General features: G+C 45.5%; 3 protein-coding genes across 6 annotated transcripts; 1 reads left to right on the forward strand and 2 right to left on the reverse strand.

Annotated features, from left to right (window-relative positions):
- Positions 1 to 8,627: 8,627 nt before the first annotated feature.
- On the reverse strand, positions 8,628 to 30,678 carry LOC146300288 (alpha-N-acetylgalactosaminidase-like). 3 transcript variants are annotated; one of them, XM_084702143.1, is made up of 9 exons: positions 30,554 to 30,678; positions 30,213 to 30,369; positions 25,328 to 25,468; positions 17,273 to 17,484; positions 16,657 to 16,751; positions 16,338 to 16,499; positions 15,954 to 16,151; positions 15,716 to 15,856; positions 8,628 to 9,218 (listed from the first exon to the last, which is right to left on the reverse strand). In XM_084702143.1, the coding sequence occupies exons 2-9, from the start codon at positions 30,365 to 30,367 to the stop codon at positions 9,006 to 9,008; spliced, it is 1,317 nt and encodes a 438-aa protein (XP_084558269.1). In that variant the 5' UTR covers positions 30,368 to 30,369; positions 30,554 to 30,678; the 3' UTR covers positions 8,628 to 9,005. The 3 variants fall into 3 exon arrangements, with proteins under 3 accessions (XP_084558269.1, XP_084558268.1, XP_084558271.1); XM_084702142.1 differs by lacking the exon at positions 30,554 to 30,678 and having other exon boundaries at positions 30,213 to 30,448; XM_084702145.1 differs by lacking the exons at positions 25,328 to 25,468; positions 30,213 to 30,369; positions 30,554 to 30,678 and adding an exon at positions 19,348 to 21,497.
- Positions 30,679 to 31,080: 402 nt separating this feature from the next.
- LOC146300289 (uncharacterized) lies at positions 31,081 to 36,265 on the reverse strand. The gene is made up of 2 exons (XM_084702141.1): positions 35,502 to 36,265; positions 31,081 to 32,706 (listed from the first exon to the last, which is right to left on the reverse strand). The coding sequence occupies exons 1-2, from the start codon at positions 35,518 to 35,520 to the stop codon at positions 31,142 to 31,144; spliced, it is 1,584 nt and encodes a 527-aa protein (XP_084558267.1). The 5' UTR covers positions 35,521 to 36,265; the 3' UTR covers positions 31,081 to 31,141.
- A 1,575-nt stretch (positions 36,266 to 37,840) lies between these two features.
- Positions 37,841 to 53,535, forward strand: rrp15 (ribosomal RNA processing 15 homolog). 2 transcript variants are annotated; one of them, XM_084702149.1, is made up of 5 exons: positions 37,841 to 38,012; positions 38,421 to 38,812; positions 41,126 to 41,223; positions 51,990 to 52,185; positions 52,784 to 53,535. In XM_084702149.1, exons 1-5 carry the CDS (start codon positions 37,841 to 37,843, stop codon positions 52,925 to 52,927), a joined length of 1,002 nt encoding a protein of 333 aa, XP_084558275.1. In that variant the 3' UTR covers positions 52,928 to 53,535. The 2 variants fall into 2 exon arrangements, with proteins under 2 accessions (XP_084558275.1, XP_084558276.1); XM_084702150.1 differs by lacking the exons at positions 51,990 to 52,185; positions 52,784 to 53,535 and adding an exon at positions 48,942 to 49,290.
- Positions 53,536 to 55,852: the final 2,317 nt, after the last annotated feature.

Genomic DNA, 55,852 nt, shown 5'->3' on the forward strand with positions numbered 1-55,852 from the left:
TGCCCTGCTCAGACTGACATGCAGCTGAAAAGCTGGCGCTCTGCCACTCCTGCCCCGCTCAGACGTGCAGACTGACATACAGCCAGCTGGGCATGCCCAGCAGAGAGGCTTGACTAACAGGAGGGAGAGGAGGAGGAGGAGTAAACGGAAAAGAGGGAGAGAGGGGTGATGAAGGAGGTGGAGATCTGGAAGAGGTAGGAGGAGAGGGAAATATTTTGTAGGGAAAGAGAGAGGTAGCAGGAGAGAGGGAGAAGCAAGATAAGGAGAGAGAGAGAGGAGTTAGTGAGGGAGGAAAAGACGGGAAGAAGGTAACGGAGGAGGTTAAAGTCCATTTCAAGGCTGTCTCTACTGAAATAGAGCAGGCAGCCACCAGACTTCCATGAAGCAGAGATGTGGAGGAGCAGATCTGTTCGGATTAGGGCTAACCCCGGACTGCACAGGTCTGAGTGGGACGTGCTTCCCCAGTGCCCCTGTGGGGGGCGACCAGCACACTTACAAGATAATTTTTAGATGGAGCAAGATCAGAGCTTAGATTCAAGGTGTAGCATGGTGTCAAACCTTCAACACTGCCATTTCTGATCACCTCAGTAAGACACAGTACTGCTGACCACATGAACACAAGAACCCCCGACTTTGTATTATATGACGCTTCATACAATCCCACTATCTTTCTGGATGAGCCTCAATCAGATGATACCAGACCTGGCGTCTCCTCCCCAGGGAAGGTAGAAGAGCTGGCCAAATGGCCCACCTTCCTCAACCTCTCCCTACTCCAGAAAGCTCTGGATTAAACAAAGGACTTATCCAAAACAGACTTTAATGGATTTACAAACATTTCTCAAAGACAATACTGTTTGTAGACACTGGAAGGATTATTGGAATTTGTGTGTGACAATTTAGGCTTTCCTTTTAATGTTGTGTTGAAGTAATTTGATGTTTTAATGTAACTTCCTTTCCTGTTATGATAAGTCAGTCAACTTTGATATCAAAATGATTTTAATTAATGAACGAATACATTTATAAATGTTTTGTAGATATTTTATAAAGTTTCTTTATTTATTTTGTTGTATTTTTCATATATTGGTCTCTCTATGTTTTGCTGCATAGTTGTCTTTGATGTGTTGTTCTAAATTACTACCAAACAACTTACAAGTGCAATTATTTTCTAAATGCTGGTATTGAAAATTCATTAAACAAAGTATACAAAAAATATATATATTATGAAGTATATGCAAGGTATGAACATTTTAAGGACACCATCCAAAAGTGACAGCCTCTTCACAACTATCTTTGAACCAGTTTGAACAACACCCAGGACAAGGACCTGACCAATGAACTGTTTTACCTGCCACAAGATACTTCCTCTTTAGTGTGATTATAAATACCAACAACAAATAACCTCTTGCTGAACCCAACAGCAAGTGGTAGATACAGCAAGTCAAGACAGGATAGGCCTTCAAGAAGGATCTCTCCATGCTCTTGAGATTCAACGTTATAGTGATTGCAACACTTTCTGGACGATTCTACAGAAGTAACCAAACGCAATTCCAACTGCGACACAGAGATAACCAAACTCAAGTCTCACCGCGGATTATACTTTCAGGCAAGAACCTTTCGATGGGATTACACAGATTTGTTTACTACGGCCAAACTTTAAGTGGGATTTAAGGGGGTCAGATGGCTGAACGGTTAGGGGATCGGGCTACCAATCGGAAGGTTGCCGGTTTGATTCCCAGCTGTGCAAAATGACGGTGTGTCCTTGGGCAAGGAACTTCACCCTACTTGCCTCTGGGGAATGTCCCTGTACCTACTGTAAGTCGCTTTGGTTATGAGTGTTTGCTAAGTGAGTAAATGTAAACAGACTCTGTTTTCGACCCGCAACTTCAACACACCGGCGACGTAAATGCGACTAGCTGTATTTCCTACTTGTAACACTGGCATGAAGAAATTGATGTTGTGTGTTTTGATTAGACCTACATGTCAAAACAAATCAACATTTATTTGTATAGCCCTTTTTACATTGCAAGCATGTCACAGAGGGCTTCACATACACCCATAGAACTGCCCCTCAACCAACCTAAACCCTCAGGGAAGACAAGGAAAAACTCCCAGAGAAACTCTTCTCTTTCTCTGGGAGAAACTCCTGTAGTGATGGTGAATTGAGAGGCGCGGAACACAGGTTTAAAATAGTCATACAGCAGGGAAGTGTCAATGGGTTACTGACTCCCGTTAGTTCACCACTAGACATTCCCTCTATTAGACAAAGGCCTTGATTCTTTCTCCTCCCCCTTCCCGCTTTCCATCTGACCCATTGTATGTTTTGTTTCATGTGTTAGCCCATCAAACGCCAATAACACATTTCCATTCCTGTTCATTATATTTACATTTATTCCAATAAATCATTGTTTAATTTTAAATCGTGTATTCTGATCCCTCATGTTATTTGATCTGCTCTACACTTAGAACAAATGTATTCCTTATGATTAGACTGATTAATACATATTAAACAGGATTCCTTTATGTCTTAAACCAATATTAAGTTGGTGCTCCTAGATACTTTATTATAAATTAAGTATTTCTATCTTAAACGAGCAAACCTTGCTACAAGGGGATAGATAATTTACAATAATATTTGTACCACAACAAATATATTAAAAAGTTAAATGTTCTTGACGTTTGCACAACTCCTCCCTCTTCTGTTCTCTCTTCTTCACTCTTCCTTAACCCTGTTCTCTCTTCTTCTCTCTTCCCTAACCCTAACCCTGTTCTCTCTTCTTCTCTCTTCCCTAACCCTGTTCTCTCTTCTTCTCTCTTCCCTAACCCGAACCCTGTTCTCTCTTCTTCTCTCTTCCCTAACCCTAACCCTGTTCTCTCTTCTTCTCTCTTCCCTAACCCTAACCCTGTTCTCTCTTCTTCTCTCTTCCCTAACCCTGTTCTCTCTTCTTCTCTCTTCCCTAACCCGAACTCTGTTCTCTCTTCTCACAACATGAAGGTCAGCAGTGAGTTCTAGTTTCAGAGACAGTGCCCCAGTGAGACAGGCTCCCAGCTGGATCAGAAACAGGGAGACAGGCTCCCAGCTGGATCAGAGACAGGGACACAGGCTCCCAGCTGGATCAGAGACAGGGACACAGGCTCCCAGCTGGATCAGAGACAGGGAGACAGGCTCCCAGCTGGATCAGAGACAGGGAGACAGGCTCCCAGCTGGATCAGAGACAGGGAGACAGGCTCCCAGCTGGATCAGGGGCAGTGAGACAGGCTCCCAGCTGGATCAGGGGCAGTGAGACAGGCTCCCAGCTGGATCAGGGGCAGTGAGACAGGCTCCCAGCTGGATCAGAGACAGGGAGACAGGCTCCCAGCTGGATCAGAGACAGGGAGACAGGCTCCCAGCTGGATCAGAGACAGGGAGACAGGCTCCCAGCTGGATCAGAGACAGGGAAACAGGCTCTCAGCTGGATCAGGGGCAGTGAGACAGGCTCCCAGCTGGATCAGGGGCAGTGAGAGAGGCTCCCAGCTGGATCAGAGACAGGGAGACAGGCTCCCAGCTGGATCAGAGACAGGGAGACAGGCTCCCAGCTGGATCAGGGGCAGTGAGACAGGCTCCCAGCTGGATCAGGGGCAGTGAGACAGGCTCCCAGCTGGATCAGGGGCAGTGAGACAGGCTCCCAGCTGGATCAGGGGCAGTGAGACCACCCTCACAGCCGCATCACAGCCGAGCTGTAAAACATGGTTGAAAATATGTACTCTGAATAAGAAGAAAAGGCGTCAGTTTACCTTCCCTGTAGCAGGAGTGTTCAGCATGTGTTACAGCTCTGGCTCCGGACCCGGAACATTCCTCTGATCTGCTACAGCAAAGCTCTGAGACTGCAGAGGACCTGATCTGCTACAGCAAGGCTCTGAGACTGCAGAGGGCTTGGCAAACCACATGAAAAGAAAGACGTTTCATTTATGACCAAGATCTCTGTGAGGATTATTGTCTTTGGCTGATATTGCATGTGATGTGGAAGCTACATGGAGGTTGTGTAGTAGAGCGGTCATCTCTGTCTTCAGTGAGGTGATGTTTATTTTCCCAGTGAAAGATTCCATGCAGGCGCCCTGTCCAAAACTCCTTCAGGATGTCATTTAGCACAGAGACACACATACACATACACACACGCACACACATACACACATGGACACACACATACATACACACAAGCATACATGCATACACACACACCCACATGCACAAACACACATATGCACACACACATGCACAAACACATATAATCGCACACATGCACACACATGTATAAATACACACTCACACACACATAAAGCCCTTGCATACAGCAGCAGCCGTCTCCAGCTGTAATAACAGCAGCCGCTCAGTCTCCAGCTGGAGCCTAACCCACCCGGAGGAATTCCAGTAAAACAGCAGAAAGTCTCAGAAACACAGAAACACCCAAATCCTATTACGTTGAATTAACTAGTCCCCTTACCCTAACTGTCTTCTGGTTTATTAGAACTGTCTCCTGGTACTGTCTCCTGGTTTATTAGAACGGTCTCCTGGTTTATTAGAACTGTCTCTTAGTTTATTAGAACTGTCTCCTGGTTTATTAAACTGTCTCCTGGTTTATTAGAACTGTCTCCTGGTACTGTCTCCTGGTTTATTAGAACTGTCTCCTGGTTTATTAAACTGTCTCCTGGTTTATTAGAGCTGTCTCCTAGTTTATTAGAACTGATATGACTTTCTTCCAGGTCCCCCAGGCAGGATGGCAGGCAGACCCAGGTAGACCCAGGCTGACCCAGGCCCAGGCTGACCCAGACCAAGGTAGGCCCAGGCTGACCCAGACCCAGGCTGACCCAGACCAAGGTAGGCCCAGGCTGACCCAGACCCAGGCTGACCCAGGAAGACCCAGACCCAGACAGTCCCAGGCTGACCCAGACCCAGGCAGACCCAGGCCCAGGTAGACCCAGGCAGACCCAGGCTGACCCAGACAGACCCAGACCCAGGTAGGCCGAGGCTGATCCAGGCTATTATCCAACAAGCTATTTAAAAAACTGTTTTACAATAATGGAGTCATGTTGAGTGTTGGCAGCCGCGGCCTAAGATAGAACAAACATGTGACTCACCATCACCATCATCACATCAGTGATATTAAAAGGCCCGTTTTCTACTCTTTCTCAATGCAAACTCATCAATGAGCTCTTCAAAGTCCAGTTGGCGCAGTATGTCATTCTCTATTGACATTAAAGTCAAATTGTTCAGTCTGTCCTCGCACATTGATGTCCTCAGTCTATGCTAATAATTCCTGAGAATGACCTCTCCCCACAGGCATTAGCCTACAAACGGGCAATGTAAGCTAAATCCTCAGCGCTATGTCCACATTTGGTAAAACACTTTGGAGATGCCTCTCCCGTATTAATGAAAGTAGGTTTCTCGGTGTTGTTGGGTCAGTGAGAGAGCAACTCGGGAGAAATTCACAAACTGCGTTAGTTCAACAGGGAGGTCTTCCGCAGAGGTAGCAGCAGCATCAGGCTGACTAGCCGGCGGATTTGTTGCAGCAGTCCATATGTATTTTAATTTTGGAGTCTTCTTTCATAATTCTGACACTCATGTTTTAGAGCTTGTAATTTTCTTTTTTGGGCCCCACTCTCATGCTTTCTTTGACCGGTCATTTTTGCGCATTATTTTAGTTTTCACTCTGAATTTTTCTGCGCAAATTTTTCTGTGAATGTTATGCGCAGTGCCGTTGACTCACTCGACTTCGGGCAACCTGGGGCCCCCTGGTGGCAAGGCTCAGGGCTGCAGCCCCTAAAGCCCATTGTCTTAATCCGGCCCTGAGTATAGTGTAAGTAAGATATCATCTTATCTATGACAGTGCTTTGAAATAGTAACTAGCTCCTGTCTGTATGTTTACTAGCATTTAGACCAGCTCGGTGTACACATGGTCAGGGTGTAGCTCAGTGGTAGAGCATTCAACAGCAGATCAAGATAGCGCAGGTTCAAATCCTTCATGACCATCATCATTACAGGGAGAGAGAAAAGGGGGAGGGTAGGGGGAAGGGGTAGAGACGAAGGAAAGAGAGAGGAGAGAAAGAGCCTACGTGAGCTTAGTCAGTAACCCTCTAACACAGGGTTAGGACTAACCCTAACACAGGGATGAATCTTTCAATACCAGCTTGTTTCACTCTCTCTCTCTCTCTCTCTCTCTCTCTCTCTCTCTCTCCAAATGAGACAAACATGTAACAAAGAGTGGAGTGTTGGCTTGCTGAGAACAGATTAATTCCGGATGAGAGTGAAGGTTGGGAATACCACCATCCCATAATAAGATGGTGTATGTGTGTGTGATGTTGCTCACTATAGTTCATTAGCTCATAAGAAACTCCCTTCTGTTGACGTCTGCAGTGTTTGGGGAACCATGAACACAAATAAACAGCTGACAGAATGTATGGTTAATGCTTTCTCTAAGAACGGGGGGCCGCAGGTCAGAGAAGCTCACAAACACGCATGCACACACACACAGCCACACACACACATGCACACCCAGACACACACATACATGCACACAAACACACATGCACACACAGACACACACATGCACACACATACATACAGACATGCGCACACACACAGACATGCACACACACACACACATGTCAACGGACACACACACACAGACAGTAGCTCACACACTCACAGACACACACACACACACACACACAGTAGGTCACACACACACACAGTTTGTGAAACAGCTGACATCGACATGCTCCAGTAGAGCTCTCCACTCTGCAGAGTGACAATCAGCCTTTTCATCTACCCTCCATCTTTTTGCTGACACTGGCATCTTTAATCAACACAAAGCTGTTCACATCCAGATCACATACACACTGCCTCCTGTAGAGGCTATTCAGCCTGATAGTTCTATAGCTTCATCATGATGTCAATGCTTATTGATGCAACACTGTCGTGTAAGGGTCAGCTGCTAATGTTGCATGACTGGTCAGCTCACTAGCTCCTCTTATTAACTACCGTGCTAATCAGAGCACCATGACTTCTTCTTCTTACCTCCTCCTCCTCTCTTTCTTTCTCCTCATCCCCCACTGCATCCTCTCTCCCCTCCTCCCCCTCATTGTGTATGCTTTAGTCTAGATTAATAGACTGTGAGTGTATATACTGTATGTACACCTGTTGCAGAGTTTAGGCCCTTTTCCACTACACAGTACCTTCCCTTTTCCACTACACAGTACCTTCCCTTTTCCACTACACAGTACCTTCCCTTTTCCACTACACAGTACCTTCCCTTTTCCACTACACAGTACCTTCCCTTTTCCACTACACAGTACCTTCCCTTTTCCACTACACAGTACCTTCCCAACTCTACACGCCTGTGTGGAACCCTGACCCCAAGGAGAAGCCTCGGAGGGTCCCAGTCGAAGAGTTACCAAAAGGTGAAGTGATCAAATCTATTTATCTGTATTATAGTTTTTCTCTCTCTTTTCTATGTTTTGCAAAACAGTAAGTGCCTTTCTTGAAACAAACTGTATCACACAATGGATTACTTTTCCTGTATAGCATATGTCAATCTCAACAGACAATATCAATTGTACTGTTTATTTACATGCCTTTAAACCAGTGATGACAGAATTAGTCAGAGACAGACATCACACAGACATACGGGTGGTGTGGATGAGTGTGAACACGTTTGCTACGTTAGTACCCTTGCTGGTATCCAGACTAGCCCTAACCCATGCGTATGGTGTGGATGAGAGTGAACACGCTTGCTACATTAGTACCCTCGCAGGGGCTGGTGGTCTGCCAGGGAGCTGAGCCGTGATAATGGCAGGAGACGCTCACTGCCCCGGCCGTGGGACAGCGGGAAAGAGGTGGGCGGACAGAGGCTACTGGGTCCAATCATGCATCACATGGACTCAGAGATTAGCTCCTTTCCCCTGGACCCAGAGATCAGCTCCTTCCTGGACCCAGAGATCAGCTCCTTCCCCCTGGACCCAGAGATCAGCTCCTTCCTAGATCCAGATATCAGCTTCTTCCTGGACCCAGAGATCAGCTCCTTCCCCCTGGACCCAGAGATCAGCTCCTTCCTAGATCCAGATATCAGCTTCTTCCTGGACCCAGAGATCAGCTCCTTCCCCCTGGACCCAGAGATCAGCTCCTTCCTAGATCCAGATATCAGCTTCTTCCTGGACCCAGAGATCAGCTCCTTCCCCCTGGACCCAGAGATCAGCTTCTTCCTCAATCCAGAGATCAGCTCCTTCCCCCTGAACCCAAAGATCCGCCAGCCAGATTGTGAGAGATTGTGTAATAGCGGGGAGGTGTGTGTAAAAGTGAGGTTGAGAAAGTGAGAGGGATAGTGAGACAGTGTGAGAGTGATAGAATGAGTGAGAGTCAGAAAGTGAGAGAGGGACAGGGAGAGAGGGACAGTGAGAGAGGGGGAGAGACTCTGTCTGTCCTTTATGACCCAACAGTAAAAAAAAAAAAAAAAAATGCTGATTGTGTACGTCTAAGTTTGCACTGCTGCCTGATGGTAAGGCTAATACTGACATTTCAAGAATATTTTCCTATAATTTATGAACTATGGTTTTTATTTTGATGAAAGGTAAAGGACAACAAAACATGAAATACATTTAATCTTAAATATATTTTAATAACTTCCAAACATCTTCAAAAGAATAAAAGCATTCTTCAAAGTAATTGAAGTTTGTTTTCCAACATTCTTCAATGTTCACATCCTCAGGTGAAACAAGTCAAATCACAGATGTTTATTGTAGACAGATTGCATGAAAATCACAAAACTTCCTTTACTATTTGAAGTGTGGTAAAAGTGGGACTGACTTGCCAGGGTCCCAATCAGGGGAGGACAGTTGAAAAGTTTGGAATGAAAATGTGTTGAATGAAAACAAGACATAACCAAAATGGGAAGGGGCAAATTGCAATCTCTTCACTGGGCCCACAATTCTTAATGGCGTCTCTGAATTCAGAATCAAATTAATTCCAAGAAGGATTAAAGAACTCCGTAAGGCCCATCTCCAGACTCAGAGAACGATAGGTTGTACTTTTTGCGAATGAAGCGATATCGGCTGTGGCTCTTGGGCTTGTTGTAGTTAGACGTGGGATAGATGTACCACATGACCACTCCTGAGGGGTTGATGGTGACGGTGAAGGGTGTGGTAGTCTTCAACCCCGTCACCAGCTTTCCAGAGAACACATCATACGCCTGGCAACAAACACCAACATCTCCTATTATGTATACAAAGATTTCGACAGACTAAACCAAATATCTCCTGGTTGATGCAGAGGTTTATTTTTATTTAGCCTTTATTTAATCCGTCTCATTGAGCTACAAAATCAATTTTTCCAGTTTCCCGGGGAAGATGGCCAGCACCAAGATATTACATATTACAACAAAACTATGATATTGAGTAAAGAATAACATAATCAGGAGACAAAAGTCTATTTTAAAACATTTACAGATCAGGGAATCAGCATTCAAATACTTCGATCATATTCTAAAAACAACAATCTGGACAAAATCCTCCAGTTTAAAACATCCAAGCTGATGGAGCAGAGCACATAAAAGCCTTTCAGTCCTGACATTTTTAACAACAGGATATAATCCTGTTCAGGGCTTGACATTAGTACCCGCCCACCCGCCAAATGTGGGTAGAATTCGGCTGTGGCGGGTAAAGCAGTCACTCTTACTAGCCACTTTGGTGGGTGGAATTCTATATATCTCTCTCTAGATATTTTTTTATTGTAGTCTTCTCAAAACACATCTAAAACAGGGTTCTCAAGCCTCACGCATTGACCATGAGACACAAGCATTTCAACCAGTTCACACGCTAACACGCCACACCTTGTGTTTCTCATGCTGAGAAGGCAACCCCAACCCAGTTGCCCTGCTAACGTTGTATACATTAATGGACTCACAAATAAATGTAACGCTATTCAGAAATGTATTCCGTGATTTACAAATGTAAAGCGATTCACAAATAAATGATCCATTACATTTGTTTGCAACCTGAAAAACACAGGTTACAAATCGAGTAACACCTCTTACAAATCGGAGAACACGAGTTACAATTCGGAAAACATGAGTGACAAATCCCTGCATTCGTTGGTGTGGATTTTTGGAACTTTCCTGACGCGCTTAGATTCACAAATGCATTTTTTCTAAAAGATATCCTCTGCAGCCTATCAGATGTCTCCAATTTTAGCCAATCACATTAACAAGTCTATATGGAATTCAACAAACTGCCATAATAACGGACATCGTCTCCTTCAGATCACGAGCAATGTCGTCTGGTAGCTTGTACGTGAAATGTTGCTTGTTAATCTTATTAAACCGATTAAAATACATGATTGAATATTCTTGAGAATGGCAGGATCCATGTTTAGTCATTTTCAGTGTTTCCTAGGCTAACGCAGAGCTCGTCTACCCATATTAGACATTCTCTGGCTAACGTTTAGCAGGCTAGCTCTGATTGGCTAAAATTGGAGACATCTGATAGGCTGCAGAAAATATATTTTAGAAAAATGCATTTGTGAATCCACACCAACGAATGCAGGGATTTGTAACTCGTGTTTTTTGATTTGTAACCCGTGTTTTCCGAGTTGTAACCTGTGTTTGTCAGGTTGCAAACAAACGTAATGGGGTCATTTATTTGTGAATCGCGTTACATTTGTGAATAATGAAATACATTTGTGAATTGTGTTACGTTTGTTTGAATCGTGTTACGTTTGTTTGTTAGAATTATGAAACTAATCTAACTCCATAATTTATCCCCCTGGCAGTACTTCCTAAGTTTCCCATGAACACTGTGCCGTAATGCTACGTGTTAACGTTTTATACGCCCATTGGCTGCGCGCAGTTTGAAGTGAAAAACAGCGCGAGAAACCGTGGAAACGAACGGAGCGTCCACCAGAAGACACAAGGAAGAAGTAAAACGAAGCACAGCGGATCATAGGAGGTAATAATAGCTAGCTAGAGTAGTACATTAAAAAGTTTACTTAATACGGCGGTGTTTAGGACAAACTTCTGGGAGCGAGAAGTGGAACGAGGAAGTGGATGAGGATATTGATAGCACTAGAGAACCGAAGAAAAGAAAATGTAGGCTAATGCCAAATGGCAGGTGGGTCGGGAATGGCTTGCGTTTGACAATGAAAATTGTGTTTTGTGAGGATGTCCTAGTCTATGCTAAAGAAAAAGAAATGACAGTCTTCTGTAATGTAACTAGAACATGCATTTCCTGCCGAAAATGCGTTGGAATGCTGAAATCTGAAATTATTATTTTTTAAATGGCTGAAAATACAGAAATGAGAAAATACCTGCAAGCTAAAAATTCATTTAAAAATGTGTGACTCACTGAAAAGAGGCAGTGTGGAAGCTGAACTGCATCATCTAACAAAGCTAAGAGCTTAAATAGCCTACAATGCGGGAGAAGCTGAAAGTTGAACTGTTAAACAGAAGAAGAAGTAGGCTAGCTAGTTGTAACAAGAATATTATAGTTTTAACAGCTGAAATTAGTTGGGATAGTAATATCAGTAGCAGATGTAGCCTATCATTGAGTGTGTTTACTCGGCTTTCTTAGTAGGATTCAATGTGTTGATTGAATGAAACATACAGCAGTAGTAGGGCTGATACAGGAAGACACAGCAACACTTTTTTGCAGAAGGATGATGGTGCAGGTTTTGTCCATGGAGCATACAAAGATTAATAAAAAGAATCATGTAGACGTGTTTGACTAATCGCATAACTAACTAGAGAGGGTACAATTTCTAGGGAAAATGTAGGGTCCTCCCTTGCCCCTGCCGTCCTCCAGAACTACCGACCGGTATCACTGTTACCCTTCTTCTCTAAAACAATTGAACGTGTTGTATCTAACCAAGTGTCTAACTTTCTCTCTCAGAACAACCTGCTTGACCCCAACAAATCGGGCTTCAAGACCGGCCACTCCACAGAGACTGCCCTCCTTTCAGTCACCACTGCCTTCCAGTCTGCCAGAGCGGCTTCGAGGTCATCCGTCATCAATCTGCTGGACCTTTCGGCAGAGTTTGATACGGTTAACCACCAGATCCTGCTCTACAGACTTTCTGAGATGGGCATCACTGGCATTGCACTCCAGTGGATCTCATCCTACCTGTCGGGAAGATCAGGTCTCTTGGGGAGGCAAACTGTCAGACCTTCGCCAGCTCTCCACTGGTGTCCCACAGGGCTCCGTCCTAGGACCCCTCCTCTTCTCTCTGTACACCACCTCACTTGGACCAATCATCACCTCCCATGACTTCTCCTACCACTGCTACGCTGATGACACGCAGCTGTACCTATCGTTCCCCCGAACCGATCCGGGGATCTCAGCTAGGATTGAGGCCTGCCTCGCAGACATCTCCGCCTGGATGACCGAGCACCACCTCCAGCTGAACCTCGCCAAAACAGAACTTCTCATCATCCCGGCCAAACCCTCCATCTCCCACGACCTCTCAATCACCCTGGGATCTGTGACGGTGGCCCCCTCATCCTCTGCCAGGAACCTTGGGGTTACCATGGATGATGAGCTCTCCCTCACGGCCCACATTGCTGCGGTCTCCCGGTCGTGTAGATTCACCCTCTACAACATCCGGAAGATCAGGAGATACCTATCTGAGCACTCCACCCAGCTGCTAGTCCAAGCACTTGTCCTCTCCAAGTTGGACAACTGCAACTCGCTGCTCGCCGGTCTCCCAGAGTGCGCAACCCGCCCTCTTCAGAGGATTCAGAACGCAGCGGCACGCCTGGTCTACAACCTACCCAGACGCAACCACGTTACTCCGCTCCTCATCTCCCTCCACTGGCTACCCATCATGGCCCGCATCAGATTCAATACCCTGGTACTGACCTTCCGAGCAGTAAACGGGACTGCACCCGACTACATCAAGTCTCTCCTGCAGTCTTTCACCCCCACCTACGGTCTTCTTCAGACAACCGCCTGTTGGTCCCACCGCTCAAGACCACCCGGTCCCAACACAAGCTCTTGTCCTGCCTGGCCCCCCAGTGGTGGAATCAACTCCCCATCTCCATCAGAGACACAGACTGTCTCTCCACCTTCAAGAAAAGGCTCAAGACGCACTTGTTCTGAGAATACAACGGTACTAAGGAATGGTTTGCTGGACGCAATGCTAGTTTCCTCAAGGATCACAATGACTCTTGCTTAGAGAGTTGTTGCTCTTGTTGGTTAGTGGCAACTGATTCAAACTGTTGTATTCGTTGCAAAATATTCTATTTTAGATCATCTTATTTTTTTATTCTTACTGCTGCTGCTTTTTCTACAGGCACACTTGCACTTAGAGATTTGCGTTGTTTAAATTGTAACTCGCTTAACTAGATGCTCTTATGGTTCTTCCCTTTGGCACTTATTTTTGGGTTGTTCACAATGTGTGCTTCTTGTTTTAGCTACCCGCAATGCTTTGGGGCTATCTTGTTGTTATTATCAGTGACCTATGCACTTTGTAAAGCTCTCTCTTGGAAGTCGCTTCGGATAAAAGCGTCTGCTAAATGAATAAATGTAAATGTAGGGTGTGCTTGTTTGCGTCAGTTGCAGGTGGGTCCGTTTTCCCTTCTAGTGATATTTTCAAGCATTTGGCCTTCTCATATTGCATAATTCATGAAGAACACCCTTTGAAACAAGGAACCCCCTTTGAAACAAGCAACTGTAACACGTTTTCACTGGCAGTATTTCAGATGGAATTGCGATTCAAATAGTACCGTCTGCTAACTGAAAATAAGACCCCCAAAACGTAAATAAATTCGATATTAATTTAGGGGGACATGGCTAATTCAAAAGCAGTTTGCTCGAGGCAAGCTAGCTGCCATTGCTATCCACACTCCACTGATTGTTTGAAAGCACAGGAAATTAGAACGTTTCTTTTGTAAGGGATAATGTATAGTAGACCCGACAGGGCGAACAGCACCCCGACGCGAAGCGGAGAGGTTTTGTTTCGCCCTGAAGGGGCTTATTTTCCCGATAATGACCGGCGTTCTATACATTATCTCGCTTATTACACGGCTACTTGCCAACAAAAATACCTTAACACAGTGTGTCTTTTTACAATGTATTTGTTACCATTCGTATTGTTGATCAGCAGAGAAATATTTCGCCAAATATGTTGAACTTCATAGACTTTGAACATTCTTTAGGCTTCAAATCAGCTAACGTCGCTAAGCAACAGAGTACGCTGGGGTTGAAAAGTTACAGGACTACTTCCGGAGTGCTACGAAAGACGTGAATCCAAGGCAAAAAGGGATTTGTCAACATTTTAAAGTTTAAATGGTGGCTGTAGCTGAAGGATTGAGGAAGAAAAAGGATTTGAAAGTTGAAGAAGTTTAAAAGAGGATTGAGAGGATTTGAAAAAAAAACTCAATTGGAAAACCATGTAAAAATAATTATTAATATTGATTTATATTAATTCAAGCATAATAGGTACAAAGCTGAAAATATATAGCAGTCATAGCCTGAAACTGCTGAATTTTTTGATAGTAGAACGGCTTTAATAGCTGAAGATTTGAAGGCGCTGAAAGGTGTCGTGGAAGAAATAGAAGAATATGAAGTTGAAAGCTGAAGCAGCATTCCAACAACAAAGAGTCAAAGAACAATACTTGGAATGCTGAAGTAGCATTCCAACAAATACTGTTCTTAATAAACAGTATATTAGGTCGGTTTAATGAATGCCTGCTTAGGACAAAAACGTTTCTGTAAATGCATGGGCAGGAGTCCATCTCATAACGTCAATGGACGTTTTAGCCATTTAGCCTACAATAAATCGTGTCTTAAGTCACGTGTTGGTAATTCATATACCGGGTTGGGTGATTTCACTGATTTTACTTCATTTTATGTTTTTCATGCCAACAATGTTAGTAAAAGGATCAAATGCATTTCGTGAAACTCAATTGTTCTTATTTTCACCAGAAAGAATTTGGCTAGTGGAAATTCTAGTTGGCTGGTTACTTTCGAAAGTTACCAGCCACATTGGTTGTTTAATTTTGATTTAGAACCCTGGTCATCTCACATCCATTTACTATTCAACTCGCTACACAGGCCTTAGCCTAGACTAGTATTAGACTATCCGGCCGATAGCTACGTGAAAATCTTGACATTGATTTGGGGACAATGACATAGCTGGCCAGCTAGATAGTCTTCTTGTCAAACATACTGTAAAATTATATTTACAGTTTGTCAACGGTACACAATGTTATTGCCTTTGAATCATGCTAGTAGCATAACGTTAGTTTTCGGGCTAATAGCTCAGCCAAAGGAAAGCCAGTGTTGGTTCTATGAGCTGAGCGGACTAGAAATATCAGAGTTGGCTAGCGTTAAAAAACGTTAGATTTCTATTGAAAAACGCCTGAAAACCATATTATTACATCATCCCTTACTTGTTTAATTACATATGCTCTTGTGTTTCTTCCCATTGGCACTTATTTGCTTTTCACAATGTATGCTTCATGTGTTGGCTAGTCAAAATGTTTTCGGGGCTATCTTGTTGTTATTATCAATGACCTATGGACTTTTGTAAAACTCTCTCTTGGAAGTGGCTTTGGATAAAAGCATCTGCTAAATGAATACATTTAATGCAAATGCAAAACACATTTCCCAACTTGTCCCCTGCCCCCTGCCTCCCTTCCTGCCTCCCCCCCCACACCCACCTGCCCTACCACACTGTACTTGCCCTCTGACTCACCTCGTAGTTGCCTGCAGGGTAGTTGAGTCTCACCAGCGAGGTGTGGTAGCGGTAGGGCATATCCTGGCGCCGGCTGAGGAACACCAGAGCACTGGCCTTGTGGGACAGAGGCCTCCAGTACACATCCACACGGGTCCTCTCCTGGGAGAGAAGGGACACAGGGGACGGAGGGGAGAAGAGAGTTCATTGAGACTGTGAACATCCAACAGCTTGTCCAGCTGTGTTCTGGGTCTCAGACCTGCAGGATCCGACGGCCCTGGATGCCCAGAGGGTCCTGGTTGATGGCGATGGCCAGCTTGTTGCTGAGCACGGCGCGGGCATCTGCCTCCAGGGAGCGCAGGTCGTTAGACATGATGAGAGGGGCCGCCATGATGGCCCACACAGCCATCTGAGCACGGGATTGGTCGATGCTGAGTCCAAAGTTTCCAATGATCAGCTGGGAAGCAAATAACCGTAATATCACTGACAGCATTACAGTAATGTCACTGACAATGACCTGAATATCAGACAAATAATCTATGTAAGTAATGATAACATGTTAACATGCTCATGTAGTTGTTGGCAGTCTGCTAAAATGACTAAAATGTAAGAAAGCTTATGTGAAGGTAACGGCGCTGCAGACCATGTCAGGGTCGTTCCAGTGTCCGGGCCCAGCTGCAGGCTGCAGGTTGTCTTGGTTGTTGGAGAACCAGTCCAGGATGCTCTGAATGCTGTCCCAGGAGTCCTGAACATCATACCAGTTCCTCCAAACGTTACATATCTCTCCCAGCAGGGTATAGTTCACCTGGGAGAGAGAGAGGGGGGGGGAGAGAGGGAGAGAGAAAGAGAAGGAGAAAAAGAGAGAGGGAGAAAGAGTGATGGCAACAAATCAGAACTAAAACCGAAAGGAAAATATATCCAATAATATCCAGGAGCTTCAGGCAGACAGCTGTCAGACCCACCTCGGGGGGCAGGCCCCCCCTGTAGCAGGGCCAGCTGCAGGAGTAGGCAATGGGCCTCCCAGTGGAGTTCAGGGCCTTGGACATGAGAGGGTACCCTGCACGATCACACAGGAAATCCAACTGAGTATTTCTTTCCACCACATGACCCCCATAAGCCGAACACTATAATTCACATTTAAATGTATTCATTTAGCAGACGCTTTTATCCAAAGCGACTTTCAAGAGAGAGCTTCACAAAAGTGCATAGGTCACTGATTATAACAACGAGATAGTCCCAAACATTGAGGGCAGCCAAAACATGAAGCATACATTGTGAAAAACCAAATAAGTGCCAAGGGGAAGAACCAGAAGAGCATGTAGTTAGACAAGTTATAATTAAACAACATGAACCTCAAAAAGTGCAAGAGTGCACTTGTACACTCTTGCACAGTATCAGTCACGTATGCTGTAGTACAGTAAAGCAACATAACTACATTTGAAACAGATGTAGCAGGTGCAACAGGTGAAATAACCACAGTGGTGTAACAAGTGTGTACTGGAATAAACATCCTTATGGACTCTACTGATGCATTCACAAAGACAATAAATCATTCTGGTTTGTCTCTCTTGGTCTCACCTAATTGCTGCTCCACGGGGCTGGAATAGCAGCCGTCGAACTTCAGGAAGTCCACGCCCCAGCTGGCGAATGTGTGGGCGTCTGTGTGGATGGTGCTCAAGTTGGTCCCAGGGTAGCCCATGCAGGTCTGGAAGCCCATGTCTGCATAGATGCCAAGCTTTAGGCCTCGGTCGTGGACGTACCTCGCCAGGCTAGCAATGCCTCCTGGGAACCTGGGGTTGTGGGGAGAGGTGAGGTAGATGGGGGGAGGGAGGTTGGGAATGATGTTGGAAAATGTGCAGAGAACCAAGCTTATGTAATCAGTATATACAGTTACGACTCTCACAGCAAAGCAATTAAGTACAGATCAACCAGTATCAGACAGAGAGACAAGGGAGAGAAACAAGAAAGAGAGGACAGAGGAGAGACAGGAAGAGAGGAAAGACAGTAGAGAGGAGAGAGAAAAGAGAGAGAGGGAAGAGAGGAGAGACAGGAGAGGGGGAAGAGAGAGGGGAGAGACAGGTGAAGAGGTCTGTCCTTAAACTACTGATCAGTTAACAATAACTATTTATTAACTATTTATAATAAAACAAGATATATGACAACATATTTTTGAAACTTGCAAATCGAAAACGTTGTCACACAACTTTCATTTATCAAGTTGTCAATGACGATTGTGAGACTGACGTCTCGAGGACTTGACGTCACTTGATTCCTTCCTTTGCTCGATACAGTCGCCATACCATAAACTGACCAGCAGATGTCCCTATGGAGACGATGTATCGAACGCTTTGAAAAAGCGTACTTTTTCGAGACAATTGTGTCAAATAGCTTATTGCTTCGGAAAGCTTTGTTTCCCCCATCACTAGCATGAGCTCTCTTTGGGTGGTGTTCCAGTTAAATATAAAGGTAGAAAATGAAGAAGAATATTGTACATAAAATGGGTCTTTTCACCCCGTGCTGTTTGCTTAATAAACAAGATGCTGTCGGTGAAGTGGGTTTCACGGCTACGGTAAGAACTGTGTGTTCTCTGCCATCCAGACCTTTCCTTAATTGATTAATCACACCTGTAGATAAACCCAATTCCCTGTGATGTGCCACACCCAGTGCAACACTCCCCCAAGTGTCTAAAATAAGTAATACTGAAATAAATCTAACTAAACGGTGGATAGAAATGGCTCCAACAATTACTTACTTTTAATTAATTTAATTAATTACTTTTATACTGCTCTGAATATAATAAACAATGTTTGATCTATACCCTGCTATATTAAGCTCATGAGAACATAACCTTTGGTTATGTCCAGGAGAGAAATATGCCTATCTATGAATGATGTTGCTTGTATCATTGATAAACTGTCATTATGCTGTTTGCTTATGCCTGCATAGCCATAAGTTAGTTCTTTATAAGGTGCGACTAGGAAATGCCAAATATTACCAAAGTGTATAATGCCATGCAACATTGAATGAGGAAAATAGAAGGAACGTCAAGGCCATTGTCTTGTATTCTCCCATATTGTGATACTATTTAACTCCCCTGATTTCCTGTATTCCTTGTCCAGTCGTCTGAGATACTCAACTTGAGTGTATCAGACACCTGCACCTTATAGATCTATAAAAAATACGTAGATTTTGTCTTGAACTTGTACTTTCTATTCACTTCATTGATTTGGTACTTTCGCAGCAATTGAGCACAATCTAATACGTCAGGCGTGAAAAAGGGGAGAGGGAAGAGAGAGAGGAGGGAGGAGAGATGATAGACAGGAGAGAGAGACAGAGAAGAGAAAGGAGAGACAGGAGAGAGAGACAGAGAAGAGAGAGGAAAGACATTGGAGAGAGACAGAGGAGAGACAGGAGAGAGAGAGACAAAGGAGAGAAAGGACAGACAGGAGAGAAAGACAGAGGAGAGAAAGACAGAGAAGAGAGAGGAGAGACAGGAAAGAAAGACAGAGGAGAGACAGAAGAGACATGGGAGAGGGACAGAGGAGAGACAGAGACAGGCGAGACTTTGACTTTTAAAGGATCACAATGACTCCTATTGAGAGACTTGTTGCTCTTGTTGGTTAGTTGTAACGGATTCAAATGATTGTACTCACTGAAATATGTTTACTGTTGATTGTTTTTCTACAGGCACCCCCGTCCTGCATTGGCAGGTAGAGCACTGGGGCCCGGATCCAATGCTGACAAAAGAAATCCACCAAAGTCTTCTGCAGTTCCTGAAGCAAGCCGCCGGGGGCTGCAGTGCAACCAAATGATGCCAGAGGGTGGAGGCGGCCAGATTGTTTGCAACCAACACTCTCCCTCTGAAGGACATTAGTGGCAACAACCATCTCCAGCTAGACGACTTGGCAACCACCTTGTTTATCACCCCTTCCCAGTTCAACCCTTGATACTCATTGGACCCCTAGCACACCCCTAAAATCTTCAAACTTGCAGCCCCAAACCTGCAGCCCCCCTGGCAGCCTGGGCTTCTCTGATGCCCCCATCTCCCCATGGGAAAAGCGTCACTTTTCCCCCAGTTGACCTTTGCTGAGGAAGCCCTCTCATACCGCTCTAACTCCTCCTTCACAGCGTCAGCATCCCCCTGGCTCCTAAGGAGCACACACACATCTTCTACATATGCAGACAGTGCTATCACTCCTTCCCCTCCTACCCCCGGGTAAGCCACACCCTGCAATCTGCTCCTCAACCTACATAGCAGTGGCTCTATGGCCAGAGCATATAACTGGCCTGACAGTGGACACCCCTGCCTAATCCCTCTCCTAACTGGGACTGGCCGGCTCAAACCCCCCCCAACCTTCACCCTCACAGAGACATCAAAATACAAAAAATGCACCCATGAAATGAAACTATTCCCAAACCCAAAAGACTCCATCACTTCAAAGAAATACCCATGACAAACACGGTCAGATGCTTTTTCCTGATCAATTGACAGAATTCCCAAATCATGCCCCCCAAGCTTTGCCCAATCAATGACATCCCTCATCAGAAAAATATTGTCCATTATTGTCCTTCTTGGCACACAGTAGGACTGGTCTCTCTGCACTATGCTGTCTAGCACCAACTTCTGCCTATTGGCCAAGCATCTGGATAGTTCTTGAGCAGCCCTAGATCCCCCTTTTTAGGCAGCAGCGACAATACTGCCCGCCTACAGCTGCCTGGTTGCATGCGTTTCCCAAAAGCCTCCTGGTAAACCTCCAGTAGGTCAGGCCCCAAAACAACCCAAAAGTGCTGGTAGAACTCAGCTGGTAGGCCATCCAGCTCTGGGGACTTCCCCACCAACAGCTGCTGGACTGCAGCAGTGAGCTCTTGGAGAGTGAGTTCCACCTCCAAAGCCTCCCTATGGTCCGCCCTGAGCTTGGGCAGGTCCTGCAGCAGTTCATGGGCATTCTCAGGATCCCTGTCCCCAGCCCCGTACACATCCGCATAAAACGCCATGATGCGCCTCCTAACTTCAGCTGGATCTGTAGTGATCCCACCTGAAGGCAGACAAAGTTGGAGCATCTGCTTACGCTCGCCCTTCTTCCTCTCTAGGTTGAAAAAGAAAGCGGAAGGGGCCGTCCATGTCCTTGATGTTTGTCACACATGCTCTAATTAGAGCCCCCTTAACCTGGTCCTGTAAGAAAGAACCTAACTCTACTCTCCAGATGTAAAGCCCCTTGGAGGCCGGGGTCATTATTCGTAAGGATCCTACATTCAATCTCTCCTATTTCTTGTACTAGCTTCCTAACAGTTGCCTTAACCTTTAGATGCTTGAGTTCTAAATATTTCCAACGCTGCCACCAGAGTGAGTTATTTTTCCAAAACGGAAGCTAGCTAGCTTTAGTTAGCTTCCGTTACCTAGCAACCTAGCATAATACTCGTAGCAATGCTTCTACCTGCTAGTGTTACTTGTTAGCCTCCTAATTGTACATTTTGAAGCCATACTATAGCATTTGCCATATAGTTTTTGTCTATCGGAAAATAATTGGTTGGAATGTTCAGAATCACACGTGCGACGATACTCTGGGGGGCCCACTTTTGAACGATCACATATGTGCGACTCCTTAACGGGTTAACTCGACCTGAGATACTGGCTGCGTATCTTTGGCAGAAAATATTTGTGTTTTCCCCACCTCCCACCATTGCCTACGATTCTCCAACCTTTCTTTACTGCCTCTCCAGCTCTCCCAGAAAATACCACCCTTACAAAAAATATAAAGTATATTAAAGTATACTATAAGTATACTAAAATATGTATAGTACACTTTTAGTTCACTTTTGATACACTTTTAAGAAGTATGCTTAGAAAATAGTTCACTTTTGTAAGAAGTATACTTAAAAAATAGTTCACTTTTGATATGCTTTTAGGTATGCTTTGAAAATAGTTCACTTTTGATGTACTTTTAAGTATGCTTTGAAAATAGTTCACTTTTGATGTACTTTTAAGTATGCTTTGAAAATAGTTCACTTTTGATATACTTCTAAGAAGTATGCTTAGAAACTGGTGTAGGATTATTCTGGAGTATGATGTACGTTTTCTATTATCATACAGCAAAAACAGTCCAAAAATTTTTTAAGAACATTACAGGTAACTTTTTTTTGATCCATCTCATTCTAATCATTAATGTCTATGAAAATCTATTATGCATAGCACATTGAATCCTTTTTGGTATTGAAGCTGTAACCTTAATTACTGCCAAAACATTCTGAAGCCCTATAATCTTATACTAATAATTATCAATTGGAGTATTAATGAAAAAAAAAAAAAAAAAGCTACTTGAGAAAGAAGCAGACAGAAGGGTTGCATTATGCAGTTGAAGGTTATACTGTCAAACTGACTGAAGAATAAAAACAACATGAAATAATGGAGATAGTGTGGGTCATTGGCTAGTCAATTCCCATGATGCAAGGTGGTAAATAGTGTTAAAATTTGCTGAGAAGTTTGAAATGTAACTTCATGAATTTCGTTTTTTAAATGTGTCTGTTTAGAATGTAGTGTTTTGTTGGGTGGTAATTGTCATTGTTGTGCTGGTTTAACATTGTAACCATGAGTTAAATTACTGTTACATTTCATAAGAACAGCTGGATTCCTGTAACAATAATCCTTTTGCAATGAATAACTTCTTATATCTAAGAATCTGTATTGAAATGTTGCGAGGGCCCTGTTCTCGCCAAGTGACTAAAGATCGAGGCGTTTGAGAGGCCCCTAGACATTTTAATACATTAGTAAGTAATAGTAAAATTAGAAGTTTACTTCTTGAAGTACTTACATTAAATAAAAGTGCACTTGAAAGTATTGCAAAGTATACTTTGAGGGTCTTTAGGAAGTATACTTCATGAACTGAAAGTGCACTACACAGGTTACTTTGCAGTATTCAAAAGTAAAGCTTGAAATACACTAAGTGTACTTTAAAGTGTACTGAATGACCTAAAAAGTGAGCCAATTCAGGTTACTTAGTACAAAAAAGTATATAAATAAGTACACTGCTAGTATACTTTAAGTAACATGATAATTGTATACTTTTTATACTAAGTATACTTACCAAATAAACTTGAAGTATACTTCTTTTTTTGGAAGGGCAAAGCTCTCACCAAACTTTGTATCCTGCAGAAGCTTCACATTAAGATGCCAGAAGGACTTGGTGTTTGGTACAGTGTCCAGGTTAACATCTATGGTCACCAAGTGGTGATCAGAGAACCCATTCGGCCAAATAGACACATTCGTAATCCGGTTGCTGAGCCCTCTACTAGTATATATTCTATCTAGCCTTGCGGCACCTATCCTGCCCTCAGCTGCCTTTACCCATGTATATTGCTTTATACCCTGATTGCATTCCCTCCAGGTATCTACCACCCCGCCCCGCTGCAGTAACTGCTTCAGGGCCTCCACTGATGCTGGGTGGGTCTCCTCCCCCACCCTATCCACTGTAAACTCTGTTGTGCAGTTCCAATCTCCTCCCATAACTACTGTTATGCTTTCGTCATGCCTATCCAAAGCATGTCCCAGTTTGGAAAACAACCTCACCCTTTCAGCTCCCTTGTTTGGAGCATTTACGTTAACAAATAAAAACATTAATCCCTCTATCTCCGCCTTCACTATCAAGGCCCTCCCCTCCTCTACTTCTTCCTTACATATAACTTTAACTCCTAACCCTTGCGAGAACAACACTGCCACCCCTGCACTCCTGCTGCTCCCATGACTCAGGGCATACTCCCCCTCCCACTCCATTCCCCAGTTAACTTCATTCTCTATATCACTATGCGTCTCCTGCAAAAACACTACATTTAACTCCTTATGTATAATCCATTCATAGGTCACCGCCCTCCTACCCGTCTCTACCACCGTTGATATTTAGGGATCCTACTTTCAAACTACCCATGGAGAAAAGAATCCAGGACACTGAAAAACAAAGCAGATATAAAGAGAGACAAAAAATCAAACAAACTGTGACCCATACAACCATCGCTACTTCCTACCAGTAGCAACCTTACCCTTTCGGATATTTGCTACAAACTTCTTTAATCTGAAGCTTGGAAATGTCAGCATAGTTGTGCTTTGTCAAGAGAATACCTACTGATGTCACAAACGTATCCACATCAGGGAAGTACTCTGCAACACTCACATTTTCCCCAAAGGTCTCATCCAAAAAGTTGTTAACTTCCTCAAGCTTGTACAGCACCTGCTCAGGAGCCTGGCTCCCAATGTCAGAAACACTTGAACCGGAAATATCTGAAACTTTATCCTCATCTCTATCTCGCTAACTCCCACAGCGGCAGCAGCATCCCCAGACCCAAACAGGGCTTCTACCGGTGCCCCCCTAAGCCCCGCCTCCTCCTCCCTCACCTCCCCTATCTCAGACTCCCCCCCAGCCACGCCAGCTCCCCCCGCTGCGTTTTTCAGACCCCACTGAGGTTTCCGCGGACACCTCGTCAACCCCCTCACCCTCCTTCCTCTCTACCCACCTGGCCCTCACCTGGACGACCCCAGGAGCCACGCTGATAGCAACCTCCTCCGCAGGAGCCGCGCTGCTCGCACTCTCCTCTGCAGCCGCGCTGCCCGCACACTCCTCGCTCGCAGCCTAATGCACTCCCTGTGGCGGCTGGGCCTGTACCTCACTCATAGACCTCCAAATGTCTGCCCCCTCTTGCTCCACGTTAGGCACTACGTTCTTGACATTATGAAGGGAAACACCTTACTCAGCTGTAGGTATACTACCTCCTACACTCCTTTCTAAGGAGGTACCTGCCGTAACTCCCCATGGTTGAGTACGTTCCCTGGGTGAGCGGGACCTACGCTTGTTTGCCGAACCTCTCCTATCGGGTGACATCCCGGCTCCATTTGCCTGTTCTGCTGCTCGCTTATGTGGGCAAGCGAAAAGTTTGTGACCAATATCTCCGCATTCTAAACATCGTAAACTACCAGTTGTGGCGTAAACCATATACCATCTCACACTGTCTTTAACTCTAAAGGAAATGTCCAACGTTTGAGTCGGTGAATCCAAAATCATAAATATTTTTCGCCTAAACGATTTAACATGCTGCAATTTCCTCCTCCTACACACTAGTGGGATCCTCCTCAGAGCGCTAGCAAACTTTCCAAACCGGGAAAATTCACCTACCAGATAACAGTCTCTGATAAACGGTTGTACATTAGACACTATAACTTTAGTAGTGGGAGTGGAAAAGAGGGGTCATAGGAACGTAAAGTGAATTCACCCACACGCCGCTCTTCACTAACCCATTAACCAGTTTTTCGTCACTCAAACACTACTACAGCCTTGTTTATCCGCGACGCCGAAGCAATGTACTCATACCCTACCTTCTCTCCCACCGCTACTAACATGTCTTCCACCGTCAAGCCGGCTCCAGGTACACACCTGAAACCATGACTCAAAGAGAGGACACACTCCTCATCTCTGTTGGGAAAAGACACCATTGTCAGTTCAAAGACCGTTGCCACTATCCCTTACTATTGGAAACGCCACTAGACCTAGATAATTAAATAAGAAAAAGAAAGAGCACCATAGGACAGGACAGAAAGACAGAGAGAGAGAGGGGAGAGACAGGAGAGAAAGACAGAGGAGAGTGATAAACCTCTTGGGGTCAGGCTGCAGACGTCCGTCTTTGTCTCTCTGCATTGAGGTCCAGCAGTCGTCTATCATGATGTACTCGTATCCCAGCTCCCTCCAACCGTCCTCAGACAGCCGGTCAGCCATGTCCCTGAACAGGTTCTCACTGGAGCAAGAGGTAGAGGAAGAGAGGCAAGGAGAGACACAGAGGGGCGGATGGATTGAGAGAGATGGAGAGAGAAGAGAGAAAGGTCAAAGAGGGAAAGGAGAGAGAGTTAAGGAGAGAGAAGAGAGAAAGGTCAAAGAGAAGGAAAGGGTAGATAATTAAAGAGAGAGAAGACGGAAAAAGATGGGGAGAGAGAAGGGGGACAGAGAAAAGGCAAAGCGCACACACATCTTTATACCGCCTCATGAATCAAAGCTTGAAAACTTAATTAGGGTTCCGCCGGTAGGAGGAAACCTATTGTTTTTGTTAGTATTCCTACTATTAGGGTCCCTCCGGTAGGAGGGAACCTATTGTTTTTGTTAATAATCTTATTGGATAAACCATTGTTATCTCACATATATATTTATTATTTATTGTTTATTTTCGCGCCCCCAAGGCTCAGTCAATATTTGGACTACATAGACAACGTTGATGTCAAAATGTTTGTCTTGGTCTCAATGGCGTTGCTTGTATTTGGATTTACGTTCCGTTGCACATTTGAGGAGGTTACAACGTTTTTGTGGGGACAAAGTGCCTTTTGTCAACGGAGGGTAACCTGTGCTAGCTACGTCACCACGTCAACACACGTTAGCAACGACGCGTGGATACAACATGATAGAGACTTTCTACCTCGCAAATTGGAGATTGGATTACGAGTGTAAAATACCACCCCCAAAAGATCACAACCATTTGGCTTTGTAGAGAAAGCGATTTCGAGTGGAACTGCAATCTCGCATTTTTTATTTAGGTCGTGACAGTCTTTGAAATTTGAGCGAGCGCAGGGCGCCCATGAGACCGCTTCGTCTTTTAGGCGGCGGCCATGCTAGAAAGCTTAATAGTAGTATTTTTTGTAGCTAATTTTATAGTTCAATTTTACACAAAAAAACTGAAAGAAATGTTATGACGATATTACTTTTGTAAAAACAGCCAGGTGGTGAGATTTTAATATAGGTTGCTTTAAAAACTTTGATGTGTTTGCTACGAGAGAGCCTGTCAGCCTCCATTGACGATTGCGGAAGCAACAACAGTGTTGTCAGACACTTAGTCAACTGTCGATCTGCGTCTGGTGAGTATTTTCTTAATTTCGTACTAGGGTCAATTCTACATCTAAATGGACAGCAGTGTTTTAAAGATATGGCGATTGTGAAGACAGCCAGCGGGTCAGCATAGTTTGTTATTTGTGTAAAACTTGACTGCGTCTTGTTTTGACGTTAGCTACAGAGTCACTGACTCGGCTCGCCCACTGGCAGTGTAGTAGGCTACAGTACTGTCTTAAATGCCACAGCTATAGCTAAACTTTTATGTCTTATTACACGGCTGTTCTTAATACTGTAGAATGCTCCATTCACTTTAATGGGGCTTCCCAACGTTCTGCGGTGAACAATTTTCTCATATTTGACCGTTGCTATGCATATTTGACCGCTGTCAAGGGAAGTGGCCTTTTTGCCTCGGATTCACGTATTTTGTAGCACTCGGCAAGTAGTCTGGTAACTTTTCAACCCCAGCATACTCTGTTGCTTAGCGACATCAGCTGATTTGAAGCTGAAATAATGCCCAAAGTCTAGTTGAGTCTAAGTTCAACGTCTTTGGCGAACTATTTCTCTGCTGATCAACAATACGAATGGTAACAAATACATTGTAAAAAGACACACTGTGTTAAGTTATTTTTGTTGGCAAGTAGCCGTGTAATACGCGGGATAATGTATAGAACGCCGGTCATTATCGGGGAAATAAGCCCCTGCATGGCGAAACAAAACTGGTGAAAACTCTGCTTCACGTCGTGCCTAACAACTCCCCTTACCTGTTCTAAAATCAGCGCAAACCACAGCCTTTTGGGGCTTATTGCTTAATTATCCCGCACAAAAGAAATATTCTAATTACCTGCGCTTACAAACAATCAGTGTAGTGTGGATAGCAACGGCAGCTAGCTTGCCTCTAGCAAACTGCTTTTGAATTAGCCATGTCCCCTAAATTAATATCTAACTTATTTACGTTTTGGGGGGCTTATTTTCAGTTAGCAGACGGTACTATTTGAATCGCAATTCCATCTGAAATACTGCCAGTGACAACGTTGTTACAGTAACTTGTTTCAAACGGGGGAGCCTTGTTTCAAAGTGTGTTCTTAATGAATTATGCAATATGAGTAGGCTAAATGCTTGAAAATATAACAAGAAGGGAAAACGGACCCACCCGCATCTGAAGCAAACAAGCACACCCTACAATTTCCCCAGAAATTGTACCCTCTCTAGTTTTTCTTCTTCTCCATGAAATGGCTCAAGAGCTCAAAAAGTCCTCGACCCGATTTTTTCAAATTTGGCCCAATGATACAACAGGTCACTCACTACTCCCAGACCACTAATGGCTCATGTACGCCCATAGATGGCGCTATAAGCCATGCCCAAATTTACGTGATTTCCCCATCGCCCGATTACTTAAATACCGGAAAATTGGTATACATGCCTTATTTCTCATAGGGAACAAAAAAGCCTCAAGGACTCATAAAGTCCCCCTTGATAGAGTTTGCTATACTGTCCAAATTTGGTACAGCCTTTAAAACCATTCTCCTCATGAATCATAGATCCAATCGACTTGACATGTATTTATATAGGATGAAATGGAATAACAAATGCAATACAAAATGACTGAAAGGGGTGTATTTATGTAAATGTCCACATTTCCTCAATATCTTTGTGTAAATAAATGAAATATAATTTGGACTGATGGTTTTTCAAACCAAATAGGGTTCAAGACAGGGCCGGGGTGGCTAATCAGGAGAGTTCCCGGTGGGCCGCTTCACTTTTGGACCGGTCGAGGATTTTTTTGCATTTGTAACCTTAGTCTATCTTCTCTTAAAGTAGGCTACACACGTTCCACATTCTGACACCTTAGCCTCTGCATGGGTTGTACCATGGGTTGTACCATGTATGTAATATTTGTATTTTAATAATATTAATACTACTGTAATATTTTTAATAATACTGTAATATTTGTATTTTATATTGTATTTTATATTGTAAATTGGCAACTTATATTCTACTTTATTGTATATTCTATTTTATTTTAATTGTATTCCACTTAGTACTGCTAGTTTATGTATCCTTAGTATAGTTAGACCACATATTTAAATTTAAGATTCCTATATGTTTACTGTATGCACCTTCCTGCCAAAGCAAATTCCTTGTCTGTGGCGAATAAATCCCATTCTGATTCTGATGTGAGGGAGTTCTCCTCTCCAAAATAGAGTTGGTTGGGTCCATAGATGTCTTTTCAAAAAAGTATTTGAAAACCCTGCCCTACCGTAACGATACGCGTCAGGGAGGATGGATGGGAGCAGTGCCGGAGTGATGGCATCACTCGACAAGGTTTTACCAATTAAAAAACGTCTATGTTTATTTTACATAAAGCTCAAAAACTATTTTGCGCTCAAATAATGGCAAAAAAAATCAATCAAACCCATATGTCCTAGGTTGGGGCTAAGAGCCGAATGTTTACAACGTCTGGCTCTGTGGCTGATTAACACTCGGATAGTTAAACAGTCTAGTGGTATCCATATAAAACATAATATGATCCCTTTCTGTAATCACGATACCCCCCAGAAAAGGTCACTGCACCCCCAGTCAAAGCAAGATGCATCCCGGCCCTGTTCGGTATACAAAAAAAGTGGGCTGGTCTTCGGCCTGAAACTCCAGGGCTGAAAAGTGGCCCCACTCCGGCCCTGGTTCAAGATGACATCACTCTGAAGAACCATAAACAATTTCACCTTGGTATGTCAAAATATAATTGAATTACAGCTGTTAAAACTTTGGCCGAATCTAAGAATGCTTACCACAGGAGAAACAGCATACTTTTTTATACAGTAACTGACCATAACACTATTCAACTCAGAAAATGGCTCAGTGAGTTGAGACAATGTGCTGGAAAGTGCAAGGTCATAGACCCTGTCATAATGTTGATGATCTGTTTATTTAAACAGGATGATATCATTCTAAAGTACCGTAACAATTTCACCTTGATATGTCAAAATTAGGGCTGTTGAAGTTAACGCAATAATAACTCATTAACGTAATCTCACTTTAACGCGATTTAAAAAAAACAGTGCCGTTAATGCATGTTTCCTTGTGACCCTGGGAATCACCTGTTGTCACATAACTTCGACTGCCGATGGTAGCTGAATGATGGAGAGAAGGCTTTTAGATGGGAATTTCCATTTCAAAAAGTTGCCCGACAGCTCGGTTGACAAAAGCAAGGCTATATGTACTGATTGTTTAGAGTTTAGTTAGTACTTCCAGCCTAAAACATCACATGCAAGAAAAGCGCACAGCTAGCGTTAGCGGCGGCGTTAGTGTTCGCTCCGGTAATATAAAGCAGACAACACTCGACAATGTTAAATTTGAGATTACATTTACTACATATTTAATAATGTGTATGTCCAATATTGTACAGCATATTTGTGAGTCAATAAAACTCCCTTACAATTTCCCTCTGGTTATCCTCCAGTTATTTGAAGTTAAGTACACCCTTTTAATGTCATTTCACAAATAAATCTTTTATTGGGGTAAAAGTTGAACCAATTAAATAAATTGAATAATTGCTCTCTTGTGGTCCAACTCTTGATCTTCTACAATGTACATTTTACAATATTTTGCGGAGGAACCCGCATTGCTGCTTGCAGCTATATTTATAATTGTAATACAACGTTCTGTACCTTATACAATGTTTGGGGTCATTGGTGCAATCCACGTTACAGCGAAATCGTTCCCATGCCATCCAACCCATCGGAGGGGTCCTCAGCAAGCCATTGTCCAATGCATAGGTGGCCGAGGACGTGGCCAGTAGTAAAATCAACGGACACAAACCCATCTCTGAAAGGAGAAAAAAACCCTGAAACCTGATCCTCCAGAGGGTGGCAGTCGGAGACATTCCCCAACAAGTGAGAGACATGTTACCACTTGACTCACAGATTAGGAACACATAGCAGGGCTTCAGTTTGGTGAATGAGTAGAGCAAGATCACTCTGAATAATAAGTAAAACATTTCAATACTCACAAGTTGTGCTGTGTTTCAAATGTCGCTGGATTTGTTGTTTGAAGCTAAAGTTTGTTTCAAGCAAACCTCTTTATCACTACAGTTTCTCCACTTCCTGATTCTCTGCACTCTACTTATCTCTTCCTGGTAAACAGCTGTCATGTGACAGACATGTGCAGGTGCATGAAGGACCCGACAAACTGTTTTCAGCCTCTCATACCAAAGGGCTCTGTACCGGCTCTGTGCTCCTCTCTCTCTGTAGTTTTCTAAAAAGATTGTGTGAAGACAGGCTATAGAAACAAGACACTGTGAAGACAGGCTATAGAAACAAGTTCTACCGCATAACAACAGCTCAGGTTACACAATTTAGATAACATTCCGTCTGAGGTCAGGCTGATGAAACACAGTATAAATACCACAGACCAATCAGATCCTAACTCTGCCTACAGTCCAGTCAACAATGACAAGGCAATATTTTTAAAATTATTTTTATGGTTAGATAAACAAGAATAAGGATTGCACATAACCAAATCTTCACATTTCACAGTTATTTGTATACATGTATGGAACGCTGATCTACACACATGGAAAGTGAAAAACCACAGCTGATCAGAATAGCTTGGTGATAGCAAAGACGTAAGCCAGGGGCAGCTGCAGTCCGATGTTGACAAAATGCCACTTCCCCACGGCCACCGCCCCCACCATTGCCCCCCCCACTGTGCCCATGGCACTTGCCCAGGTGTGGCCCCCTGCAGCCAGGCCCCCTGCAGCCACCCCCACGGCCCCCACGGCCCCCAGCAGGGCACCCACCCTGCCCCCCTGGCCCAGCACGGGGCCTGACGCCTCCACCAGGACCAGGAGGAGGCCTGCCGCCCCTGCTGCCCCCATGACAACCATCCCCTTCCCCGCCCCCTGTCGGGCCAGGTCCCCACCCACCATAGCCCCCAGGGCCAGCTGACAGAGCCTGGCTGTGAACACCCCAGCCCCCAGGGCCTGTAGCAAGGCTGCGTGGTTCATCCGTGTGCTGACGTCCTCCCTCGACATGGCCATGCCCGCCGCACGCTTCCTGTTGGCGTCGGAGGCCACTTCCTGCCCTGCGTGCACGGTGAGCACTGCGATGGCGAAGGAGGCGTACATGCCCATGCACCCTGCCAGCCTCCAGAGACTAGCCTCTTTCCTCAGGCCCCTAGAGGTCAAGTTGGACCCTATTGAAAGGCTGGCCTGGGAGGGCCTGAGCAGCACAAAGGAGGCCAGCAGCACCAGAGCCAGGAGAACCACAAACACAAAGCTCCAGTCCGCAAATCCCAACATGCCGAAGCCTGCGCTAACCACAGCAGTCACAGTCATTGGAATCCCTGAGAACGCCAGAAAGTCCACATACTTCACCACCATGTTGCTGATGGTGTCCTGCAGGCTTGTCTCCCCTGAGTCCTCCTTCAGCCTCGCCCTCCTTTCTCTCTCCTCCTCCTCCTCCCTGTGCTGCGCCTCCCTGTGTGCTCCCTCCTCCAGACCCTTTCCCCTCTCCAGAGTGATGATCCTCTGCTCTATCTCCACCGTGACTCTCTCCCTCCTCTCCTCCCTCTCCCTCCTCTCCTCCCTCTCCCCCCTCTCCTCCTTCTCCCTCCTCTCTTTCTCCCAGGCCAGCCCCCCAGTCCTCTGGCTGTAGCAGCTGTCCTCTGCGTGTGCCCAAGCGAGCTTGAGGAAGAGCTGCAGGGCTGGCTTGAGTGCGGTGAACAGGCTGAGGGCCCAGATCAGCCCCACCACACCTGAGTGCCTGGTGACGGTCTGGATGACCACTCCCAGGGTGGCTCCGCAGGCGCTGGCTCCAAACGCCCCGGCCAGGCCTGCTGCAACCCACATCCCGGTGCTGCCCCTACGGGGTGCTCCTCCAGGCCTGGGGGAGGCGGCCAGGAGGATGGAGGCCAGTGCCGCAGCCAGGATCACCCCTGTCACCACGGAGGTCATGGAGCAGGTCAGAAAACACGCCCCCAGGAGGGTCCCCAGTCCCAGGGGCCCCACAGCCCGGGCCCCCTCCGACACAGGCTTCAGCAGGGCTCCAGACATCATCTCCGCCAGGGCCTCGTCTGCCGGGCCCTCTGTGGCCCCCAGGAGACAGCCCCCCACGGCCCCCAGAACACAGCCCAGAGCCGCCTGGCCCGCAGCTCCCCTGGAGCCTGGAACAGAAGAACATGGAACTACCTGAATTTGGCTGGATATCGGACTTGTTAGCTGAATATTTGACTTCTTGACTTTTTGGCTGGATATTTCACAATTTAGCTGAATATTGGATTTGTCTGCAAAATATTTGACAATTTGACTGAATATTTGAATTCTTGAATGATTAATTAACTACATGGCTGAATATATTTATTACCTGGATTACCATATAACTACTTGTGTTTGTTTGTATGTGTGATGATTAAACCAACATTTAAAAAAATATTTTCAAATACGTAGCAGTCTTGTCTGCTTTATGTGAGACTACTAAGGGACCTGGGGTCTCATGTATAAACGTTGCGTACGCACAAAAAGCTTGCGTACGCTGGTTTTCACACACACTTTGTGATGTGTAAAGATTTACTTGACGTGAGAATGTGCGGAGTTTCGATTTTGTCGGAATTTTGTCCGATTTTGTCCGAATTTGCGGACCGTCCGCAAAGTCTTGTCTGGCTCTGTAACATGGCGAATTCTAACTGAAAAGTGCCGAAACTCACCAAACATTACAAAATAAAGTTTCCACTACTACGTTTATGACGTTGACTATTCAAAAAACATAAAAATAAAAGTTTGATAATTAATGTGGATGATCACATCAAAATGCCAAAACCAAAAATGGGAAATGCTATATAGCATTCTGTTTAATCCGCCACCACTTAATTTCTGTTAAACTTGAGGGTGTCAAACGAACTACAAAATCAGCAGCAAATGCATGTCACTAACCCTATAGCTGCCATGCTGTTACAATGCGCCACCACTCGTTTCTTAATTTAAAGTATTACATCGGACCATTTCTTCTTAATTTCTGCCACAGTCCGGTTCTCTGAAACCACAGCATTTACGGCCCTATAATAATAATAATGATTCTATTTGTAATGTGCTTTACATTTAGCAAAATCTCGAAGTGCTACAGGTTAAAAACAAGAAAGGGCGCAAATAGTGACAGTTTTCCACTCCGCCGACTTTCTTTTGTCGCTAATACCTGATGACAGGCCGCTAAACATGACACATTTTCTCGCCTCCACCTCTGTTGTCAGAACCTCAATCTCTCAGTCTGGGATTTTTGTCTTTTTTGCGTGTTTAGCCATTTTACCGTATTTCTTCAAATAAACGCAGTGGCATTTATTAAATAACGTTCATTTTTGGTGCAGCGTTTATTTGAAGAAATACGGTCATTCAGATAAAGAAATGACCTCAGGAGCTCATTTATAGTCCATCTGCATATACATTTATGGGAGGAGGCAAGGTGGGGTCAGTGGCTCGTTCAATCTCAAGTTGATTGTGATTTATAAAGGAAAGGTGCGCAGGACCTGGCGTACGAACGGTTTTATACATGTGAATATTTCTGTGCGTAGGGAGTTTTCGAGTTTTGGCCATACGCCATCTTCTGGTATGAAAGCTGCGCAATCCTTTATACATGAGGCCCCGGTGTCTCTAGTCAGTGTGTCTATGTCCTGAGTACCTGGAATCAGACAACCCAACCCTAACCCTGGGACCAGACAATCGGGATAAACCTGCTCAGAAAACACGCGCTGCCTCTGCTTCCAGCAGAGACACGTTGCCTCTAGCAGAGACATGCTGCCTCCACCCCAGCAGAGACGCGCTGCCTCTGCCTCCAGCAGAGACATGCTGCCTCGAGCAGAGACATGCTGCCTCTGCCTTTAGCAAACTTGTTGCCTCTGCCTCTAGCAGAAACATGCTGCCTCTGCCTTTAGCAGACTTGCTGCCTCTGCCTCCAGCAGAGACATGCTGCCTCCAGCAGAGACATGCTGCCTCAAGCAGAGACATGCTGCCTCTGCCTTTAGCAAACTTGCTGCCTCTGCCTCTAGCAGAGACATGCTGCCTCTGCCTCTAGCAGACTTGCTACCTCTGACTCTAGCAGAGACATGCTGCCTCCACCAAGCAGAGACATGCTGCCTCCACCCAGCAGAGACATGCTGCCTCCACCCAGCAGAGACACGCTGCCTCTGCCTCAAGCAGAGACTTGCTGCCTCTGCCTCTAGCAGAGACATGCTGCCTCCACCCAGCAGAGACATGCTGCCTCCACCCAGCAGAGACATGCTGCCTCCACCCAGCAGAGACATGCTGCCTCTGCCTCTAGCTCACCTGGCTGCTAACTGCTGGAGCCAACATCACACCCCATCAGAAACAGGCTTGACTGCGTCGGTCAGTTGAGACTGTATAGTTGTATGTATATTTATATCTAAACATATATTTTTTGTCCAGTGTCTGTCTATGCAGGGAGATATGACTTAAGAGTCAAAATTGGACAGAAAAACATTTAGTTTGAAAATTAGTTGAGGGGCATTTGATGGATGGAATGTTTGAATAGAATGTATGACCCGTAAAGACAAATGGAAGACTTAATTTGTTTTGTGTTCAGTAGAGGTGGTTTCACAATGTTATGTTTAGGGTTTGATCACATGTTGTGTTTGCATGACAGATACTAAGGACACAATGATTTGTTAGGGTTAGCTAATAAATATTCTCTATTTCACTAAGGACACTCCTAGTTATAACCCACTACCACAGCAGCAGACTACAAGATCAGTAGTACCTGCATATAAGTCTTAACACAAAAACAACGTATCCATACAAATTATTAATCAATAATAAGAATATCAATACTAATTGTCTATCAATACTGCATTCTATAAATGTGAATACTTGTCATAGCAATTACCTTTTGATTGTTCCCCTGAGCTCTGTGGTACAGTGATTGCCAAAGGTAAAATTACCACAGGTGACTTACTCAGTTTGTACGGAGCCATGGGAGAGCAGGGAGACCTGGAGACCAGAAGAGTCCTCCTCTACAACAGCTCACAGAACTCCTCACCGCTCCCTGGGTCAAGTAACACAGCTGCCCGTAAGACTGTGTGTGAGAAACACACAGGTGTGTGATTGCGTTAGTGTGTACGTGTGTGTGTGTGTGTGTGAGAGAGAGAAAGACCTAGGGAAAGTGATCCCTTGAAAGTGACTCAGCCACCCAGACCGGACACACCTGCTCTCGTTGTCGCTATGCTGTTACCAGCAGCATCTCACCGCCACACATCTTGACGGACTCACTTCCCTCAGTTCCTGATCTCTGCTCGGACTACTTCTGGTCATGTGACTCTCCTGGCTAGGTAGGTCAGGTAGTTTACCTTTTCTAGTCATTTAGGTACAGTACAGTGTGTAGGTATACACTCTATTATGTTATGGCGCATGTGTACTTACTGTTTTGGAGCCAGTCACATTCCTTAACCCACCTAACTCATTATTTCATCCTATTACAAGAGGCATGTGAACATTGTTAAGATATATTAAATATATTACAAAATTAATATTAAAATGATATTATTAATATTATCATAAAAAATAATATCTGGAAATGTGAAGTTAAGTTGCCAAAATCCACATTTAGTCATTTACATTCAAGCATTTAGCAGACGCTCCTATCCAGAGCGACTTACAGTAAGTACAGGGACATTCCCCCGAGGCAAGGAGGGTGAAGTGCCTTGCCCAAGGACACATCGATCCGGCAACCTTCTGATGTCTTGCCCAAGGACACATCGATCCGGCAACCTTCTGATTACTAGCCCAACTTCCTCACCGCTCAGCCATCTGACCCTTACGTGTCAGATACCCTAAATCCATAGTGTTTGAAGCATCAAGTGGACCATTTAACACAAGGTCATTCTTAGCAAGGTGATTCGGATGACATGGCAAACAATAACTACGTAGAACGAATAAAAACTAAACATCACAGTTTTTTAGCACTGTTCCAAGTGCTTAGAGACCTTTTTACAAGTGATGTAACAGATGGCTTCACATACGCTCACAGAACTGTCCCTTAGCCAACCTAAACCCTCCAGGAAGACAAGGGAAACTCCCAGGAAAACGCAGAAAGAAAACTTGCAAAACCCTTGTGAGGAGCAGGTCGGTGAGGGCTCCCCTCCTCCAGAGATGGTTGGTGACATGACACAGAGAGGTGCAGACCAGAAGTTAAACAGACCAGAGAGGTGCAGACCAGAGGTTAAACAGAGTCATACTTAGTAACCGTTCGTTACCAATGCCAGGAAGCCATGACTGCTTACTGGTTCAACGGCTGGCTTGGAATCCTGTGCCGGCGCTGTGGTTTGGATCCTAAACTGTAGCTACACGGCGCACTCGTTTGGAATCGGAGTGGCTACGTCGGCGTCTCAAGTGGTCTCGTCATCTACGCTGAAAGTATGGGTCGTTGGTCATCTGCAACGGTTCATTGTTACATCAGACTGAATGCAGGGATGTTCTGGACAGCCAGGAGGATGGCTTTCACTCTTCCAACCTCTAACGTTTACTCTTCTCGTTCTTGTATTTCAGGCAATGTATTCACTCACTCCATGTTTAGGTGTTCAATGCTTAATACGAAATGTTTCGTCTGGTGGCTGGCCGGGCACGGATATGCAGCAGCATGTGGAGCGACAGGTGACAGTCAGCATCAAAGTTGGGATGTCGAGGCCGTGCCTCAGTTGGGTAGTCGAGGCCATGCCTCAGTCAGTAATCACGTTCGTTCAATTTCAGTTCATTCACTATAGATGCAGCAGGGGCACAGTCTGCTCTGAGATGCGATGCTGAGGGTAAGTATGGCTAACACGACGCTCAGCTAGTCGACTCTAGCACAACAGGGGCACCACATACACATAGCAGTCTCATGCATTGTCTCGTCTGGCATGTGGTTTTGTGTTGGGGGAATGCGTCGCTGCTCTCTGCTCGGAGGTCCAGACGGTGTCTCCGTTGGGTGCGGCAGGGAGCCGATGCAAGCAGAACCATAAAGCCAAATCAAGTGTTACAATGATGTGTTGTACCGTGTGAATAAAGTATCAAGTAAATACTATACTGAGTCCTCCTGCCTGAACCATGGAAGAAATTAAAAGAGGATGGTTGGTTAATTAGTCAGGATAAACTAAGCCTCTTCACTTTATTTCTTGGACACACACAGTCCATGTTGTTCCTTTGCTGGAATGTTAGTTTGTAGTTAATTGTAGTAGTTAATTGTAGTTAATTAGTTAGTAATTATGTAATTAAAGTTTAAGTCCACGATCACTTAATATCTTGAAGAAAGTTGATACTATGTGCCACGCTGTAGTTGCCCCCTTGTGGACAGGTTGCAAGGACCAGAAACGTTCTTTACAGTTCAACACGAAATGGTTTTACTGGTGCACTGCACTTCGCTATTCAGTTCCGGGTACAATAATGGCGACTGTAAAAGAAACACATGTGAGAAGCACGTCTGAGTTATTAGGTAATGTTACTGTATTTCATTTCCATTTATTCATTTAAATGCTTAAATTGCAGTTGTGTCTGCCTTCATCGATTTGTTAAATAGTTGATCGTTGCAGTCTCCGCTATTTACAGCCCAACTGGACTCTTCCGTTAGCTATGTAGTTGGCTAGCTAGCTGGTTGGTTAGCTGGCAGTGGATTTATGATACGAAAGCATACCACGCAGGCTAGCTCAGGACCAGTAGTAAACCAGTCCAGTAGCTACTTAGCCATATTATATATCCATAAACTTAGTTTACATGTCAGGGTGAACGAGCTAGTTTGATCGATTTTGCCACCACCAGTATTGCCAGACTACGCATCGCTGTGCTTAATACATTTGTGTTGAAGTTAGCCAGCGCTGCTAACATCTTCTTGCTTCTTTCTCAGGTGACGCAGAGCACCGGAAAGTTCGCAGCAGCAGCGACGATGGCTCTGCCGGAGAGAGTGATGGAGAGGAGGAGGGAAAGACCGATGGAGAGGAGGAGGGAAGGAGCGATGGAAGGCCGTCTGAGGACGAGAGGAGCGAAGGAAACGAGTCTGGAGGAAAGGAAGGAGAGAATGACGGAGGACAGTCGGAGGAGGAAGATGGAGGGAGCGGGTTGGAGGGAAATAGGAACAGTGAAGAGGAGGGGAACCCTAATGCGGGCTGGGCCGATGCCATGGCCAAGATCCTGCAGAAGAAAACTCCCGCCAGCAAGCCCAGCATTCTGCTGAAGAACAAGCAGCTGGACAAGAGGAGGGAGCAGGAGAGGAAGGAGCAGCTGGAACGGAAGAAACAGGCGAGATACATTTTACTTTCATTCTTTCAGCAGAAATAACATATTAGCGCACTAATAAATAACAGCTGAAGATCAAGTATCAGCCTAATTCTAGCAGTGTTTTGAAGTCAAGGAATGGTCTGTATTTACCAGGTACATCTCAGCTGGCAAGTATGGTGAACTACAGTGCAACAAGAACATTTCAGTTACTTAAATTCAGTGTAACAAGCAACATTGCAATTACAGTAGTTAACTATTAAAGACATGGTAAATTATACTAAGCGCTTATCCAAGTTGTGAAAGATACATTTATCCAAAAATATGTCTGTCTGACCCATTGACTACATTCCATGGTATGCAGTCAGCAATGGGTGTAGCTCAGTGGTAAAGCATGTGACTGCAGATCAAGAGATCGCAGGTCCATGTCTAATAGTGTGTGCTAAATTAACAGTGTTATTATTATGTGTTTGTGTGGAGATGCTGTAGTGTTGCTGTAATGGTGCTGTAATGGTGCTGTGTTGCTGTAGTTGTGCTGTAGTGGTGCTGTGTTGCTGTAGTGGTGCTGTGTTGCTGTAATGGTGCTGTGTTGCTGCTGTGTTGCTCAGGACTCAACGCAAATGTTTTCACCAAGGAGTACATGTGCTCCTTGATGAAAAAATTTAGGAGCACAGTGTTTTTTTATTGTATTTGTTTAATAAGTTAAGTCAGTGGCGTTGTTAGACCCTTTTAACGGGTTTAGCGGCACGTGCCCACTATAAATCTGCTGTGCCCCAGTAAAATCTAAAGTTTGAGTTTTAACAAACCGAAAACACAAAGCTTGCATTAACTATAGATGTCCCTGCCAAAGCTGATATCAAACTTGCGTCCCTGAACTGTTATATAGTGGGTTAAGCGAGGGGAGTTTCTATAGCCTAATAGTGCATTGTGTGCAACAAGCTTGGAAGAAGGGATATGAATAGGGGCCTGTGCCCCAGTACAGTTTTATGTCTAACAACGCAACTTAACAGTAAATGCTAGACAACTAGCAACTTTCACTCTGATAGAACTACAACAAATAGTTTAATAAACATGTATATAGTTATAGTTCATATTTTCTTTAAATACTGGGACATTGTAGACTATGTAAGCACGCCACGGATTAAAAGGCTTGGTAGTCAAAGCTAGGTAGACCCAGAGCCATATAAAAAGAGAGTTGGGACACTTCTATAGACTTCCATTGTAGTCTAATCGAAGAAGGCAGAAGTAAAAGGTGTCATTTGCGACTATAGTCCCAAACATTGTATTTTGCAACGTTCAACCGTTTACTGATTTTGAAAATAGTTTTTAAATAATGCAGTAATTTGATCAATTTACCAGCAAACTTGCTTAGTAACACTGAACATGATTGGCATAATAGTTTGTGAAAGACCAGAAACACATTTATGTTGAGGCAAAATCCCGGACAGTTTTGGAATCCCTGCCGGACGCATTTTTTAGGTCTCGGAAAAAGGACGTCTGGTCACCCAATTTTTATATAGCTAGCTTTACTTCAAGTTTATTGTAAGATATAGCTTCTTAGATTCTAAATGCACATCTGATGAGAGCTAACAACAATGAATTGCAGATTAAGGGGTCCCCTATCGTCCAGCTAGCTGTTGATGCCGGCAGGAATTTCAGGTCCACTCACTAAAATCAAACGACCCTTTCACTGGACATATTGCATGATAACAACTTTTATTAAATGCAATTGGTTGCCTTGTGTATTCTGTTTTATTTACCTAACTAATTTCTTGTCTTAAATTGAGCTGGTGTGAGCTACAGTATGTTAGCTAGCATAGCCATTTCTAGCTCTGCTTCACAATATTGCTGTAATGGTGCTGTGTTGCTTTAGTGGTGCTGTGTTGCTGTAGTGGTGCTGTGTTGCTGTGGTGCTGTAATGGTGCTGTGTTGCTTTAGTGGTGCTTTGTTCCTGTAGTGGTGCTGTGTTGTTCCTGTAGTGGTGCTGTGTTGCTGTAATGGTGCTGTGTTGCTGTAGTGGTGCTGTGTTGTTGCTTTAGTGGTGCTGTGTTGTTGCTTTAGTGGTGCTGTGTTGCTGTAATGGTGCTGTGTTGCTGTAGTGGTTCTGTGTTGTTGCTTTAGTGGTGCTGTGTTGTTGCTTTAGTGGTGCTGTGTTGTTGCTTTAGTGGTGCTGTGTTGTTGCTTTAGTGGTGCTGTGTTGTTGCTTTAGTGGTGCTGTGTTGTTGCTTTAGCGGTGCTGTGTTGTTGCTTTAGTGGTGCTGTGTTGCTGTAATGGTGCTGTGTTGCTGTAGTGGTGCTGTGTTGTTGCTGTAATGGTGCTGTGATGCTGTCCGTCAGGTGGAGAAGAGGAGAGCCTGGGAGGAGATGTGCAGACAGAAGCCTGACGTAGTGAAGGACCGAGAGAGTGAGAGGAGCCTTCAGAGGATCGCTACCAGGTCGGCCAGACACACACACTCTTTCTCTCTCACACATGGTGGATGGTATGAACGAATGACAATATGGATTTTGACAATAGCGTGCTAACCACGGTAGAGCCTTCCAGAAAAACAGCCACTTTCACACCAGGCACAACATAAAATTACCATCAGAACTTTAACACAAATATTGCAATCTACCGTATCTTTCTGAAAATACGCCGCATCATGTATAGCGGCACCCCCCCCCAGAATGAGCACTTTGTGTGTAAATCGGAGTATAAGCCGCACTTTGAAAGCAAGCAATGTTACTATTGCGCCGGCTAAAGTTGAGCGGACCAATGCTCACGATTGATTACTTGCCCAGACACACTGTCACAGCGGACAGCTTGGATAGCCATCTAACTACACAACATTCCCAATTAGGGTGAACACTCAAATGATCTAAACTAGAGACCATAGCATTACACATATCAAAACAGAAAAAACACAACAATAGAACTCCAAACAATACTTATTTAACTAAGCTAATGCCCTTAACTTAGTAGCTTTTCAGCTTGCCGCAGGGCATTCTGGGTACCAAGAGTAATGCACGAGTATAGGCGATCTTACAGCATTGTGTAACACACTTCGGTTGTGGATAGTATGTCCAGAAAGAAAGCCAAGTCACTCATTTAGTGGCAGAATTCATTGTTATGTCTACAAAATTACTTTAGATATAAACCCCTCAAAAAAAGAGATGCTGACATCTCTGCAGGATAGGTTTGAGGGAAGCGAGCAGAATAGCCACTTAGTTGTGGCAACAAGTCTGGATCCCAGATTCAAGACGACATTTTGGACGAGTGACACAGAACAGTGCCGAGCAAAGTTGCTTCTGCAGGAGGCTGTAATCCGCTTATTTGAATCAGATCAAGACGCATCTGCTGGGCCTACTTCTACAGCAACTGAACAATCTGAGGAGGAACAAGGCCCAACAGTTAACACTAAACAACACTGTTCAGGAATCTGGAGCGGCTGGGACGATCTGTACCGCAGCAATACTGAGGCAGTCACATCGGGTGCTGGCGCGGAGATTAGCGTTTTTTTCAGCGAGCCTCTGATTCCTCTTAGAGAGGATCTTCTTCAGTGGTGGAAGACAAACCGAGCCTCTGATTCCTCTTAGAGAGGATCCTCTTCAGTGGTGGAAGACAAACTGAGCCTCTGATTCCTCTTAGAGAGGATCCTCTTCAGTGGTGGAAGACAAACTGAGCCTCTGATTCCTCTTAGAGAGGATCCTCTTCAGTGGTGGAAGACAAACTGAGCCTCTGATTCCTCTTAGAGAGGATCCTCTTCAGTGGTGGAAGACAAACCAAGCCTCTGATTCCTCTTAGAGAGGATCCTCTTCAGTGGTGGAAGACAAACCGAGCCTCTGATTCCTCTTAGAGAGGATCCTCTTCAGTGGTGGAAGACAAACTGAGCCTCTGATTCCTCTTAGAGAGGATCCTCTTCAGTGGTGGAAGACAAACCAGCAGCGATTTCCACTGCTGGCGAAAACGGCCAAAGATCTACCTTTGTGCACCACCAACTAAGGGTGGGCGGTATACCGATATGAACGCGAATACCGGTATTGCATTGTGCCATGATATGGATTTTGCCATATCATGGATATCTCAATATATTAATAAAAGTAAGTAAGACTTTATTTATATAGCACTTTTCATACAAGAATTGCAGCTCAAAGTGCTTTAATGTAAATGTATTAGTGTTTAGTATTACTAAATGTATTAGTAATGTTTCTGTTTTTTTTTTTTTTTTAAGTCAAGCAATACTGCCTAGTGGGCTAGTTCAAATTTGTATCTTTTACAAAAAAAACATGCAGCATGGACGCTGCACGTATTGTGCCAGCCAATGAAAATCAACAAACAAGCTAGCGCAACTCCAGAGGAAGCAAACATTCATATGAGTAAACTGATTTTGTTGGCAAGTGTAAGCGAGCATTAATAATGTCTGAAAATAACGGCAGTGGGGTTGATTTGCCGGACAAAGATGAATTGGTTAAAAAAAAATTGAGCCTCTGTCCTTTGGAAATTATTTGGTTTCAAGTTATCCAACATCAACCAACAAACAGTAGCCTATTCTGTAAGTTGTTGTCGAATTGTGCTAGCCAAAGGTGGAAACACTAGCTATCTCTTTCACCACCTGAAAGCATGCATGTGCACAAATGAATCTACCAGAATGCGTTTGACAAATCCAATGCCAGGTTGGTTAGAATTGTGAAATGTATGTTTATTGTAGGCCAACAGAATCGAGTATTCAGCCATGTAATAATTGTTTTTAGCTAGAGCTAACTCTACAAATATATTTTTTTTAAATTTGCGATCCCATAAACGTAGGCTACTGAGAAGTCAATCTTCCGTGGCAATTAAACGCTGAAAAATTTGGAAAATTCAACTTAAGTTACAGTGACACACTGGAGTTACCCAATCCAAATCCGTCCGAGTGCGGTAGATTAGCTGCTGCAGTGCGGATTGCATTGTCATGACATTTTAAGAATAACTAATATATTGTGATAAATACCGATACCGTCAGTGCTTAAGAATTATACCGTGATAAACATTTTAGGCCGTACCGCCCAGCCCCACCACCAACCTCTGTGCCCAGTGAAAGACTTTAAAGTACTGCTGGGGACATTCGTTCCCACACTCGCAACCGGCTGTCACTTCTGTCACTAATGCTGAGCGTCTTGTTTTACTGAAAGGAAACTATCATTTCATGTGAGAGGTTTGAGGTTATAGGTTAATTATGATGCAGGAGATGTGCGTGTTTAGGCCTACAATTTTCAAATGTAGTTTAGACATTTCTAAACTAAACAACAGCCTACTATCCATGTTTATTGAGTAAATGTTCAATAACATTAATTTCAGTAGTCAACATATTCTGTTTTGTTTTCTTTGCTTTGTTGCTTTTTTATTGAAAGGTTTTGGTTTGTACTTGGGGGTAGCCTACTTTATGGGATTATAAATGTAAAAAGCTAATATTTTGGATATTGGTTAAATCACCAAACATTCTGAAAAAAGAAAAACACTATTCTTTGCATTGTCGCACTTTTATTGAACAGTTTTGATTTGTATTTGGGGGTAGCCTACTTTTTCACAGTTAAAATAAAATGAAAGATACACTGCTGTGGACGTTGTTTACTTCACTAAATGTGTTTACCGTGTTAATGGACTGATGATGGGAGTAGGATTCGGTATTCGGATTCGGCAGAACTTTAACCAGTGGATTTGGTATATGGCAGAACCCCAGAAATCTGGATTTGGTGCATCCCTAATTATAGGTTGTTATTCTGTTAACATGTTTAACCATTTATTAAACAAATCTTGTATATTTAAAGAACAAAAATGAAATCACATTTCTAGTGATAAAAAGGTAATAGTCAGCAAAACAATTTAGTTTTAACCTCAAACATGACGTGCTCTCTCCCCTGCAGACAGCCATCTCTGCACAGCTCTGTCTGGCTGAAACTGCGAAACCTTATATAAAACTTAAAACTTAAACTGTTGTAGTCGCTGCGAAATATTCTATTTTAGTTATCTTATTAGGGGCCAAGCAAAAGCGAAGCTGCTAGTTTTATTGGGGTGTGCTTGCGAGCACAAACCATTGTTATCTCACATATATATTATTTATTATTATTGTTTATTTTCGCGCCCCTAAGGCTCAGTCAATATTTGGACTACATAGACAACGTCGATGTCAAACGGTTTGTCTTGGTCGCGATTGCGTTGGTTCTAATGGGATTTATGTTCCGTTGCACGGTTTAGGTTTTAATTAAGTTTTTGTGGCAAAAGTGAAGCTAACGGTGGCGAACTTGCTAGCCACAGTCACTGACGCTCCTGACGTCACGAAATATCGCGTGACTACCTCTAACAGAACATTAGTTTAGCAGCTCGTTAACTTCTGGGAGATAGCTAAGCTAACTGCTTTACTGCAAGGGAGCTGCAGAAACGCCACAAGCAAATAGGCCAGGGTGATAACTATTTACTCATTTTACTTTGTAATATGAAACACAATTGTGAAGTGTAATGTACAATATAAGCTGATATAAGGAAGTAGTTACATCTTCTTTCGGAAACAGTAGTCTACTATTTCACTGAAGCATTAGCATCATGATATTAGCCTCTGTTGCACGGTCAACACATACTACAGCGGTCGATGATGCATCCGTTTATTACATTTTCGTTGTAGGATTTATTATGACATTAGATTACAAGTAAACGATTTGTTGGTGAAATTATCATTACCTGTGGTATCAAACCAGTGTAGCTCACTGCAACGCTGTAGCTACTGTAGCATAGTCTAGTAGCTAAAAAAAACATCTCCACAGCTGTTTACAGTAGCCTACGTAGGAAGTCAAACGGCGGCACATGTTCGGCACTACCCTTACTTAAATCAAAAGTCTTTCAATAGGTGAAACTATCTGACTACTTACTACTAGCCTGAACTCCATTGCCACAGCCTAAACTTCAATCGGTTCATGAACATAATTCATTTCAGCCTAGACCGTACAACGGAAGTAACGTTAAATCGAATTCAACCAACGCAATCGCTACCAAGACAGTCTAGAAGTAGTTGTAGCCTACAATTTACCGGGGCAGCTTCTCCACACAGCAGGGCTATATCGCATTTTGCCTTGTTACTGACAATGATCGCTATGCTTTTAAATATATGTAATCTTTATAAATAATAAGTAGGCTATGCATTTTTATATAAAATATACAGATATATCAGTTGTAAAATGTAATGTGCAAGCACACCCTACAATTTGCCCAGAAATTGTACCCTCTCTAGTCTAAATTCAAATATATATTTGAATAGTGGTTAAAAATTGAATTTCAAATGTGAATTAATATTCGAATGTAAAAAATAAATAAAACACAACCGCAGCAGCGGCGCGTCTGTCTGCATTGCGGGTGGGCGTGAGTCTGAGTGTCACTGCTGACAGTTGACTTGCGTGGAAGATAATCAGAACTCAGCATATGTTTATTGTTGTCGTTCATTTTACACCGCTATGCGCAGAGCGCGCGACGGTGCGGTAGAGAGAAAGAAAGTGTGTGTGTGTGTGTGTGCGAGCGAGAAGCCATGGTCTGTGGTCTTGGCATTAGTTCATTTACTTATTTTTGTGTAGGTAATATGTTGTCAAATGTTTAAATAAATTAGGCCTACCTACAGTATACAAGTAGTTATGTTTTGTTGTATTAATTTGTCCTGTTATTGACTTACCTAATCCGCAACCAGAAATTCGAATGTTTTTTTAAAGGGAATATTTGAACGTCATTTTTGAGCAATTTTGACAGCCCTACTAGGTACCCATGTCGACACAATTTTTCTGCTGCAGTTCAATAGCCCGGGGGAACAAGGCAAACGGCTGGTCAATCTTAATGATGGCGCCGATGATGGCTGCCTCGGTTGCTAGGTTTTTTCTAGTTTTGTCTGTTAATTCAGTGTTCTGCCAAGATTTCCAGGGTTCTCTAACAAGAGAAGTACTTCTAAACATCAGGACTACAACTCCTGTGGATTTATTTTCCACTTTTCTGCTTCCAGCGGCAGATTTAGTGGGAATTCTAGCCAGTGCCGCGCGAGGGTATGCCCTCCAGTGAAATGCCGAAAAGGGGAAAGCGAGCGGGAGCGCTAGTTCGGCTACGCAGACGTGGAATCCGAACAGTGCTTCCAAGTTTTTTCCTCTCCAACGTACGTTCACTGTGCAATAAAATGGACGAACTTCAGCTACTCATGGTGAAAAAAGACTTTCTTTCATCTTTGTTTTTTTGCTTCACGGAGACATGGCTTTGCGATTTGATCCCGGACACCGCCTTACATCTTGCAGGCTTTCTACTCGTGAGAGCTGACTGGGACACTGCACTCTCCGGCAAAACCAAAGGCGGTGGTATTTGTTTCTACATCAACAGTGGCTGGTGTGTAGATGTGACACTGATTCTACAACATTGTTCTCCAGATCTGGAATATTTTTTTGTAAACTGTAAACCTTTTTACTCGCCACTAGGATTGGAATCACTCATTTTGGTCGGAGTTTACATGGCACCGGGTCCACAAGTTAAAGAGGCCCAACGCATGCTCGCCGACCAGATTCTGAGTGTGGAGCAGGCAAACCCGGATTCCCTTGTAATCATACTCGGTGACTTCAACAAAGGTAATCTCAGGCACAAACTCCCTAAATACAGACAATTCATCAAATGCCCAACCAGAGAAGGGAACACTGGATTACTGCTACACTACAGTCAGTAGAGCCTACCACGCCGTCCCTCGTGCAGCACTGGGCCACTCTGACCATACCATGGTCCATCTGATTCCTGCATACAGTCAGAATCTAAAGCTCTGTAAACCTGTTGTGAGGACGTCAAAATAGTGGACCCGTGAGGCTATGGAGGATCTGCGGGCGTGCTGGGACTGTACTGACTGGGATATGTTCACGACTGCTTCCAATAGTCTGGATGAGCTCACGGAGGCTGTGAGGACTGCTGTATTCTAACACTCACCAGTGTGAACTTAAACAACGACAGACCTTGTTCTCCGCAGAGGTCAGAAGGTTGAGGTCGGAGAAGGAGGAAGCATTTAGAAGTGGGGATAGAGACAGATTCAAGGAGTCGAAGAACAGGTTTAGCAAGGCGGTGAGAGAGGCTAAACGACTGTACTCAGAGAGACTGAAGCGTCAGTTCTCTAGTTGCTAAAGACTCTGCTTCTGTCTGGAGAGGGCTCAGGAAGATTACCAACTACCCAGAGCCCCCCACCCACTAACGACTTTTGTCTGGCCAACGACCTGAACGAGTTCTACTGAAGATTTGAAAGACAATTGGACTGTGCTGATCTACCCCCTCCCACCCATGTGGCCTCCCCCCCTCTACAGTGATGACTCTCCATTCAGGAGGGTGAAATTAAGACTTTTCAAGAGGTAGAACCCCCGCAAAGCAGTTGGGCCAGACTCTGTCTCTCCTGCCACCCTCAAGCACTGCGCTGACCAGCTGTCTCCGGTGTTTACCAACATCTTTAACACCTCCCTGGAGACAAGCCATGTGCTAGCCTGTCTCAAGTCTTCCACCATCATCCCTGTGCCCAAAAAGCCAAGGCCAAAAGGATTTAATGACTACAGACCCCGTCGCCCTAACTTCTGTGGTAATTAAGTCTTTTGAGCGCCTGGTGCTGGTACACCTCAAATCCATCACAGACCCTTTCCTGGACCCACTGCAGTTTGCCTACAGAGCCAACAGGTCGGTGGATGATGCCGTTAACATGGCCCTCCACTTCACCCTACAGCATCTGGACTCCCCAGCATCCTACGCCAGGATCCTGTTTGTGGACTTCAGCTCTGCCTTCAATACCATCATCCCAGCCCTCCTTCAGGACAAGCTCTCCCAGCTGAACGTGCCTGACTCCACCTGCAGGTGGATCACAGACTTCCTGCCTGACAGGAAGCAGTGCGTTAAGCTGGGACTCGTGGTCCTTCAGCACTCGGCTGCGTTTGTAACAGACGTGGTCTTGCAAGTTCCGTCAGAGGCAACCGTCCGCTCCCACCGGGAGTTGAACGCACCACCTCTGACTTCCCAAGCGCCACCACTACCAACTACGCCAACGAAAAGCTAGCAATTCGCTGACGCGGGTGGCCTGTTACATACTTGAGGAGTGAGTTTCACCACACACCGGCTACACGTTCTTTCTCCTCTGCTCTTCTCCCTGTACACCAACAGCTGCACCTCCAGTCATCCGTCCGTCGAACTCCTGTCCAGTCAACACTGTGGAGTCCTTCCGCTTCCTGGGTACTATCCTCTCCCAGGACCTCAAGTGGGAACTGAACATCGGCTCCCTTATCAAGAAAGCACAATAGAGGATGTACTCCCTTCGGCAGCTTAAGAAATTCAACCTGCCAAAGACATTTTTTTAAATTCTAATTACACTTAGTACTGCTAGTTTGTGTACCCAATGTACCCTTAGTATAGTTAATCCACATATTTAAATTTTAGGATTCTATATGTTTATTGTATGCACCTTCCTGCCAAATTAAATTCCTTGTCTGTGCAAACTTTCATGGCGAATAAATCCCATTCTGATTCTGATTTTATAGCTAGCTATAAAAGCTCACTACAAATATTGAACGAAGTTTTCTTGTGATGACATAAACGTTCAAAACTACATATGAGCCCTTTTTCTATGGCAAAGCACTGCAGAAGACACACCTGCTGTACCCCATGCCCCCTCCTGCTGTACCCCATGCCCCCTCCTGCTGTACCCCATGCCCCCTCCTGCTGTACCCCATGCCCCCTCCTGCTGTACCCCATGCCCCCTCCTGCTGTACCCCATGCCTCCTCCTGCTGTACCCCATGCCTCCTCCTGCTGTACCCCATGCCTCCTCCTGCTGTACCCCATGCCCCCACCTGCTGTACCCCATGCCCCCTCCTGCTGTACCCCATGCCTCCTCCTGCTGTACCCCATGCCCCCTCCTGCTGTACCCCATGCCTCCTCCTGCTGTACCCCATGCCTCCTCCTGCTGTACCCCATGCCCCCACCTGCTGTACCCCATGCCCCCTCCTGCTGTACCCCATGCCTCCTCCTGCTGTACCCCATGCCCCCTCCTGCTGTACCCCATGCCTCCTTCTGCTGTACCCCATGCCCCCTCCTGCTGTACCCCATGCCTCCTCCTGCTGTACCCCATGCCTCCTCCTGCTGTACCCCATGCCTCCTCCTGCTGTACCCCATGCCTCCTCCTGCTGTACCCCATGCCCCCTCCTGCTGTGCCCCATGCCCCCACCTTCTGTACCCCATGCCTCCTCCTGCTGTACCCCATGCCTCCTCCTGCTGTACCCCATGCCTCCTCCTGCTGTACCCCATGCCTCCTCCTGCTGTACCCCATGCCCCCTCCTGCTGTACCCCATGCCCCCTCCTGCTGTACCCCATGCCTCCTCCTGCTGTACCCCATGCCTCCTCCTGCTGTACCCCATGCCTCCTCCTGCTGTACCCCATGCCCCCACCTGCTGTACCCCATGCCTCCTCCTGCTGTACCCCATGCCCCCTCCTGCTGTACCCCATGCCCCCTCCTGCTGTACCCCATGCCTCCTCCTGCTGTACCCCATGCCTCCTCCTGCTGTACCCCATGCCCCCTCCTGCTGTACCCCATGCCCCCACCTGCTGTACCCCATGCCCCCTCCTGCTGTACCCCATGCCTCCTCCTGCTGTACCCCATGCCCCCTCCTGCTGTACCCCATGCCTCCTCCTGCTGTACCCCATGCCCCCTCCTGCTGTACCCCATGCCTCCTCCTGCTGTACCCCATGCCTCCTCCTGCTGTACCCCATGCCTCCTCCTGCTGTACCCCATGCCTCCTCCTGCTGTACCCCATGCCCCCTCCTGCTGTGCCCCATGCCCCCACCTTCTGTACCCCATGCCTCCTCCTGCTGTACCCCATGCCTCCTCCTGCTGTACCCCATGCCTCCTCCTGCTGTACCCCATGCCCCCTCCTGCTGTACCCCATGCCCCCTCCTGCTGTACCCCATGCCTCCTCCTGCTGTACCCCATGCCTCCTCCTGCTGTACCCCATGCCTCCTCCTGCTGTACCCCATGCCCCCTCCTGCTGTACCCCATGCCCCCTCCTGCTGTACCCCATGCCCCCTCCTGCTGTACCCCATGCCTCCTCCTGCTGTACCCCATGCCCCCTCCTGCTGTACCCCATGCCCCCTCCTGCTGTACCCCATGCCCCCTCCTGCTGTACCCCATGCCTCCTTCTGCTGTACCTCATGCCTCCTCCTGCTGTACCCCATGCCCCCTCCTGCTGTACCCCATGCCTCCTCCTGCTGTACCCCATGCCTCCTCCTGCTGTACCCCATGCCTCCTCCTGCTGTACCCCATGCCCCCTCCTGCTGTGCCCCATGCCCCCACCTTCTGTACCCCATGCCTCCTCCTGCTGTACCCCATGCCTCCTCCTGCTGTACCCCATGCCTCCTCCTGCTGTACCCCATGCCCCCTCCTGCTGTACCCCATGCCTCCTCCTGCTGTACCCCATGCCTCCTCCTGCTGTACCCCATGCCCCCACCTGCTGTACCCCATGCCCCCACCTTCTGTACCCCATGCCTCCTCCTGCTGTACCCCATGCCTCCTCCTGCTGTACCCCATGCCCCCTCCTGCTGTACCCCATGCCCCCACCTTCTGTACCCCATGCCCCCACCTGCTGTACCCCATGCCTCCTCCTGCTGTGCCCCATGCCCCCACTCAGTGCGGTAGATGAGCCGCAGCGGTGCAAATTGTATTCTATTCAAACGAATGAATTATAAATGTTAAGAAAAAAAGAACATATCATGATGTACCCCTCCCGCCCAGCTCTACTCTCACACACACACTTACAGGCGTGCACACACACACACACACTCACACACACACTTACAGGCGTGCACACACACACACACACACACACTTACAGGCGTGCACACACACACTTACAGGCGTGCACACACACACACACACTCACACACACACTTACAGGCGTGCACACACACACACACTCACACACACACTTACAGGCGTGCACACACACACACACACACACACACACACACTTACAGGCGTGCATTCACTCCCTCTCACACACACTCTCTCACACATGTGGTTGTGCCTCAGTAGGATGTAGACCTGTAGAACTCTTGCCAGATGAAGAAAAAGAAAGTCCTTAAATTGAGCTCTGTGTGTGTGTCTCGTCTGTGTGTGTGTGTCTCGTCTGTGTGTGTGTGTCTCGTCTGTGTGCTGTCTTCAGGGGTGTGGTGCAGCTGTTCAACGCCGTGAGAAGCCACCAGAAGACTCTGGATGAGAAAGTGAAGGAGGCGGGTGGTTCAGAGAGGAAGAAGGCCAAGCTGATGTCGTCCGTTTCCAGGAGAGACTTCATCAGCGTCCTGCGGGGAGCCGAGGCTGGGGGGGCTGCGACCGGGGGGGCCACCACCTTCAAACACACGGTGGGTTCTGGTCCTTGCTCCACTGAGGGCATCTGTTGCTGTAGGTCTCTGTCTGAGATGCTGCAGAAGATGAGGGCCTGGCTCCTTTATGGTCTGGTGTAGTTGCTCTGTCCATCCTGAAGATGGCACTGTTGTCAACAGAATGTTGGGAGTGACAGTTATAGTTTTCTGGACTTTCAGAACTTGACACATCATTAAGTCAGTTAACATATTTATAACAATATTTGTTTGCTTGGTTGAGCTGTTAGGTGTCTCACGTATCTGTGATATGAAATAAAAATACATCTGTTTTGTCTGTTTTTATGGTGTGTGTCTGTATTGTTTGTCTGTGTGTATGAATTTGGTGTATGTGTGTATATGTCTCTCTTATATATCATAGTGCTCTATCCTATAACAGTCATATTGCACTCTATTTCATTTGTTATATAGTATTTTATATCTTACATTGTATAGTTTTGTTTTAGGATTATTTGGACTATTGAAATGTTTCTACTTTTTATATTTACACTCAATTATTTATATTCACCATAAATTCCTTGTTTGTGTGAACTTACATGTCGAATAAAGCTAATTCTGATGTGTGCGTGTGTGTGCACAGGGAGCAGAGGAGAAGCCAGTGTGGAGTGTCCTCAGGGATGATTACATGATGGGTGCCTCCATGAAGGACTGGGACAAGGAGAGTGAGGAGGAGGAGGGGCTGGAGCCTGGCGGGGGTGGGGACTACAACAGCGGGTCAGACTGACCCCTGCTTCCACCCTGACCCCTGCTTCCACCCTGACCCCTGCTTCCACCCTGACCCCTGCTTCCACCCTGACCCCTGCTTCCACCCTGACCCCTGCTTCCACCCTGACCCCTGCTTCCACCCTGACCCCTGCTTCCACCCTGACCCCTGCTTCCACCCTGACCCCTGCTTCCACCCTGACCCCTGCTTCCACCCTGACCCCTGCTTCCACCCTGACCCCTGCTTCCACCCTGACCCCTGCTTCCACCCTGACCCCTGCTTCCACCCTAACTGTTTAATGAGCTGCTCCATCAGGGTGGTTTGTCTGACCCACACCTGTCTTGTTGGGGGACTGGAGGTGACACCCAGACAGACCCCTGTCCTCTCCTGCAGAGTCTGGCCCCCTCCTTCAACCCCTGCCCTGCCTGCCAGTCCAGGGGAACCCAGCCTGCCCTGGGGGGAGACCAGCCTGGGAGATGGCATCTGAAGCCCAGTATTAGATAACAGGCTGTTCAACAACATTTATTATTAACACCTCCTATGAATCCTGTACATAGACCCTTATTTTGTTACTCTTGTGCCTTTTTTTTTTTTTTAATAAAAAACAAAGATCTATGCACCCAAGACAAGTTATCAGTAGTGAATGTTAGTATTCAGTGACATGCTGTATGTGTTGTGTTCCTGAGCCGGTAGAGTAGGGTTAGGGTGTAGCAGAGGATGGGTGCTCCTGAACCAGTAGAGTAGGGTTAGGGTGTAGCAGAGGATGGGTGTTCCTGAGCCAGTACATTTACATTTATTCATTTAGCAGACGCTTTTATCCAAAGCGACTTCCAAGAGAGAGCTTTACAAAAGAGCATAGGTCACTGATCATAACAACGAGATTGTCCCAAACATTGCAAGTAGCCAAAAACATGAAGCATACATTGTGAAAAAGCTAAACAAGTGCCAAAAGGGAAGACCCATAAGAGCATGCAGTTATACAAGTTACAAATTAAAACAACATGAACCACAAAAGTGCAGGACTGTACCTGTAGACGAACAATCAACAGTAAAATATTTCACAGCGAGTACAAGACTTAGCTTCGTTATATCTAACCTAAAAGAGCAATGAGTCACTTAATAAGAGTCATTGTGATCCTGGAGGAAACTAACAAGTCCAGCCAAGCATTCTTAAGTGCCGTTGTACTCCCGGAACAAGTGCGTCTTGAGACTTTTCTTGAAGGTGGGGAGACAGTCAGTGTCCCTGATGGAGGTGGGGAGCTGGTTCCACCATTGGGGGGCCAGGCAGGAGAAGAGCTTGTGTTGGGACCGGGCAGTCTTGAGCGGTGGGACCACCAGGCGGTTGTCTGAAGAAGACCGTAGGTGACGGGTGGGGGTGTAAGGTTGCAGGAAAGACTTGATGTAGACGGGTGCAGTCCCGTTCACTGCTCGGAAGGTCAGTACCAGGGTCTTGAATCTGATACGGGCGTTGATGGGTAGCCAGTGGAGAGAGATGAGGAGCGGGGTAACATGGGAGCGTCTGGGTAGATTGTAGACCAGGCGGGCCGCTGCGTTCTGAATCCTCTGAAGAGGGCGTAGAGTAGATTAGGGTTAGGGTGTAGCAGAGGATGGGTGTTCCAGAGCCAGTAAAGTAGGGTTAGGGTGTAGCAGAGGATGGGTGCTCCTGAACCAGTAGAGTAGGGTTAGGGTGTAGCAGAGGATGGGTGTTGCTGAGCCAGTAGAGTAGGGTTAGGGTGTAGCAGAGGATGGGTGTTCGCTGTAGCTCCCTCAATGCTTGTTTGTAAAAACATGTTTGCTGAATGAAGAAGTTGCTGTTAGGAGACTTAAAGTGAGCGGTCAAGTTGAGCAGCCTGGATGGTACTTTGCTCTGAGGCTGTAGGAGAGCGTATTCTGTTCTCTGTGATGAGCAGGTGTTTGGGTTAGGGTTAGGATTAGCAGGTGTTTGAGAGACATGAACTGTATCTCCCCAGCTCCCTGACCCCTCCAACCACAGACACACACCCCACTCACACACACACACCCCACTCACACACACACCCAAACACACACACCCCACCCACACACTCCACACACACATACCCAACCAACCACACACACTCCATACACAACCCCCAACACACACCCCCCACACACACACCCCACCCACCCCCAACACACACACACACACACTCCATACACAACACCACTCACACACACACACTCCCCACACACACCTCTATTGCTCACATCTGTCTTTGTGGTACTGATTTAGTGACCACATCTGGTTCACACCAGTGGTCTGGATTCTAAGCGCCTGGGGGGGGGGGGTCTGAGAGCCTGTCACACCTGATGAATGGCCAGCTTTGGGGGGGGGGGGGGCTTTAAAAAGGAGGGGCAGGAATAAAGGTTTGGCAAATGATGAAAAAAGTAGGAATTTTCTGAGGAGCATAAACGTAAATCAACCTGGCACACCAATGGTGTTACTGTGGGAAAGGAGAAGAGAGGATGTGTGAGGAGCAGAAGAGAGGCAAGGAGGGGAGAGGAGAGAAGAGGAGGAGAGGAAAGTGGATGAAAGGAGTGGAGAGGAGGTATGAGGAGGAGAAGAGAGGCAAGGAGGGGAGAGGAGAGAAGAGGAGGAAAGGAGAGGAGAGTGGATGAAAGGAGTGGAGAGGAGGTATGAGGAGGAGAAGAGAGGCAAGGAGGGGAGAAGAGAGAAGAGGAGGAGAGGAGAAGTGGGGGAGAGGAGGTTCCTGTCCCTGGGGGAGGGGGGGGTGTTAGTAACCATAATAAAAAGTAATCATAGACAACACAGTCTTAGTCTTCCCCACTCCTGGAGCCCGCAGATAATGTACTATAAACTCATAGACATATCCCTTTATTCGACCATTCAACTCAAGCACAGCATTCCTCTGGAAGGCCAACGTTACTATTCTCCCTGCTGGTTCATTTATAAATTACTTTTAGGCC

Source organism: Hypomesus nipponensis, chromosome 2, assembly GCF_054491055.1.
Source record: "Hypomesus nipponensis isolate SF chromosome 2, ASM5449105v1, whole genome shotgun sequence".
Taxonomy (NCBI): Eukaryota; Metazoa; Chordata; class Actinopteri; order Osmeriformes; family Osmeridae; genus Hypomesus; species Hypomesus nipponensis.

Excerpts from the sequence above, each read along its gene's own strand:
- LOC146300288 (XM_084702142.1), bottom strand. The coding sequence starts at position 30,448 with ATGTCTCTCACTTGTTGGGGAATGTCTCCGACTGCCACCCTCTGGAGG. Across the intron at positions 17,485-25,327 it reads CTGCAGCCTGACCCCAAGAG|GTTCCCAGGAGGCATTGCTA; the intron begins GTTTATCACTCT and ends CCACAACCCCAG. Across the intron at positions 9,219-15,715 it reads ACCCTGCAGGCAACTACGAG|GCGTATGATGTGTTCTCTGG; the intron begins GTGAGTCAGAGG and ends GTTTGTTGCCAG.
- rrp15 (XM_084702149.1), top strand. The coding sequence starts at position 37,841 with ATGTGCCACGCTGTAGTTGCCCCCTTGTGGACAGGTTGCAAGGACCAG. Across the intron at positions 38,813-41,125 it reads AGCTGGAACGGAAGAAACAG|GTGGAGAAGAGGAGAGCCTG; the intron begins GCGAGATACATT and ends GCTGTCCGTCAG. Across the intron at positions 52,186-52,783 it reads CCACCACCTTCAAACACACG|GGAGCAGAGGAGAAGCCAGT; the intron begins GTGGGTTCTGGT and ends GTGTGTGCACAG.